Source organism: Brugia malayi, assembly GCF_000002995.4.
Source record: "Brugia malayi strain FR3 genome assembly, contig: Bm_v4_ChrX_scaffold_001, whole genome shotgun sequence".
Taxonomy (NCBI): Eukaryota; Metazoa; Nematoda; class Chromadorea; order Rhabditida; family Onchocercidae; genus Brugia; species Brugia malayi.
In genome coordinates this window covers 13,737,407-13,794,067 of record NW_025062479.1, presented here as the reverse complement: position 1 = coordinate 13,794,067, position 56,661 = coordinate 13,737,407, and the positions used below count along the sequence as shown (strand labels likewise).

Here is a 56,661-nt window from a genome sequence, read left to right as displayed (position 1 = left end):
AAGCTAAAAAAAACGATTGAAAATTTTACGTGAAATTAATGGTATAAAATGAGCACTCAAAAATGCTGAAAATTGTTAAATTTTACTGGACAAATTTGTCCTGTGTTGAATAAATTTCAAACTAATTTCTATCCAATCATTATTTTCACTTTTAACTTTATCTTTTCTCATTTTAAACTTCCAGTTAACTTATTTTAATGATATCATGCACATACATTCTGCTATTATATTTTCTATCATGTAAGACATGTAAGACAAAATCAATGATTTAATTATTGATATAGAGAAATTTTTTTGTGAAACTTTAAATATATCAATGAAAAAATGTTTCCATGTATTTCACATTGCTTTTTTAATGGACAAATGACGCAAAAAAAAATTTTTTTTCAGATGCTAATAGATTTCTATGCAAATTTATACTTTTGAAAAATTGACTGAAATTCAGTGGTTTATTTTGCTAATTAAGCAAAATAGAGTTAGTTTGATTTTATGTTTTTTGCTACATTTTAATTGTCGCATCTGAAAAATGTGATTAATATTTTCTTTATTGAATTATTCGTTTTCGTCGACGCAGGATATTTTCTTGCTAAAAATTAAAATTAAATTAATACAAAAGTAGTACTTATCAGATATTAAAATTGTATTTTGAAGGAAGTAATACTTTTGTTAATTGCACTTGAAGTTTTCGTATTATTCATTTTTATCTTGAAATTTTTTTTAAGACAAAATTATATTTTTTATTTTTTGTTTTTTAAGATATATATATATATATATATATATATATATATATATATATTATATTTTTAAGATATAATAATCATTTGTAGTTTGAATGTAAAAATTAAAAAAAGCAACCTGTCCTACCTAAAACAAATTTTTTTTATTACTCATTATTTTTTTTCTGTTGCTAATCATAAATTATCTGTTTTATATTTCAAAATTATGCTAGAAATTTTAAATTATAATAAGAATTATCATAAAAATTTACATATGCTCCCTTTTTGCCAAAGCATTTCTCTTTTGCAAGTTGTAAATAAATTATTGGACGTCGATGTAATGGAACATAAAATCCTGGTGGTTTGTTTGATAGCGGCGGTAAATCTACTCCATCTGGAGGTGCCTTTAAAATTTTTTTTTTGATTTTTAATTGAATTTATAAAATTTTCAGATAGGCTCATAATATTATGAAAAAGTAGTTTTATCTAAAAAAATTGAAGGAAGAAACAAATAAATAAATAACGTTTAAAAGAATTCATAGCTAATTTAAGAAAAACAATTATCAAATACAATGGAAACTTTTTTTTTAGAATATCTAAATAAAATATATGTTGGAATTAATTTAAATTAAAATTAAATTTTAACAAAATTATTCTATATACCATAACAATGCCGTCAATTTGTCGTACAAGTGATCGCCAGACAAATGTTGCCATAATAATACCAAAAATTGATGGTATCACAACTGCTATTGTGTATATAAAAAAATGCAAACCACTGTAATATATGAAAAAACGAAAAGTAAAAATTTATATACAATTATCATTCGAAATTTTTTAGAACTATTTTATTTGAATATTAAAATATTCATGATATCTTTTGCATTGTTCAAAAAAAAAAAAACCAAAAACCAAAAATAGCAATTGGTATAATTACAATTTTAAAATTGTTAACTTTAAACAAATTGCATTAAATTATATCTAACTGTATCGCCTGGCTTACATGATACGATGGCGCAAAAATTTGCATATTTTTGCTGTATCATAATAAAAAGCGCGATTACGCTGCACATTTGCTGCAAATGTTACTGCTTGCACTATAAATTCTGCAAATTGATTATTTAACTTTGTTTGTATTCCATAAAAATGTGATTCACTATATCCACGGTAATCATTTGATGCCTGCAAAATGATTATATATAACTATTAATTAAGGTACATTTTATGATTTATCAACTTCTGTAATCAATAAAATAAATTCTAAATGATTATCATTAATTATTTCACTTTTAATACTACTGAACTTTTGAGAAGTAAATTACAGTTGTTCAATATTGATCAAAAATACGAATGCACATAACTGGAAATGCACTAATCATTTGTTAAGTAGTAATAGCAAAATTTACTTATTTAAATTTAAAGATAAAAAACGGATTTACCTTATCTAAAAAAAAGGAAAAAATTGTTTCAACAAAAATTGCCCCTCAACTTTAAAAAAAAGAACCAAATTTTAGACAACTTATTTTTACTAGCATTTGAGTTCGAATAATAGACTAATTTAAAAGTTTTTTAATTATTTCTAATACTATCTGAGTTTAAATTTATTTAAACTTAAATTAAACTTTTTTAATTAAACTTTCTTTCCACTTTCAAACTGCTAACAGACTATTTATCAATCATGCACGATACTGCATATTAGAAATGCAAAGGTAAGTAATCACCAAATAACCACTTTTAAATTTTGAATAGAATGCAGTTGTTTCACAATTATTTCTGTGTTAGTAATTTCAATTCCAAAACTAATTACCATTTGGAACTTACTCGTTTAAAACGGCGCAAATTAACTTTTTCGGTTTGCAGCATACCATGTTTAAGTTTATTGAAATCCGGTATAAATGTATCGTAACATGCCACTTTGTTTATCGTTAGTATTAGTAATAAATATGCAAATGCTGATTTCATTACCATTGTAAGTACTTCATAGAAATGTTTTTAAAATTTCTTTCTAACCAATTAAAAAGGAAAAAAAAAGAAAACATAATGACATTTCGCCAAAATTCTCTAATTATCCAAGATTTGGAATACAATGCACACAAGATTTGTGTTTTTTATTTTTTTATTTTTTTTTTTTTAAATTCTAACTTTGATACTTTTAATTCTAACTTCAACACCCTCATTTAATTTCATTTTTTCTTATATTTATAGCTCAAACTGTACCACGAAAATCAGAAGCGCCTCCTTCAAATTCAATAATGAAAGACAATGCAATAAAAAAAGAAATGTGACTGCATTTATTCTCATCGTAAAGCCAACAGTAAAAAAAAATTAGTCAAAGAAAAAATGTAGGAAGTTTTTTAAATAACAATCTACCATAGTTCAACAATTTTACAACAACAAATTGGTCATTATGTCGTTCACAAGGAATTTTTTTAAAAACCATTTGTTTGCATGGCAATCATTATAAATTTATAATTTTCGTCCGTTTAGAGCAAAATCCTTTACGCACAACTAGAAAAGCTAGAAATCGCGAAAATTTCTTCGAAAAATTTAATTCAGGGATAAAAAAGAAAGACTTAATAATCACCCACTGATATATTTTTATCGGACGCTAGTAGGAATTAAAGGAATACTGAATAAGGGTAATACACTTTCAGTCTTGAAAAAAATAACAAAGAAATTTTGATTTCCCAAACAAAAAAATAAAAATGACAAGAAACAAAGACGAACAAAATAACTATCACAATATTCTTCCCTTCTTTCGAGCTCTTTGCATTTTTCTTTTTTTAACAATATCTTTACGAGCTTGGATATTTGCTGATCGTTTTTCTTGCTTTCGAGCTTGCATTTGCAAGGTATGTTTGACACGATTTCCCCATTTCTTTCTTCTTGATTCCTTTATTTTCTCCTTTTTTTTTAAGCTTTTTTTCAAAAGCTCTGGATTATCCTGCAAAAAAAGAAAAAAAAATACAGTTTCACGTTTTGAAACAGCTTAACAAACTTTTTCAGAAAAAAAACAGAATTTCAATAATTTCAATAAAGTAAATTCCTTAGAATTTCACGAAAATAAATTTCTACTTGAACCCTACCTTAACTTTCTGTCCCTCAGCACGATTTAATGCTTTCTTCCATTGAATATTTTTTTCAATTCTCAAAGCCTTTTCAGGATTCTTTGATCGTACTTTTTCCAGTTTTTCTTCTCTTTTCTCAGCTTTAACAAGCAATCGTTTATAATCTTTACCGGTGAACTTGTCTCGTTTATCCTTTTTTGTTTTTCTCTGAAACTGTTGGTGCTACAGTGTGCATAAGAATGATCTGGAAAGTAGATCACGACTGTAAATTAAATTTATTAAATTATGCGCTACCTGCTTTTCATCCCTTACAATGAAATCAAATTTTGAGAAAATCAATTTATCATCTTTCTCTTCCATTTCTCCCACTTTCGACTCCGTTCCCAATTTCGGACGTTTGTTGGGCACTGTTTCATCTGATGGTAGCCTAAAATTTCCTGTAGAAGTGAGATGGTAGTAATTTTTTTAACAAATTTTCTAGAATATCATAAGAAAATCACGAGAGCTTAAAAATATTGATAAAATCCAAAGAAAAGATAATAAAACAGACGAGAGAAAAAAAAGGAAAGAGTCAGATTCCAACAAATTCTAAAAGTTTTATCAAATCACTGTCAGATACCTGAGAAAAAAAAAATCTATAAAATATACTTCGAATTTTTTATCTGCTGTTTAGCAACTGTCCTTCTTTCCTTCATCTTCAATTTACTCATACGCCTTTTCAATTTTCGTTTTTCTTCATACTGATAAGCTGTCATGTTACCACGCCTTTTTGCTAAAAATACATTAATCATATAGTAGAAAGTCATAATCTTCATATGATAATTTATGGAAAGAAAAAAATTTATTGGTAAGAACAATTCTCTTAAAGAGTACATTCCTATTGCAAATTACGAAAGTATTAAAATTTACCTTTAAATTGTTCCAATTTTTCCTGTAGTTTTTTAAGAGCTAACTTGCGACCTTCCAAAGCATCAGGTGGTGCTACAGTGGAAATAGTTCCCAAAAAGGAGTTATTTTCCGTATTACTCATATTGCTATCATGTATCCTTTTTCGCTCATTATTAGCACTTGTTGTTTCATTTACTAGACTAAAAATAGCTAAGTTAATATGGCATTTCAATTTCTCTCATAAAGAAATTTGAAACTTTATTCGACACACTTATGCTGTGAACAAAACCAGAAAAAATACTTCAATGTTCAAATAAGCAATGCACACCTTGACCAGATTCAATCCAAAATCCAAAGAATACAATGAAGTACAAATACTCTATTTCAATCTAAAAAAAAAAAAAAAAAAAAAAATACCTCCCATTTAATTCTCGAGCAAGAGGTTTAGTTGAACCGTTAGTATCCAAAGGTTGAGAATCGACTGAATTATTTATCACTGGTTTTATATCTTTATTCTTTTTCCGATCCTTCATTTTGGGAATTGTTACAGGCTTAAAAAAAAAAAAAAGAAAAAAAATTTCAAATCAAAGAACCAGAATTTCTAAATTTTTTAGACACCTATACTATAAGAAATGAGTGACTAATGTTTATCTCAATATAGAATGCAAAAACCTTACCTTAACAGGTTTTGTATTACCGTGATTTTTTGCCATCCAATCTAGAACATCGCTGATCGTCTGACAGTTCACACCTATTTCACGAGCTATTCGTTGCTTCGAAGCTTTACTGAGCTTCTGTTTCTGTTCTGAAAACATTTCCCAATTTTATTCTCTTTTACAGAGTTATATATCTTTAACTTACCGTCATCATTTGATAAACTGGTGAAACCCAACAAAGCTTACAGAAGCAAATAGAGCGAATGTATCTAGGAAAAAAAAAATAATAAAACTAACCTCCTGTTAATTGTTCATCAACAATTCGATGTTTTTGCTTACGAAGCTCCTCAGTCGTCTCATCATCGAAATGCCAATTTCCGATTGGTATCAAATTAATATTTCTTTTGATTATTTTATCTATTTGTATACATTTCTCCAATAATTTTTCCCTGTCCTCTTTCAAAAGCATTGCTGCTAAAAAAAATGAGATATGGTATGCTTAAACTATTCCCATAAAAAAGTTAACCATTTGTAAACTGAAAAATAATTCAGACCACGCTTCCCGAAATATTCAAAATATTACAGAGAACACGATGGAATTAAAATTAAGCAAAACATCGCAAACCGCATCTGTAACAAATATTTGTTGATAATAACTGGTCAAATAACATTAGAATTAGTTAAAAGTAATTTAATGAAAAAAAAAAAAAAAAAAAAAAAAAAAAAACATCAACAATATATAACTGGAACAACAGAACGAATTAATTGTTAACAGAGAGTTAAACATTGAATTTAGGAGATCAAGTCGTATGCTCAAATGATAAGTTCAATGGAAGCCTAGATATTTAAAAAAATACTTCTAAAAGTTTAAATGCAGGAACTATACTTGTATTTCTAAGAATATTACTATTGTTGTTCATAGTCTTTCAGCTTTAAAACTCGAGACATATAGTTCAGTTTATTTTTATCTACATTAGTACTATTAAAAATCTCATTATTGTACATTGAAATAACATCAAAGCATGGACATAAATTACAATTTAAACTAAAGAAATGTCATGATGGGGGAAGTAATTCAGTGCTTAATCTAGTTTGAACCATTTCAAGACGTGTTTCGAGAATTAGTCGTATATCCTCAGCCAAATCCTTAAGCGATGTATATCTTACTTTCTTCACGTTAAATATATCAACAATAAACGAACACATTTGTTCCTGAAAATTGCAAGGTAATCCAAGTATCATTATATCTAGTATGTGATAAGCTAAAAATAAAAAAAAAAAAAAAAACTACCATTTCTGTAATGAATTTCCCCTGATGTTTACAATGTTAAAAACGATTATCTCTAATTCAAAAGTAAGGAACAAGCAAAGATTTGGTTCTTGCTGAAGATTCGATAACACAATACAATTACATTCCAACTCCGTTTTTAAAAATAAAGTGAAGTGATCGAAAAAACTTTCATTATGACTATTCTTTTAGAAAATCATTACAACCACAATCATGCAAATTAAATGTTAAAACAAACTTTGAAGTAGTGACATAACTCGCGTAAGTGTTCATCAGTCCCCAAGAAACCTAAGGTGATATACGGAGAAGCTGCTTCCGAGATATTGTAGAAATGTGATATAAATCCATCAGCTACCTAAAACATAATTTTTATGCATGAAATGTGCCTTAATGTTTTGCAATAAAAAAAGGAAGTAAGCTGCATTAATACTCAAAACAGGTGAGCAAAAATAGTACCGCAAGTCTTGCACGTTTAGCTTTCAGCATAGACCAAATCACGGTTACTAATGTTGATTCCTTCATTGACTGGTTTAAAAACATATTTCTTGTAACAGCTAAAACAGCAGATGGTGGTCGCGAAAGGTCTTCAAATGCATCAATCAGAATGTAGTCTAGAACGATATCCCAGAAACCCAATTCCGGTACCTAAAGTAATATAACTGTTAGCTTAAGCTAAAGAATAAGGTTTATTAAGCCTACAATGCTATTTGCATTGAAGTATAGATATAAACATTATTAACTGATATAGACGTCATTAAAACAGTAGCAGACGTGAGTCTTCAAATATAATAAAAATGATAACTTACTCCTCTTTGTTTCAACTCATTATCAACAATTTCCAGATGCTGGGTTTCATTCAAATATTCCATCATAGCATCATAAGCTAAATAAAACGAAGTAGGATCTTTGCTGGCATGTCGCAGTAAATCTGCAATTAATTGACGTCCTGCTTGCGCTAACCATACACGATTATGCTCATCTAATAAAATCTCCTGCAATAAATATATAACCAAATTAGACTACTTATATATATTACATTCTATATAACACATGATACAAGTAGTCTATATATATATATAATTTATACAAAAACAAAATAAAGATTAATAACACCTACTCATCACATTAAAGGTAAAACAAACAACGGAAATGCATCATTTTTCTAAGAAATTTATGATAAATACTTACAGTGAACGCTTGACGTATGCACCAAACTTTAGCTTTAAAATCATCATCATCCTCACAGCAACAAAATTCTGTCCTAAAATTAACTTAAGATCGTCATCACCATGAGCAACTTCTAACACTTCAATGTTAACCGAATATGTATAATTTACAAGATAAATATGTTAAATGGCTATTTAACAATATCACATAAAAACTGAAAAAAAAAAAAAAAGAATTATACGAAAATCTTATATACCTTATTTTTCTGCAATTCACTTCGCCGGTTTCTACAGCTGCTATACCCTCCAGATAGAAATGCAATACGTTCTTATCCAAGTTCAATGGTTCTCGCATCAAAACATCGACATCATCTATACTCATAGGCTGAAAACAAGGAAATATCTAATGTAGTGCTGAAAATAGAGTAAAATACTCTAAAAATACTCTATCTTAATAATTTTTATAAAATTTTACAAATTCTTCATAAGTTGACCAAAATGATTCGTCCGAGAGAACTGATAAAGTGCCTGCACGCTGCGATCCTCCTGCTGACCAAACTGAATTTAATTTATTATAAAAGAAAATCATAAGAAAAAATTAATTGAGCATTCTGCAACCAACTTTTGTTCACACTATTAACATTTATGAATACAGAGTTTTATGACTGCTAAATATGTTAAATACTTGAATAAAAAACAAAAAAAAAAATCAAAATTTCATAAATAGGAATACAATGGAGGCGTTCGTAACTTACACTGTTCATCGCTAGGTGGAACTTCTTTTTCATAACCACCTTCCTGTACTACTCTTATAATGTCTGTTTCCAAAATTCGCAACCTGAAGAACAGTTCGTGATGAAGAGAAAATCTTAGATGCACCTCAGACTTCAAAAATCAGGATAAGACAACAATACTACCTTTTCATTTTATTTTACTGTAAACGTTACACTGATGTAAGCTATCTAAGCTATTGAGCATAGAAAAATATAAATTACTTTGATGTGAGCCCCTGCATATAGAAAATCGTTATTTTCATAGCCAATAAGATAACAGTTAAACAAAAAAAAAAAGCACACTTCTTACTTCAGAAAAAATTTTTGCTCAGTTCAAGGAGTACAATTTAGCTCAACAGATGGTATTTACAATAAGCTTTAATGATTGTTTTATGAAAAAACCTGTCTAATATAGAAGAGAGTAAATCAGCCCGTCTACAATCTTTTTCTGAACGATTTTTCACCATATCCAATGAAGAAACTGCTCGTTCTACCCGCTGTAATATTTCTTGCACCGATTGTAAACCTAAAATCCGGTCTTCCAAACTATAACGAAATGAATCACCTGTTTTTTTATCATATAAAGAAATGCAAGAGAACAGAAGTAAAAAAGAAAAAAAAAAGAATGAAGTATTATAAATGCACATACTGGAAATCAGGTCCAATTCAGCGGGTGGTATATTTCCTGGTCTAGATGAGTTTCGTTGTGACGATCCAATTGATAGTGCCCCTCTAGTCCTACCACTTCGCACTACAAATTATTTGGTTATTACAATTTCTTAGTTTAATAATCCAGGTTGATATCATTCTTAGGAATATCACTATTCAAACTTTTAGCTTAAAATAGGAAGCACAAAATAAATGAAATCCTCACATCGAGATATAACAAGACCATTTGGATGAATTTCTGTAGCATCGTTACATTCATCAGGTTCATTCTTATGAGTACTTCTCCAAAATCTGAAACCATATTGTTCAAAGTAATTTTTAATAATATATAACTAATCTAAACATCTACGATGCAAGTTTGAACAAGTCAAATGTAACGCTCAAGTTTCACTATTAAAAAGAATAAATTCTAATTTTCATCCATAGATATAACAAATAATAACATAATCCAAGACCGAACGATTACCTTTTTATATAGAAATAACCGATTACTGCAACACCAATGCCTATTCCGAAGCCTACAATTACTGTCGTCCTTCGGAATGCAATATAACCATTGGGTATTCGTAAGCGCATATTACGAATTTTCAAACAATTTATGAGCAAAAATACAAGAAATCACTTCGCTGATGACCCGTGTTTCAAGTTTAAACTTCGACTTCTGAAATTCGACAATGATTAGTTAGGAAAAAAATCGAAGTGCCTAAGCGTTGTCAATCTAAACCTGAAACAAAGGCACTATTATTGAAAAAAAAGTCACATATTACGTGTAATCCTTACTACCACCATCCTGCATATATTACGAAAAGCTTTTTTTTTTTTTGTTTTCGACATTATTATATAATTAAATTCGTGCTGAAAATTTCACTGTCATTAGAATTTCATTGCATGAACCATTTTATAGGCTAAAATAACTTCTCCTAGGTTCATTTTATAGAAAGATAGAGTGTAAGCTTCATGAAATATCTCATTCCAATAGCTTAAACTATCATTTGACGAAAAAAATATTAGTAAGATAAAGCGCTGAGGGGATTTCATGAATGATAATAATATAACTTCAACAATTTAACATGTAATACACTCTGATTAATCAAAAAAGCTAGTAATCTTATTTTTAGAGTAAAGTTAGGAATTTCGCATTTTTAAAGTAAAGCTAACAATTTCTCATTTCTGAAGTAAAGTTAGCAAAAACTTCTCGCTTTTATTACAATACATGTCTTGCATGATAATAAAAAAAAAACTTTTTTTCATAATTTCATTCCAAATAATATGAATTTGAATTCATCTGAATCTTCTAAATAACAAATGAACAATCACATTTCAACTATTACTCTTCTATCAATCTATTCCACAAAGAAGATGAAGAAATGTGAAAAAAAAAAATCACCTATGTTTGTTACAATCAATCATTTAACTCATCCAATTTTATTAAGATCTGTTAATTATTTTTAATTTTTCCTAATAACTTGTATATTACTCGTATACTTACTTACTCCTCCTACATCCCTCATGTTACATTATCACATTACCACGGAATAACTGTCCAACAGTCGAAAAAAAAAAAACCCTCAATTACCTCAATTAACAAACTTTTAGCAAATCCTTAAATACGAATCACTGAAAGTCTCTCAATGAAAATAGTAGTGTCCAAGTAACTAAGTAAGTAAGTGTATTAATTATTTCAATTATATGGGTCAAATAGATGAAATAAATGATAAGTTTTTCATAATTATTTACAGTTTTAATCAGATGAGATATGATAAGTAGAATATTTTAGTAATACATATGGTTTAATTTGTCATATATCACTTCAATGCTTTTCTTTGATATTTTTTTTTTTGCGTAATAAATTACTTTCTTCTTTTATTCATTACTTTTAATTCACTACTTTGTTTTCACTACTTCTAATTCTTTTTTCTTTTTGTGTAGCAAATTTATTAAATGCAAATTTCAATTCATTACTATGTCCTTTATCTATTACCTCTCTCTCTCTTTCCCTTTCTCTCACTTTCTTTTTTTTACACTTATGAAATTATTTTATTACAGTTATCATTAACATGGGAATAGAAAAAAGAGGAAAGTGTAATTTTATGTAGGATGAAATGAAAAAAATGTGAAAATAAAAAATTAAAATGAAACAAATAATAAAAGCTGTATTGTTTCAATTTAATTTGCCATGGTTTGTGAAACATGCATTGAACAAGTTCATTAAAAAGTTTAATTATTGTAGTGAATTAACATAGTAAAAAGAAATGGCGAAAAAAATGAGCGTTTTAAACATTTTGAAATTAAATTCGATCATTTGCGCTCACACATTCGGGTATATTTTTCGCTTTATCACAGATTTTGCTTGTTGGGTTAACAATCTGTCCTGAAATATTTTTCATTATTCTTGTCATCAGAATTCATTTAAATTTGAAAAAAAGAAAAACAATTGTTTGAAATTAAATTTGACTAAATCTGTTGGATTTACGTCTTGCTCAAAAACATATTCATTATGCTTATTGATATTCAATGTGCCATTTAAATTTTCTTTTTAAAAAAATGGCTTAAGTAAGTAAAAGGGTAATAAAATAAAGCAAATGAAGCAATTTACTGATTTATTTTAACACTCTAAATGATTTAAAGATACCTTACAGCAACATAAATCCAATGTAATTTCAAAATTTATACCTTCTGGGCAATTATAAACAAATGTAACATGTCGACTACATACGATATATTCATTTCCACAATCATTGAAATAAACACCATCCTTTAATTTTTTGCAAAAAGCTAAAATTAAAATTAATAACAGATATGAATAGATTATTTAAATTAATAAAATATCCTTTAATTTTTTGCAAAAAGCTAAAATTAAAATTAATAACAGATATGAATAGATTATTTAAGTTAATAAAATATCATTTAATTTTTTGCGAAAAGCTACAAATTAAATTTAATAATAGATGACTTGAATAAATTATTTGAATTAATAAAATATCATCTAATTTTTTGCAAAAAGCTACACAATAAAATTAGCAATAAATAACTTCAAACAAGAAAATAAAAATTGATTGTTCAATTTAATGAAAAATAAAACCTTTATCACGAATTATTGTTCCATCTATGCCTTTTATTTCTTTTTTTTCTGAAGAAGATTCTCGTTCTATCTCAGGACATGTTGTTTCTTTCCTAGAAATAATTAATTTTTAAAAATATATTAGCAAAACATTTTTGATATAAAAAGACATCTCTAAACTTTATTGCCTCTTTGTCGTATAATATTAGCTCTGTAAAAAAAAAAAACGAAAATTACTGGTAACAATGAATATCGTTTATAAAAGTTTTTTAATAACAACTTTTTAAAAAATTTCTAAAAACAAAAAAAAAATCTAATCCGAAGTTTTTTTTTTTTTTTTTTTTTAAACTTAAACTGTAAATAATGATAATGCATGATAAGTAAAAAAAAATTTATCCCCAAAAATTTTTCATTTAAAATTTCTTGTTAGTGTTAAAATGATATATGAATTGTAGCAACGAAAAATTAATTTTCGTTCATTCTCAAATAAAATCTAACAAATTAGTTTGAAAGTTTTTTTATCTTAAATTATATGTAATGATGATAAGTAAAATTTTAAGTAACTATAAGTATCATTACATATGATGAATAAAAAAAAACAATGATAAAAAATTTTCAAAATGAAAGAATTATTTTTAAAAAATTTTTACTTTATATTTTTCATTATTAATTACAATGTATTGATTAAATAATGACATTAATTCTACCAATGGTGTAATTAAAATAAATTAATAATTATATATATATATATATATATATTATACTAACTCTTCATTATCTATCATTTTTGAACAATCTTTAATGTTTTCTGCATAATCACAGGTTTGTGCTTCCCCATTAAATATTAAATTATATGGACATTCAAAAAAAAAAATCCGATGATTAGCGCAAGCAACGAATTCAGTTTTACAACCAATTGAATAAAAGCCATCCGCTTTCGAGCGACAATCGAAATCTGTAATGTATTAAGTATGAGAGGTAAAAATTATTGATAAAAATAGATTAAAAAAACGGTAAGAACTATAGGTAAAAATTTTGCACCAAAAAATTTTACTATTAAAATTTTAATATATAAGAAAATTTAATAATGTTTAAAATAGTTAGAGAAATATAAACAAATTAAAGATAAAGTATAAAACTTCATTTGAATCTGTTTAAGTAATAATTTTCAAAATTTAAACTATTTTTTTGCAAAATTTACACCTCTTGATAGAATGGGAAGAATTTTAGTTTGAGATATTGGTGTACTAATAGATGCAGGTAAACTTGCTTCCGGCATATGTTTGGTTTTACTCACTTCTTTTGTTTGAGTTTCATCGATCTGGAAAAAAAAATATTAGGCTGATTTTTTTTTGCATAACATTTTTTTTATTTTCTTTGATTTTTTTTTTAATTGTGATGAGTTTTAGAATTTAACAAAAAAAAAAGCCAAAAAGCAAAAATTTAAACAGTTTCAAAGGTATACCTCTATTTTCTTGGTACTTTTATCAATTTGATACATTGACCGTGTGGTAGTAATAATATTATAATCATAAATTTGTTTACTAGGTGTAATGCTAAAGAGAGTTTATTAATTTAAAAAAAATTACAAAAGGATGATAATATCAAAGTTATTTTTTAAAATTTTCCTTTAAAATAAGCTGTAAATTTAGCAAAATTAAAACGTTATTTATTTAGCACATGGACATATATCTTCTTGTTTTTTTTTTTTTTTTTTTTTCTTCTCAATATTAATCGAAATAACATTTTGATTTAAAACTTATCATTTATTAACACTGCTATGATAACTAAAATAACTTTTTTAATTATCTATATTTTAAAAAAAATAAAATTTTTAAATTATATCACCGTAATATTAAAAGTATATAAAATGACGAAAACAAACAACTTCTTTTTAAAACAAATTTTACTAACAAAATAGATTAAAATTTAAATTTATGCTAACTTTGAATCATCGTGATCTAAGTTACATGAGTGAACATATTTTTTATAATTGCAAATTCGTGTTTCACTATCAAAAAACAATCCTTCTGGACATTTTACATGATATCCATTATTTGATGCACAAAAATAGAAATAATTTTCACAACCAACTGAATATAATCCATCACCACTTGCATTACAGAATTCATCTCAAAATTATATATATATATATATATATATATATATATATTCATCTCAAAATTATATATATAGAATAAATTAAGAATTTTAAAATGAAAAAAATTTTAATTTTAAATTAGATTTTGAATTTAATATTGAAATTTTTTGATCTAGTATTTTTTTCTAGAAAAAAGCAAAAAATTTCAACAAATACATTTTGATAAATTTTGGTGAATTTGAAAACAAAAATTGATTGAAGTAAAAGTTGTGAAATAATTATTAGCTAAATAATAATTCCAATTTTATGATTAATGATTCAAAAAAAAAAAAAAAAGAAAAAAAAGGGAAAAGGAAAAATGTTACTTAATTCCGGTGCTGGAACTATTTTTGATATTTGAATAGGATCATTTGTAGTTGTTTGAGAAGGATTTTCCGAATTTATGCATTCCGGTACAAATTCTATAGCATCACATTGTTTCTGTTTTGCGTCATATACTTGACCCTGTGGACATCTAGAAGCAAAAAAAAAAAATTTATCAGATTGTTATTATTTGTTTTCTTCAATAAACAATCAATCATAAATTATCTTTCTATTTTTTAAAAAAATTTTTTCTTTTTGTTTTCGTCGTTTTATTGGTTAAAATGGAGATATCAATTTTGATTAAAATTACGAATCGATAATGACAATTAAAATAATGTTTGCTTGTAAAAAAATTATCAAATTTTTTTCTTTTTTTATAAAATTAGTAAAATTAAAATAAATAATTACTGAAGTTCAAGAAGCTTGCCAGCTGTACAATTATAATACAAATTTGAACATGCCGAATGTTCCATAATGTTTTCATTCCATTGAATGCAATTTAATTCAACAGCATTATTTTCAATCAATTGTTTGCTAGAAATTATTTCACTCTAATAAACATTATTTTTGCGCAGAAAATTTTTTTTCCAATTTTTTCAAACAAAAAATTTTTCATTTCAAACTCTATCAAATTTTATTTCTAAGATAATTAATTTAAAAAAATTAATGAACTTATTAATGCAATCCTCAATATTGTTTAGTGTATCACATTTTTGAGTAGCTTTATTAAAAAATAATTCATCGTGACAAATTCGTCCAATACTTTGACCATTTGAGCAATGCCAAAAATATTTTGAACATTGTCCATTGATCATTGGATAATTTCCATTTCTCATTTGGGTACAATTCAATTCTCAACAAATATTTGAAATATTATTGCATTAGCAAATAAATATTAATAAATTTGAACATTGTTAAATGTTTAATTATTTTTATAAGTTATTTCACTCTGATAAATAAAATATTTTGTATAAAATTGTTAAATTGTTAATCTATTTTCTTTTGAAAAAGAAATTATTTGATTTTAAAGTTTTTTGAAATTACTCATTGCTTTTGTTTGTTGTTTTTTTTTTTTTTTTTTTTTTTGTTTTTATTAAAAGAAAATAAAGGAATAACTTGCTAATGAAATTTAATGCTGTAAAATGTCAATGTTCTGTTTATGTAAGTATTACTTAACTTGAGTAATTCTGATAAAACTGTCATCGTTTCACTTACCTCTTTTAGATTTCCATATGCTTGTTTGATTTCTAAAAATTATTTAATTTTAACAAAATTTAATACTTCGTTTTGACTTCATATGGAATTATATATTTCAAAAAGAAAAAAAAGAGCATTTCGTAGTAATATTTTACATTTTATTAATGATTAATTAGAGTGAATTTATTAGTAAATTAAATTATAATTAATGACCATGTTAAAAAAATTTTATGATATCCGAAACATCAAAAGCAAAATTTTCATTGGATACAATAATCTGCAAATATTATCTCTGCTAGTTATATCACACATTTTATTATAATAATATTGTTATTATTATCTCAATTACAATATTAAAATGATAATGAAATCCTAAAATGTTTTTCGAATTGAAAAAATTTTACAAAGTTTGTCGAGCAGGTCGCTTTTTGTCATTACTACTGTTATCTTTGCTCATCTTTTCTCTACCAAGTGATAATTTCCTTGCACTATCAATGTATCGTTCATTTATATCAGGATATTGCCCATCTCTAATTGACATCAAATTTCGTTCAATATATTTCCCTATAAAAAAAAAAAAAGAAAATAATGGTTTTTAAAAATAGACAGATTGAAAAAGAAAAAATTTATAACATCAAAAATATAATTAATTTTTCCCTTCTAATTTCAATAAATAAAATATATTTTAATTATAATTATGACTGAAACACATTTCAAATTTTAAATTATAATAATAGCATGTAAAATTTTAATTCAAATAATTTATCAATAGAGCCTCTTTCACCCAGGTGACTTCCTCGATGTTCATAGTAATAATATATTAAATTTTAATTCATTTAATTGAAATGATTTAACAATAAAACCTCTTTCACCCAGGTGACCTTCTCGACGTTCATTATATCCCTGTAATGCAGTTAATACATTACATTCGTCAATACTGTCCACTTCGTCACATCCTTTTAGCTTATCATTGTAGTATAAGCCAGCTGGACAGAGCATTTCAGCAGAGTGACCACGTGAACAATGGTAGTAAGTGGTTGAGCATTTACCAGTGCCATAAACGCCATCGTTTCGCTTGGAGCAATCAAATGGATCACTGGAAATGAGTTGGCTAAAAATAGAATGGAATTTTAAACAATGAAAAATGAAAATATATATGAAAGTTTTTATGTTTTTTTTTTTTTTTGTTTTAAAATTTTTTTTTAAATATTTTGCAAAATTTGCTAACAAAAAATTATTTTAATATCTGAAATTTTATTATTTAACTAGAAATGGAGTAGAATTTAAAGTAATAAAAAATTAACCGAGCATCTAAAATTCAGTTATTTAACTGAAAACAAAGTGAAATTTGAAATAATAAAAAAATTAACATTTAAAATCTAATTATTTAGCAGAAATGAAGTGGAATTTAAGGCAATAAAAAACCGAAAATCTATATGAAGATTTTTGTTTTTTTTTTTTTGTTTTGATTTTAATACAAATATTTCGTAAAATTGCTAATTAAAAACTAATTTAAAATTCAATTATTTAACTGTGGAGTGAATGAGATAAACATAAAAGAAACAAAAAAAAAAAAAAAATGCAGAGGAAAAATAAAACATACACTGCTTTTACAATTGCTCGATCATTATCCATACTGAAAAAAACAAAAAAAAAAATAATAAACAAGTGCCAAATTCAAAATTTACTGTGACAGTATTATATGAAGTATTGTTGATAAATAAAGTAAAATTCTGAAAAAAAAATTTCTGAAATTCTAATTTTTTGGAAAAAATTAATTTGTTTACTTATTAATGCATGCAATAACTTGTTCTGGTTCTTCACATTTAGCCGTTTCAACATTGAATTTACGATTTTTGCTACATCTATAAACATAAAGCTTGCCATCATGGCATCTCAGAAATTTTGATGAACAACCACGTCCGTATAATCCGTTAGCATTACGTCTGGTACAATCTAGACCAGTTGATCCTAGAAGCAATTCCAATTACTTAATAAAATTGCACAAATTTTTCAAAATTTTGTTTTATGCATCCTTGAGTTAGAAATTCAAATAATACTTTATCATTAAAATCACATCACTTAATCTTTTTATTATCAACAGATGATTAAATATTATAAGCAGAAAAATAAATTAACCAATTAATAAAGTTAAAAAAATATCTAACAAAACATTGCATATTATCAATATAAAAATGGATTTTCTACATCGATCAATTATAATTGAAATTATTACAGTTTTTTTTTTCTTTAAATAAAAAAAAATCGTTTAAGCTTTCTTTCCTTGACTTCTAATATTTCGACAAATTAAAATTATCAAGTCAAAATAATTTAATTTGTGTAACTTACTTTTAGAAGTATTCTCGATCAAATTTATTTGGAGCAAAATAATTACAGAAATAAGCGAAATCATCCTTAAAAAAATAGATTATCAGTATAAATAAAAATAGATTATCAGTTGTCAGCAAAAAGGAAAAAAAAGCGAAAAATCCCAGGAACTTTTAATACAATGAAAGACACATGAAAAAATGATGAATGGGAAAGCATTAAAGAATGATGTGGTACTTTTCTCAAGAAATCTTATCATTAAATTTCAATCTCCGAGAAAAAAATCTCAAAACGTTAATTCAAATGATCTAACATTTCAAAAGATTATTTCACATTTCATGTATATATACATACATATATATATATATATATATATATATATATATATATTATTATTATTATTATTATTATTAAAAAACTTTTCCCACGAAAAGCATAAAACTTATTACTGTAATATTATTTTTTTGTTTTTGTTTCATACAAACAAAAATCGAAACGAAAATTTCTTTAAAATTTTTTATTCATTATCGTTTTGTTTAAGTTGAGAAATGCTAATATAATAAATTAAAAAAAAAAAAAAAAACCTTAAATCATCTCAAATGTAAATTTTCTAAAAAATATTAAGAATAATGAAAACAGCAAAAGTATATATTAGTTAGCATAGTGCTAATTGATATTTTTTTCAAATTCAAAATTTTAATAGATATCAACAATGTTATGGAGTTTGCATGATTTTTTTTTATTAATCTATTATATGTATTTTATTTCATTTAAACAATTTCAATGTTTATGGGTTTAATAATTGATTACAGACTAATCAGACATGAATTACTCGATTATTTGATTTTTTATTTGATTATATTTATTATCTGACTTTTTTGTTATATGAATTTGAGTAAAAATTTTTTGATAATATGTTTTATTAGCATAAATTGTTAAAATCTTGTATCAGTTAGCATTAATTTAGATTAAACTAAATTAAAACATTGATTTAAGCAATTGAATTTTTTAATATATTTATATTCAACATGAAAATGCCATATCTTTCAGATATTTGTTGACACAACAACAATTATTATATCTTAATACTGAAATGCTAAACAATCATTTTAATTACTAAAGGATTTTTATGTATTAGGAAATAAAGTTGATGCAATATTTAATAATTTTTATAATGGCTAAAATAACATTATTTTCAAATTTTTTTTTTTTAATTCCAAATCCTTCATTTTTTATATTTGATCCTTCTGGAATATTTTTTTTAATTCTAATTTTAATTCTTGCATTGCATTTTTTATATTTGATCAATCTGATAGCTTTTCTTTCCTGATTCACAAAGAAAATTCCATTGTTTTAGGAATACTATCATGAGCCTTTTATTTTATTTTATTTTCATTTTTTTCCCTAAAACAGATGCATCTTAGATTTCTTCATATGCTATAAAAGTTGTCAATTTTTTTTCCGGCAATAACAAAATTCAGGAGAAGTTAATAACAACAATATTCCAGAAAATGGCAATTATCAGAAAAACAGGAAAAAAGAAACAAAAGGCCCAAGCATAAATAATCTTGAAACGGTAGAATTTCTGATAGAAATAACACTAAATGATCAAATTATCTTACTGATTATCTATGATTTGTAATAAAGAGTAAAATTTAAAAAAAAAATTTTTTTTGAATGCAAAAATTGAATGCTTTTCTTTAAATAAAAAATTTCTAGAACTTTGTTCTATTATAAGGATTTAACCAATTAATAAATGTTAAACCATAATTAATTAGCAAAATGTCTTGTAGAAATATGCCATTATAAGAAAAGCTCAATTGTTAGATTGGTAGCGGGACGTCAATTGCATTATGATGCACGGTGACAGTCACACAACGGGATAGATTCCCGAATGTGGTTTCTTTTTTTTTTTTTTTTTAATCTTGTTGAACTGATTTGGTCGACGTCTTTTCATCTTTTCGCGCACGTTTGCGTTGGCACGTGTGTTAGTGTAATTTAAGTTTATTAATTCTGTTCTTTTCGTTACCGCTTGAAAGTTCAAGTGTACCCTCCAAATGCATTGTATGAGACTGTAATGTAAAAAATTTGCGTATGGTAATTCCACTTGATAGATGACGTGCGCGATTTAATGTAAGTTATGAATATTTGCATCTCTTTTATTTTTCAGTTTCTTTTATTGAAGTTCACTTCCTTTCTCTACTCGTCTATTTTATTGTTTTTTTTTTTTTTTTTTTTTTCCTGAAGCTGAGAGGGTATTGTTGTGTTTTAAGTGGCAGAATTTGTATGGATTTAGCTTACTTATGCTAATATTTTGGCTAATTCAGAAAAAGCAATGTTGAATTCAAGCAAATATATTGATATTTGTAAGCCTATTTTTATGGATTTTTTATACGAATTTTCGTAAGTGTGTTGTGCTGATTACTTTATTTATTTAGTGATAAATTACTTTCTTGAGTTTCTGTCATTGGTCCACTCTACTGGATGAATTTCTGAATGCTAGAAAAAAGTCGAGAGTGATTGCTTTGAAATGGAAAGTCCATTTCTGAATTAGTTATCTTTCATGTTAAACAAATGGATCATTTGTTAATGGTTCTAAAGGATATATTTCCATTCTTTTTTTTTTTGTGGTTTTTTAAACAATTTTTTTGTTTTTATAAAGCTTAACCTATATTTTTGCTTCTGTCACCATACCTTGCTAAGTAGCTGGTCGAATATGAACGATATAAAAAAAAATTTTTGAATATAGATATGGGGAAGAATTTAAAATGAGTAAGCTATGCATATAATTATTTTTATCATAGTTTCCTAAGAAGCTGATCGAATATATGCATCATGTCTAGGAAAGATGTTTGTCCTAGTATTACAAAGTAACTTTACCTCAAGCATTTTTATTCAGTGGAACAAAATGTCACTTAAGAAACATATTGTTTGCCTTCTCCATCATTGCACTTTTTCGACAACTTTTTTTACAGAATTTAACGATCTGTAATTTAGAATCTCTAGAGGTTCCCGATTACGTTGATTTTTGTCTCTCTTTTTTTAGTATTCTTATATTAATCAAAACTGCCATTTTATAATCATATAACCATCAAAGGTTTATGATCATAATATTAGTTAGAACCAATAGAATTCTTCAGTTTATCGCGTAGTTCGATTCGGTCTTTTCTTCATTATCTGTAATTTTGCTAATGTACAAGTGATAAAGCGATGCGATTCTTTTAGTTTCTGATTGTCTAGGTGATTTTTTTTAGGTAAGAATCATTTTAGAATTTTAAAACTAATGGAGGAAGAAAATTCACTGTCTCTGAGTGGCCGAGAAAGTTCAGTGATAGAAGTTGAAGAATTGCAGCAATCTTCATCATCCGAATGGTGCATTGATTCCGAAATACGTCTTTTCAAAAAACTCTTATCTCATAAACCAGCAGGTAAGCATTTTATAATGGATTTTTTATTCTTAAAACTCACGATTTTATCTTCTGTTTGCATTGATATTACGCATCTTATAGCAATTTTTTAATCTAAGATTTTCCATCGTTGTCAACTAGTTTTTCTTTCTTTCTTTTTTTTTTTTCTTTTCCACTTCTTAATTCTTTGTAGATCCATGCAAATAGGACATTGAAAATTTATGAGTAGTTTATGAGTAGCTATGAATTTTTCAGGTATTTCAAAACATTTTCATATGGGTTGTCTTGTTGATTACATGAATAACGTTTATGAGGACGAAGATACCGATTTTGAGGATGTTTTAACATCAGAAGATTTACATGAACTTACTGCCAAAAGAAATACTACAGGAAGGCCGCGTGTTTTTAAACCAAGATATAAAATAAGACCTAGCGCTGAATTGGTCAGTCTACTATCATGTTAAAATTTTTTACTTTGCTTTATAACGGCAAACTTTATGATGACTCATCCTCATTGTTGACTAAATATAACTTAAGTGATGCAGTTATCGTTCACAAAAGTAACTCTTGCTGAGTGTGGCAAGATTATTTCACTAATAGGAAACAAGCAGATTTAATTTGGTTAAACGCTACAATACTTTAATCAAATTTAAGAAACTAAACCAGCAATGGATGAGTTCAACATGATGTGCAAAATGGTGCAAAAATGATTTATTTCAATACTGCTTTTTCAAAACACATTTAGAAGTTTTATTCCAGATTTGGGAAAAATTAGAAAACATGTATGATATGAAAGAGATTGAGAAAAATGAGGCAATACCAGATGGTTTGTTGGAACAATCGGAATTCTGTTTGCCAGAAGATGATTTCGGTGATTTGTTACGCAAGAAAGATGAGCTGAACAGAAGTTTTGTTGCTCCTCAAACTAGTGGTAGTCAATCGACTTTACGGAGAAAGCAGCGGGATTCGGGTATATTTTTATTAGGATACTGAATTTCTTGCAACTTTTTTCCTGTTTCATTATAAAATTGATAATTATTCGATTTTCATCGATAGCTGAGTGTAGAAGGCTTCATCTTACTAACTTTCTAAGAAATTTGCAAAAGTCATGTTAACATATTTTATGACAGAGGACTTTCAAATTTTTAGAAAATGTAATTTTGAAGTGTTGCTTCATTTTTGATATGATGTAATGTTTTAGCTCTTCTAGTCGCTGCATGATAAACTGTGTTGCATTTGTTGCCAAGAAGCAAGTTGAACTTAGAAATCAGGTTATTTGATGTGTTGTCATGTTATCCATGGAATTTCGGGGTTAAAAATCCAGTTTCAGAAATTTGTCTAATGACTTTATCAATATTACGTTCTTGCTACGTTCAAAATATATAGTTTTGTTTTTGATAAACTGTGATGTCCTCATTATAAAGTGTTTTTCTGTAATTATGGTAGTAATTAGCTTTCCTTCATAAATTTCATTTATAAAGTAATATCTTTACCTTTTTTTGTGCTTCTTCGCTCACTAGTTATCTTTCTGCAAGTAGGAAGAATAATGAGGATAGAAAAATTTCTTCCTAAATGCACCAGAGACTTTTTATATTTCTTGTTCTTGTTTTGTTCCCTCTTTGTATTTATGTTTTTGTAGGAATTTTAATAGCACATTTTTTAAAAGTTTCGTGAGAAAAAAAGAAACTTAAGACGTGTTTTTTTTTTTTTTTTTTTTAATTCTTTGTTGTAACTGTTTGCATGTGTTTTTATCCTGAGATATTTTTTGCGCTCGTAAACTTCTGCACTTTCGATGATCTCATTTCGTTATTTGCTGGGTAAAAATTTTTGTAAACGTTTTCCTCCCATTTTGTATGCTGTGCAAATATTAGCAGTATATTAAATGGGGTATATATGCAATTAGGATATACTCAAAAAATTTCTAACTGATGAATTCGTCATTCAGTAGATTGGTCATTCAGTATGATAACCTTACTCATTAACAACTCAGTAACAAAATTAGGGGATTTAAGTGATTAAACGTTTTTGGGAAGTGATCGTTTATTGGTACCAATTCGTTGGTGATAATTTCTGCTATTGGCTACTGGAATTCAATATTTCATACTTTTTTGCATCTTTTGCTTCAATCGATCATCGGTAACCATATTGCCCATTCATATTATGCCGTGCAAATTACTGTATATCTATTTAGTAACCATTCATTAAATGATGAAAAATCAATAACAGTTACGAATTTTAATTTTGATTTGTTAATTTTTAAATAATATACCTGGCAGCTCAAATTTTGCAGCAATTAATAAAATTGTCGAACGACCAGAAATAAATAGAAATGAATAAAAAAAATAAATAGAAATGGGAAGTTCTTTTTTTAAAGTAATGTGCTGTTTACTGTCATCGTAATTTCATTACTTTAGCAATAACTTTATTGTTTGTTCTTAAAATTTTATGCCCACTTAATAATATTAAAGAAATGAACAAATTGAATATTAAATTATACCGACAGTTCACTTAAATGTTCACTAAGTTGTCATTTCTATTGTTGCTATTATACCATCATTTGTTGGAATGTAATTAGTGTTTTGATGTTGCGATAAACCAAAAAAATTAAGCTTTGCAGTATTCAAAAAACTGAATGAAAACAATGATTTTAGCTTTATTAGTTAAAGTTTAGCTTTGTTACTCTAACTATATTAGTTAGAGTATTAGCAAAGTTAATGATTACAAATAAAAAACTATTACTATAACTCTTTAGTAAAAGTTAATTTATAGTATTGTTTCATTTACTCACGAGGGTGATTGTCAGATTGAAAGATCACTTCGGAACTTCAATGTTACAAGTAAATTTGGATTATAAAGCAACGAAAGTTCATTAAACAAGTAGATTATAACCTTTTAGTTAATACAATTGAAAAATAAGTACTCAGTAAATGAATTTCATATTTGGGCGATAAAATCTAATGAATAAATTTTTATATTAACTGATACAATTGTACTGCTTGAAAATTTCTGCTCTACAGATCAAATATAAATTTTATTAGCATATTAAATTTCAATTTTTTTTGCAAGCCAAATTTATTGTTGAAAAATTGAAATGAAATAAAAAATATTATTTGTTGTTGAATTTTCATTTGCAGTTCATAATCGTTTACTGGTTGGTCAGTTACCGATTTGTATTTCTCTGCTGAAATTTCTTATGAGAAATTTGTATACCTTAATTTCATTGAATATACTTCATATTAATGTCGAGTGTTTCATTTTAAAATTGCTATTTTCAAAAAGATACGCTTTATTTTAGAACTGATATTAAAATTGATATTTTCAATGTTAAATGCTTTATTTTAAAATTGATATCATATTGACATTAAAATAGTTACTTTTTATTAATTGCTTTATTTTAAATCAGGATGTCACTGATGTAACTAAATGAACCAAAACAAATGGAAAATGCATTTTTTTTTTTCCATTTTTTAGGTAATTTTTTTTTTTTTTTTTTTGCAGATACGAGGTGATAGGAATTATTATTATCGAGCTCAGAATACTTTTTACAGAATCGATCAGTTTAGCGATTAATTCATTCGTCAAAAGAGTAATGTGAGTGAAACATTTTATGATTGACCTAATACTGATTCCTTTCACTTTATTTCAACTTTTTTTTTTGTTGTTGTACAAAATATAAGATTTAAAAATTTTAACACCTTCAAATTTGTATTTCAAATTAGAAAAGAACTTTCAAATTTAAACTTTGAAAAATATAAATTGCATAAAAAAGTAGACTTTGTTTTTTTAATCAAATATAATATTTAAATTTATTGAAATCTTTTAATATAATCCAATAAATTTAGAATTTATTTATTGTTAGTATTTTATTCACATTTCATAGCTTGTGATCATATCATTAATTAGTTAAACTGTAAATAGGTCAGTTTAGTCATGTTTAATCATTAGGTAAATTGTTTAAAGATAAACACAAAATGTAATGTACGTCTAATAGAACCAGTACAACCATGTCAGGGATGTCGTTACCTGACAACTGGATATTCATTTTTAAATATGCAAATTAAAGATAAATCAGAAATCAGTATTGCTAATTTAATTTGCAAAGGTGAACGATCAACAGTAAACTTGTTCTAATAATTTTGAACATTTATTACTTTATTCATTAAAGTCAATACTTATTATCTGCATTTATGTATGCACGTGATTGCAACTTAATTATTAATTACATTCAAACTGTTTCAATTTCAGATTTATAAAGCAACTCGTTATTTCACCAAATTTATTTTACTAAATAAATTTTATTAAAACAGTGACGAAACAACCAATCAGTTTAAAAGAAATGGATGATTGTACTGCAGCAATATTTCATGATTTATTCCGGGTAACATTTTTATTTAGTTTAAATTTCTTAAAATCTAAATTTCTTATGAAATAATTTACTGATAACATAAATTAATGTGTAAAAATTACGTGAAAAAAATGGCAAGACTACTTGTAATTACGGAATAAATAATCTTTATAATTAATATACATGGATCAAATTTTAATCAAATAACAAATTGATTTTTTCCTTTTATTTTTTGAATGTTGAAAATATACGGAAAATTCGTGCACAAATTTTTAAAACAATTGTAAAAAGTAATTGTATATTATACAAAAATTAATTTATTTCAATAACAGTTCCATTTCAAAATCATCTTTCTTTATTTATAGAAAAATCAAATAGTTGTCACTCGCATTGTTAGTTCTTAAAATTATCTTACTTCCTACAACATTAATAAAATTTAACAAATTTTGAAATTTTTTTAAATCACTTAAATTATTCTACTTTATACAATATTAATGAAATTCAACAGCTTTTAAAAATTAATTTGACGAATTTTTTTTAATCATTAAAGTCATTCTACAAATTTTAAGAATTAATTTAACAAATTTTTATTTTAATGTTTAGGAATTACATATTGTATGTACATTTCGACATCAAATTAGACCTAAAACAGCAATAAGCATTGAAGCACATATGGTTTTTGGCCGACCCTATTATATTGTTTATGGATTATGCGAAAAAGGCTCATTAGTGCAATATCTTGAAATGAATACCATCGATCTGAATAATGGAATAAAAGTTCCACTTTTTATTATTTTTCTTTTTTTCTTAGTTTTATTTTTTCCTGGAATACTTATTACAGAAGCAATTTTTAAAAATTAAAAAAGAAAATTTCGTTTTTTTTTTTTTTTAAAGTTACTCACACTAAGAATATTTATGCAATCAATCAATTCAATTAAAAAATATTTGAAAAATTTAATTTGAAAATTTTCAAAAACTTATTTCATCATTTTTTCTTTGTATTTTTTTGTAACTTCTTTTTTTACATAAAGCAGATATTACGACATATAGCACAGACATTAGATCATTGTCAAAAGATGCCTGTCATTTATGGAAATTTGAAAGCTGAAAATATACTTGTTGATATAAAAGGTGACAAAATAGCTAAACCGATTTATTACATGAATGGCTTTCATCATGTAATTATGGTCAAGTAAATTCTTTCATTTGTTTTTTTCTTGTCTTTTTGGCCAAATAAAATTCTTTCCCTTGTTTGTTTTTTCTTTTCCTTTCTTTTTTTTTAATATAAAAGGGAAATAAACTTTTAAAAGTTATTTTAAGTTTTTAACAAATTTTTGATAACAAATTACTACCTGAAATGTATAATACAATATGAAGGTAAAAATATTCTTGAATATTTTTAATCATCAACAAAAATGATTGCTTTCAGAAAAATAGTTTCATTACTATGAGTGATTTTTTTTTTTTTTTTTTTTTTTTTTTAACATATATATTGAGCTTATTTGCAATAATTAAAGTTGATTTAAATTCAATAAAAAATAAATTAAAGCAATTTAGAACAAAAGAAGTAGATCCAAATAAATTACCAAATAAACGTTGGCTTGCACCAGAAGTTTTGACAACAAAATTATTAACGCTGAAATCAAATGTATTTGCATTTGCATTTTTAATGTATGAATTTTCAATGATGAAAATATCACATGAAGCAATTGAAGATAAAAATATTCTTGAATATATTGATAAAAATCCATTGTTCGACCAAGTTAGTTTCAATTTTTTCTTTTAAATTTAAGGATTTTAATCTTTATTGCCACACTTTCATCTATTTTATTTCACAAAAAAATAATAACAATAATTAAATAAATAAATAAGGAAAACAAAGGACAAAAAAAAGAAGAAACTGAAATTACTGCAGAAATTATTATTAAAAAAAAAAAAACCCAAAATCTCAGAAACACAAACAATCCTTAAATATCTAAAATATCTTACAGAATCCTAAAATAAAAATACTTATAAAAGATAAAACAAAAAACAAAACAAAATTAAAAAATTCTAGAAGAAAAAAGATAACTGCACTAAGAATAAAATAAATACAAAAAAAAAAAAAAAAAAAAAAACGATAGAAAAAAAAAAAAGAAAAATAATAATAGAATTAAAAAAAAATACAAACTGAAGATTGTCCTCTAATTATAAAGTGAGAATTTAAAAATTAAACTAAAACTAAGAAAAAAATGACAAAAAATCAAAATATACAAAATAACAAATAAAACAAAATAGTCATGATACTTCCATTATTATTATTTCTTTTTCCTTTTTCTTAACATTTGTTCTCTTTTTTAGTATAACATCAACAGTTCCACATTGTTGAGAAAATTGGTAAATGGATGTTGGACAACAAATCCAGAAAAAAGATCTAAGACATCTTTGCTACTATCAAAACAAAAAAATAATCATTAATAATTTATAATGATAATAAAGAATTGACTTTAAGTGGAAGAAATTATTTAATGTTTCATTTTCATAATATTATATCTATAATTAATTAACTCAATATATAAAAAATTATGTATAATCTATGATCGGTTGCATTTCTTTCTGACAATCTTGCTCCATTAAAATGATAGGTGAATGTAGAGAATGGGAAAGAGATATAATTTGTTTCATTTCCGTTCTGAATTTCAAGTTAAATCATTCAATTATATGTAAATTTCGAAACTTCCGTTTTGAATTGCAAGTAAAGTAATATGATTCATTTCACTTTCATCTTGAATTATCAGTGAAATCAGTTAACATATGCAAAGGAAACAGGAAGGAGCATAATCCCGAACACTCTATTCCATTTCCGTTTTGAAAAAAAAAAACACAATCTATTCCATTTCCGTTTTGAATTAAAACTTTTTCTGAAGTGACATAATTCATCTCATTTCTGTCTCGAACCGCAAGTAAAATCATTCAGTCCATACGCAAGCAACGTGGAATGAGGCATGAGAATGTAATGCCAGATAAAGCATTCCAAATGTGTCTGTTATTTAGGTGTGGGATGCGAATTGCATAATGAGTGGCATTTGCAGGAATTCGAAGTCGATGGTTTCTTGTGATTAACGTGTAAATTTGACGTGAATTAATTAGTATGTATTATTGTGATAAATATAATATTGGTCATTCAGCAGTAACAACGATTTTGTTCTTTTTTTTCCTTAGGTACAATAATCTTTTTAGACATAATTTTGTCGAAACGCATTGATTATGCATTATTTTGCAAGTTATTGTGTAAGGTTACTTACGCGCTTTGTGCATATATAAAGGAATACTTTTTACGAATATTTTTTCACTTGATATTGGTTACAATACGTCACGTTTATATAGTATCATGTATAGTAAGCATATTGTGTGCTATGCGTGAAAAATACTTTGTGTACCTCATTTTCTTCATTCATTTTGTTTGTTTGTTTGTTTTCAGATGAATAATTCAAAATTTGATGGAAACATACCCGTAAATACCGTGGAAAGTTTTCGTTCTAAACAAGAAATTGATAATACGCTAAATACAACACAGTATTGCTTTCTGCATGACGACTTCTTTCTGATTAAAGGTTTTCAATAATTAAATTTGTTATATGGTTTTTAGCGATAAGTGTTAATAATTGAAGAGCACAATAATTGCATTTCCTTTTCTTTAGGAAAAATTTGTAAATTGAATAAGATATATATTGGAGAATTAGCATTTTAGCTTAATTAGTAGTTTAAAGAATTAGCTAGCAGTTTATTTCTCTTTATAAGATTAACAAAACTGTTAGTTTCATAGTAGTATTTTTTTTTTCAAAACGTCTTAATTATGCACAAAATCTCCTTATTAAGTAATTGAAAGAAAAAACAAATGAACTGATTGGGATTTTCAGGTATAATAAAACATTTGCTTTGATGATTAATACTTGTTAAATTTCATTTGGCACATTTTAATGGGTTTCATTTACAGTTACCCAAGCATTGTTTGAAGATTTCCAAGCGAAATGCGTACATTCAGAAACTATTAACGAGTCTTTCGATTTAGTTGCTTTATTTTATGAGGTATATAAATTTATTTTTATTTTGTTTTAAATGAATGTGGAAAGTTGATTTAATTGATTTTGATGTTCTTGGTTTTTCTAAAGCTAGCACATATTTAGTATGGTTTCAGATATGCAGTGATGGAATAGCTGCTTTTCAAAAAGTATCAATGAGACCGGAAAAAACGACAGCTTTAACATCCGTTTTACAGCAACTTTTAAATGAACAGCATGCTTATCTTTTGTTGTTAAATCTTGCCAAGATGATTCGAATGTTAAATGATTTCAAGGTCGAATCAGAAATTTATTTCTAACGTATACTATAAATTTTAAATCTTGCTACGATGAGTTTATTTATGCAGCCATGAATAAAAGATCTGAAATGATCAATAGGCAATTATCCAGTTGTGTTTCAAAGCAGATTTCTTTAATTTGATAGCATTTTTATTAAATCCTGCAATTCGAAGTTTGTTTAATTTTTCTGCAAATTATTTTACAATCTAATTGGGCCTTTACAATTTCTGTTCAGAATTTGGAGAAGCAATCTATTCTTGTTGATCTATTAATCACTGATGTGGAATTTAGGAGGCTACTGGTAATTTTTTGAAGGGTTATTTCAAGGAAAAAATCTTTGTTTTCAAAAGTAATCACATTTCGAGAAAGACAATTACCTAAGTTATTTGTAATTTCTGTGATATTAATTATTGGCAAATTTTCTTAGGTACTTTTGGAATGGTGTGAAGAAAATGCTTATAATGAACCTGAAGCAAATGCTGAATTATTGGACGAATATGCATATCTCGAAAGGAACTGTACACTACGGTAAGTTTTTATTTATTTATTGTAATTTTATTATGCAATGAATTGTTAGCCTTTACTGCAGGCAGTATGATAGATTGTTTACCCAATACTGATTTAGGAGACATATGCATAAGTAAAGAAAAAAATTCAAAGTAGTATGACAAACCTTGGTGGATTATTTGGATGGAACAACGTGTAATTAAAATCAGCAAAACTCTTGCAACATAGCTTTTTTTTTTTTTTTTTTTTTTTTTTTTTTCATTTTATTCTCGTTTGACTCTAATGTATCCCGTTTGTATGGTTTTAATTATAAAAATATTCTAAAATTCTAAAATACATTTTTTTCTACATATGCATCCATGTACATTATTATCTCTGTATCGTTGTAATTAAAAATCACCAATTACAGAGCGGAAACATTGCATGCTCGAATTCGTGGTGAAAACTTTTGTGACTTGGTAATCATTTTATTTATTTTTGTACTCTAGAAGAGTATTGTTTTCTGATGAACGGTGTAATTAGGCGTTTGATATTATTTCGCTTTTGAACTATGGTTTACTTTTCAGAATATGTAAGGCTGTTTTTATTTTCCTGTGATACAGATAGTAATCATTGCTATCTTCATGGAAGTGACACCCATTATATTCCATTTTGTAAGATTTGCTTATTTTTAAGTAAAAGTGAATTCAAAAAATCAATTGATAATCAACTGTTATGATTGTCTTAAATTATAGGATTTAGACGGCGCGCTTCATGGACGTTTACACAATAAAGATGAAGAATTAGAAAGCAGAGTATTCAGCATGATTTATACACTGGTGCGATGTGGTCGAATTGATGAAGTAATGAAATGTTTAAATCTCGATCTTTCCACAAATTGATTTATGATTCAGTTCGTTCAGTCGTTTTTTCCTCATTGGTTTCATCATTGCAGGCATTATCATTGTTAGAAAAAGCTGGTCTCTATTCTTTAGTTCCTCTGCTACAACTGAGGAAAATATCGCGCAGTGCTGCTTTAACACCATTTTCTGTAGATGAAAGTTCTTATTATCTGGCTCGATCTCGTTCGTTGCTTAAGCGGACTGTTGATAAAATCGTTTCTAAAGTCTGTTTCAACAATTTTTTAAATATTAGACTGAAAAAATTTTGTAAATTGGGACTCAGCAGTTCGACACTTTTTTTCTGTCATTTTTTTAGGGCACATCACTGTCACAGGTAGAAGCCTGTCTCTGGTCAGTGATAGTTGGACGTCTCGAACCAGCCCTCTCTTTGTCATCTCGTACCGAAGATCGCCTTTGGTGTTATCTTAATGCTGCTGTTGAATCACGTTTAGATGCCGCAATCACCAATGTTCATAATGGAGATTTTGATGCTGGTATTGGTCGTGAAGTTGAAAAAGACGATCTTCGAATTAATTCTATTTTCGATGAAATTGCTACGGTTTGTCTTTGTCAAACAAGGTTCTAAAAATGTCTTCCAAGATACTTAATATTATTTAAATTCAAAGTGACTATCCTTTTTATTATTGGAAACAATAAACTTTAATTTAAAAATCATTTTTCAACTTATATTATTGCAAATTGAATTTAAATTATTGCTTATTAGTACGTTTTACTTATTAGTATGTTTTACTTTAAATTTGAAATCTTAAACTCTTCTCATTTTTTAGGCTGAACGATCTCCGTATTACACTATATATCGACACATGGTGAATGATGATTCTTTATCACTGATTGCATGTATGGATATGTGGCTGGAACAGTATGAGGATGATTTAGAAAAATTTCCACATATTATACGTTTTATGGCTCATCTTGTTTTACTTCTTCGATTCACTGGTCAACCGGTACAGGTGAGATTAGTTAGAATCCTTTGAGATATATTTTTTAGTAATATATATTTTATTGTACTATTACCGTGACGAGAGATGTTTCACAACTTTTTAAACGTATTCAAGAAACTTTGAAACGCTTAAAAACTGGTCAGAAATATGTATGGCCCATAAAAGATTTTGCCACAAAATATAAAAAAAAAAAAAAAAAAAAAAAAAAAAAAAAAAACAGAGGGAAAAAGTAAATAATAATTGACCATTTCGTTAAATCAGAACTCTTTGGCTGATGTCATAAATCTTTTGATTTGTTTTCTTTTGAGGCGGTATCTGTGAAGTAATCATACTATCATTTTGCTTCATCTTTTTTCTCTTTTCTTAGTTCTTTTAGAAGTTAAATTTCCATAAACTTAGTCCAATTTTATGAATTCTAAATATATTTTTATTATTAGTCGTATATATTTGAGTTGAATCTAATTGTAATAACTGCAGAACAATTGCATATGCTGAAAAACATTAAAAATTTTGTCTCGATTTTAGGAAGAAAGCGCTAACTCAATCATGCGTAGCTACGTTCGTTTATTGATTTCATTGAAGTTATACTCGATTGTTCCATATTATGCTAACAAATTACCGTTAGAAATGGCTGAAGAGATGGTTGTTGAATTTATGTGTCGTAAGCTTTTATTAACATTCTTTATTCACATTTATCATAGGTATTACTAACATTCTAACAGTGCTATTTATTTCTGTTCGATACAGAGTTATGTTAATAAAAGAATTATGTTGTACTTTATTGGTGTAATTAACTTATTCGGTATATTATTTACTACTTTGGTCATTATCATTATTCATTAAGAATAAGTGTTTTTCAGAATTAGAAGAGGAAAATGTGCGAAAAGATGTCCTTGCTGCTGCCAGTGCTGCAAAAATGGATAGTGTTCGTTTATGCAAAAAGATCTTTAATTGTATAATTACTCGTTATCCAGTAATTGAAGAGGTGATCAGTTTTAATTTTTTTCTTTTCTAGTTTTTCTTTTTTTGCATTTTATTGCTTGATTATTAGCTATTTACATAAATTTTCAACGAAAACCATTCTTTTTCATGTTATAGTTCATGATGAAAAGTGGTTTCGCTCAAGCTTATTTCTTTTTATCTCTGAATTTTCATAGGAATCTAAGACAGATGATATATTAATTAATGCGTGGAATTGGTTAATATATCCAGGTAATGAGACATATTATGATGCTATGTTGGGCATGAACAAAATAATGCGCGAATTTTTTTGTAAGTTTTGTTATATTTATTTCATATTTTTTTTTCGGGATGTAAGTAAATCTTTTTACGACTAGCAACAAATTAAGCATTACCGGAGAATCATTTTTGAGAAAGTAATGTTGTTATAAATAACGAACCAAACTTTCTGAAAATTCGAAAAGAAAAGGATTTTTCAGATGTTGACAAATTGGACAAAGCAAAGAAACTTTTGCAACGATCAAAAAAATGGGTTGACAAAATAGTGGACTCATTTCGTCCTGTTATTGAGACTAGTGATACAGTTGAGCCGAAACTTTTAAGAGCAATCACTGAATACAAAGCGTATAAATGCTACTTGGTCAGTTTCAATTGTCATTCATTATGAGATTCTTGTGATTTGAAAAGGAATCACCTTGAAAACAAAACCCTTTTGATCAGCATGTAGTTTTTCTGCCTTTCTCTCTCTCTCTCTCTGCATGTATATTAGATAGATAAGATTGGATAGATTGAATTAAATAGATAAAATAAGATTAAATTAGACAGATAGTATAGATAAGTCTAAATTAGTAGATTAATCTAGCCTTAGATGGATTAAATGGTTTTTTTTTTTTTTTTTTTTTTTTTTTTAACTTTCTGATACCTAAATACAATTATGCTATTCTAGAATGCTTTGATGAAATTCAATGAATGGTTCAAGCAATCGCAGCGTTCAGTACCCTCAATTATGGAGAATTCGACAGATGACGTTGGAACATTAATGGATATGCAACAGAAGATAACATTTGAAGTGATACTTCAACGAGCAAATGAAAAAATGCAAAGATATGAAAATGCCTCTAAACACAGCACTACTGTTAGCTTTTTGATCTCACTTTATATAATGCTGTGAGTAATTTGTGGAACTGCTTTTTGCTTTTTCATAAGCGTATATGTCAGTAATTACAAAACAGACCATTTAGAATTTTTTTTTTTTTAGGAAGCTGTAGGAGCACTCGATCTTGTGCTACGTTTTCCAAATGGTTGGATGACATTTAAGAAAGTGAAGAGTGAAAGATTAAATGAGGTAATATAATAGATATTCAGTCTTATCTATAAAAAATATTTACAGCAAGTTTTATAACATGTTGAAAAGTAATATGTGTGCTGTTGGGAATATTCCAACGTAATGTATTAATTTATTATGATTCAGGAAGAAGTCAAAAAACTTACGGAAATAAAGTCTCGTTATATAACTGCAGTTATCATTATGCTAGTTACTATATTTGAAAAAAGTGATATAAATCGATCGGCACAGCTGGTCGAATTGCTGGCTGATGAGGAGTATAAATTAGCAGATGTAAATCTTTTTTTTTTTTTACAAATTTTATTATTGCATTGATAATGCGTGCTTTTGTGAAATATGCTTCGACAGTTTTATTTCTAATTCGTTTTGCAGTAATTATAAGCTCCAATGAATTTTTAAAAACCTTCATTTCTGAAAAAAATTATACTTTCTATGTTCACTTATTTCTTTAAGTATAATATCTCCTTTTCAGATCATATCAAAGGAGCAATTAAGAATACTCATAAAACAGCTTTCAGTTAATGCTTACAAGAGCTTATGAAATCAAAATTTGATATGCATTGTTGTGTGTATACTCTTCAACGTGTACCACCTGCCTTGTTTATTTTCACGTTTGATGTTTTTCTTGAAAAATAAAAAGAAATGTTAACTTTGAAATCGTAGTTCACTCGAATATCTTCATGCTTTCTGTACATATATGAAAATTTCTTTTTTATTCAGAATTTAGTCTTATAAAAAATGTGTAGTAACAACTCTAAGATATGATGTGAACAGTACAAGATAAACAAATTTCAGAGATATGCATATTTAATGGCAGTTGTAGCAGTATTGCTGCCGATTTAATAAAAATCCAGATTTGATTAAATGACTTAGGAAGTTCTCCTTTCATTGATTTGAATTTGTTTACTGGTCTGTTGAACAGTTGCTGATTGTTCAGAGATTGGAGATGACTAAAATATTATGTTTCTGTAGCGAAAGAATATATTTATACTAACATTGGCAGAATATTAGAAAAAAATAAAACAATTACGGCGATATTATAACAGGAAACAAATTGCTTCGAAATTTTAATGCAAAACATGAAAAGCAAAAGAAAAAAAACAAGTGGTTGTATTTAATTATGTAATTTTAAATGTCAAGAATTACCTGATGTTGACAGGATTTGTCAGGCCAGGGTGTTGGTAATTTAGATTGTCGCATTGTAATGCCAGGAGGTGTTGGTTTTTTATCTTTAACAGAATCAGAAAGTTCTAATACACGTTTCGCTAATTTATCATATTCTTCTGATCTGGAATTAATCAAATATTCAAAGTTTAAGGGAATGTTCAAATTTTCTCCTAAATCAATGGTTTTTCGTATAAAATAGGTTATAAAAGAATGTAGGATTTTGGCTGCCATTAAAATGACACAATCTGAATTGAATGGATGAAACGGTTGATGAAATCAGAAATTTTATTTACTTTTCTTGTCTCATAGCAGTTTGTTTTTGAAGCTCATCAGATGTCTCTCTATACCTCTTTTCAATAGTTTCATAACGTTCTCTATATTTCTGTAATTCATTTTCCTGATTTTTCACCTGCAATTATTCAATTCAAATTTGAATAAATGAAAATAAATTTTTCTTTTAACATGGAATTAAATTAGAAAAAATTATTTGAAGTGAATTCCATTCATATTCACCTTTATGGAAAAAATGTTACAAATTATCAAACCGTACTTTTTTCAATAGATCACGATTATGCTCTTGTAAATAATCTATCTCATTTTTCTGCGACGATATTTCTTTCACTTCATTCATCTTAAATAATTTAGTTTCGTCTTTAATTTACGAAATTCTCAATTAAAACTTTCGGGATAGCAAAATTTTACCTTTTGATGTAAACCGAGATTTATTTCTTTTAAACTTTCAACATCGGTTGTAAGATTTGTGACATTATCTGTTAATGAACTTCCCTTAAAAAGAATTTTTCTTAATTAAAATTTGATTATCATGTAGGATAGTTAGATAGTCTTGGATTTTTATCAAGCAAATTTTTAAATGATAAATCAATGGTAGATTTCAATTTTTATAACCAAATGATAGTTTTTAAAAAGTCATAAAACTTATAAAAGAAATGAAAAATAAATTACCTTTTTAAGTAACTCATCACAACGTTCAGTAAGAATGAATTTCTCATGTCTTAGTGATTTATTTTCATTGGATAATGATTCAGATAATACTTTTAAAGCATCTAATTCTTTTTGCATTCGTCCACGAGATTCTCGTGCACTCTCTTCAGCTTTTCGATATTGCTCCAACTAGAATAAATGAAAGTAATATAATTCTCTCATAATATAACATAATTGTTTCAAATAATTTTACAATTCTCACATTAAATTTATAAAAAAACTAGACATTGATGACTTCAAATTTTTACAATCCTTATATTAAATCTATAAATATTTGAGCATTTGAATACCAATTACTAATATTTTCATAGAAATTAATTGGAATTATAGAGAATTCATATCTAATATTAAAAGTATACCTCTGCGATAGTCCTTCGATTGCGTTCTTGTTCCGTTTGTAATCTTCCTTCCATTTTCAATAATTCCGCTTTCAATGATTTTTCTGTTTCTTTTAGCTGCAATCATTTTTACTCTTAATTTAGTAAAATACGAATTTTTTTTACAAAAAAGGAAAAACGATGTTTCTGCATGAAATATTTGTAAAATTTTCGTATTCAGATGTTTTGTTTTTTTTTTTTTTTTTTTTTTTTCCTTAAATTATAAGATTTTAGAAAATAAACTAACTGAAGCATTTTCTGCTAATTTCATCTGTTTCTCTTGCGTATGATCAATTTGCTGATTAAGTGCTTTTATCCTCATTTCTAATCGTGTTATCTCTGCTGATAAATGTGAATTCTCTTTTATCAATACACTGTTTTCTTCCAAAGCCTATAATTTTTAAAAATTACCACTAGCTAAAAATGTTACTTGCAAACAATTTGCAAAATTTTATCATGTATCTGATAATGAACAACGAACATACAGCAAATTTAATGATTAACCTTTTCGGCAACAGCTTTATCTTTTTTAGCTGTTAATTGTTCTTCACGTAGTGATCGTTTCATTGAAGTGATATTATCCTGAAAAAAAGAAGAAAAGGAAAAAATTTTCTTTCCATCTTATCATTTATTATGCAATCTTCAAAATTATGAATAAACTTAATAATTTTTCAGTAATTTAATCCTCATCAAATTATTTCCTTATCAATATGCCATTTTGGTTTATCTATCAATACTAAATAAAAGTGAATCTTTTTTGTATTTCATTCACTCAAAATGTATTATATTAAAATAACACTATAAAATGCAAATTTAAAACAAATATCAAATTCTCAATTTACAAAGTAATGCACTAATAACCAATGATAAAATACAAATTTAATTCAAAATAAATGCTAAACTCTCAATTTTACTACAGCCAATAAAATTAAAAATAAATGCTAAACATTCAATATACTATAAGTTAAATAAAGTTGAAGTAAGCCAGTTTGTCATTATTGTTAAATATTAAAAAGTTAACAAATAATACACACAATTAATGATGCTTCTTTATTTTCCATTTCTTTTAATGTATTTTCTAAATGTCGAATTGTCTTCAATAATCGATCAATCTCATTTTTCTTCTCTTCTTCGACATCAAACAATACTCTCTCATCTCGATTTCTTTCATCAATTGTCATCTAAAAAAAAGAGAAGCATTAAGAATAATTAATATTGAAAATATTTCTAACTAAATTTACAAATTTTCATAAATATAATAAATAAATCTATTCCCATGTATTAATCATCAATTACAATTCATTAATTCATTAGCTTTTAACACAAATGACAATTTTTATCCAAATTCAATTAATTTTAAGAAAATCGGCATTTTTTTAAATGAATATTTCAAAATTTTTCAGTTTTTTTAATTTAATTCAAAAAAACACCCCACGGATATATTCCTGAAAGAATGAAATAAAAGCTAAAACTTTTTTGACTATGCACATGATAAATAGAAATTTACCAAGCACTAAATAATAATTTAACTGATAATTTTTCTGAAAAAGAAAAAAAAATTACAGAAAATATTTTTTAAACATTTACCTGCAATTGATTGGTTGCATGTCGTAACTTGTCAGTTAATTCATCTTTTTCAATCTCCATTTTCGCCACAAGTGATTCCTGCTATTATATAGATCTTTTTACAAAGTAATAACAATATTTGTCGAAATGATAAAATGGTACTGATGAAAAGATATGAAACATTAATAAAAACCTTATCAGCTAATGCAGGCGTTAGATAATCAAGTCTTCTTTGTAGCTCCACAACTTCTTCCATTAGTGCACATTTATCTCTTGCAAAATTTTCTTAAATACATATGCTAATTTTATAAATGGCTTTTAATTTCAACTTAAAATCATTAAAATATGTTTGATAAAAAATTTTTTAATCAAACAAATAAAATTTAAATGAAAGAGTCACTAAGCTTTTCTTAAAAAGAATCATTTATTAAAGCAGATGTTAAATTTTTAAAATAAATAATTGCAATGAATATATAAATTTATTGTTCAAGAAGTAAATATAAGAATTCTTGAAATACAAAAATTGAATTTTCATTACAGCTTATCATTGTGTATTATCAGGACTGAATTAAATGCAATGTTTTTTTTTTTTTTTTTTTTTTTTTTTTTTTCTCTTCTTTTTCTTATTCGTTTTAAATTATAAAGTTTACCGACAATCAATTTTTTTAATTGTAAAGTCTACCGATAATCGACTTGCAGATTTTGATAGATGAATGTAAAAAGCAATTATTATTTGCCCACCTTCATTTCTTTGCAATTTCGCTTTTAATTCTTCGATGTAATCTGATAATTGAGTATTTTCATAAGCAATCCTTTCAGTTTCAGTTGTTTTTTGCTTCAAGCATTCTTCAAGTTTTCGTTCTCTCTAAAAAAACTGTCATCGAGTTCAATTGTCAACTATTAACGATATCTGTAAATGATAATAAAATCAAATACTGAAAATAACATTTACAATTGATTAATATATTAGTTGTTAGTAAATAAGGATCAAATAAAAAATTAATTTTTGTTTCATTTTTTTTTTTTTTTTTTCAAATTACAAATATTAGTGCACAATAAATGAAATAACCTGATATAATTCTTCTAATTTATGCAGTAATTCAGCTTGATCGGTTGTATAGGAAGATGATTTCATATCATAACTATTTGAAGGAATGGATGTTTCCGTAACTTCAGGTTCCGCATACGAAACTCTTTTCCGTATTCTCCATGATTTCTCCTTATCATTCTCATCATCTGGATTATCAATTCCAGATGAATCATGCTCTCGTGATATAGCTAAATTTGTAGTCACACTCAAAGATGGTGAAGTATCACTGTGATATGAATCATCATTTTCATTGTTTTTTCGAGATCCTTTTTCGGTACTATGCTTCCTGCAAAAATATTAAATATATAAAAAATTATTTTGGAATTACCGGAATTCCTAATGCTTTTTTTCCAAGTAACAAACATTCTTCTGTCGTCGAATTCATTTTACAATAATAATAACAATAACAATAATAATGGCAATAATAATAATATTAACAATAATAAATAATATCAGTAATAATAAAACTTTCAAGCAGTTACAGATGAAATAATTAGGATTGCATTAAAATAATTAATCATTACAAATTTTATGAATTAAGTTAAAATTGTATATTTATAACCATAATAATTCGTTCAGTTCAAATTTACAAATTAAAATTCAAAACTTACAAATAATTATTTTCAAGTTCCAAAAGATAAATTTGTTGTTGCAATTGTCTTGCATATTGCTCTTGTAGATGAATTGCTGATTGTTCAAGATCATTTTGTCGACATGGACATGTTCTTGTCCTGCATTTTTCAACAATACATTACAATTTTAATATTAATAAAAAAATTCATTCTATGGTGCTAACAAAAAATTTTATTACAAATAAATAGTTTTAAAACTAACTCTTTTGAAGTGGTAGTTTTAATTGATGGTACTGATGAAGTGACAATATTACGCATATTTCCAATGCTACCACTTTTTCGAAGTGTTGTCTTTGTGGTTGTTGTTGAGGTTGACATTGTTCGATGTGCTGCTGACCTTTGTGACATCATTGTTGCAGATGACTGAACATTTTGCTGCAGCCTATGGCATGATGTTTTATTGAAACCCATATAACCTGTACCTAAAATTTTAACAGATTTCATTCTTTCTTTTTTTGAAATTAAATCTTATTATAATCAAAAATTTCGCAGTAATATAACTGGGAATGTAATAATAGGTAAAAAACTGTTTACTTTATCAAAAACCAATGTCTAAAACTTTAAATTTATTAAAATATTATCAAATTAGATATAAATATTCAAATAAAATGAGAAAAACAAACTCAATATATATTAACTTACATTTAAAGGGATTAATGATTATCTATTGCATTTAAAATAATATTTTTTAATACATATTTCACTCAAAAAAAAAAAGCTGAATATATATAAATATACATTTAAAAGGACATTACTTTTAAATAATTGAACAAATATTAAATAGTCATAATATAACATTAAGTTTAACAAAAAGTACAATGTAAGTATATACATATATATATTTAAAGGATACTACTTTTAAATATGAATGAATAAATATTGGTAAATGTGAATAAACATTTAGATTTATAAATGAAGCGGAAACAGAAACAAAAAAACAAAAAAAAAATGATAAATCGCAAAAAAAAAGCAATAAATAAAAATGAGTCAGTCTTTTTTTTTTATTTTTATTTTTACAAATCAAAAATTTTCACCTTTTATAGCAAGATTTCCAGCTGAACCAAATTGTTTCCGTTGTCGCTGATTCATTATTTATGAATAAATTGTGCATTTTCTACTCTCAATGCTGTTCCAAGCGCATTACTTGAACTGAAAGAAAAAAAAGAAAGGACAAATTCCCAAAAAATTTTTTTATGTGAAATTGCTATAACTATTTGTGAAATTCAAATTTTATTTTAGATCAAAGAATATTTTTTAGCTTATTTATAAAAGATAAAAAAAATAAAGCTAATATAATTGATTAATCTTTTACTTTTTAAATAAAAAAGAATAGCAATAATAGTAACAGAAGAAATAAGATATACTAAAGCGTTGATATTTGCTAAATATTATAATTGAAAAATGATATCCGGAAAAAAAAATTCAATTGAATTATAGAAAAGAAATTTACGGGTTAGGCATAGAGCACAAATGCAATTATTTAAAAGTGAAATATAAGTCTAAGGAATCAGAAAAAAAGATCGTAAACTAAGCTTAAAAAATTGATATATTTTTTTCCTACATACATATATATGTATATATATATATATAATTGCTGATATATTTTTGATATTTTTTTGAAATATTTAAATATTTTAAAACCGTTCAACTTTTTTTTTCATTCATTTGATATAACGCTTCTTTTTTTTTTTTTTAAAGAAACATTTTCAAAAATATTTCTAAATTAAAAAAATAAATTAGCTTTCTTTTTTTATTATTCTCATTCTTTTTTGATTTTTGTTTAATGCTAAATGAGTAATTGGCATGGTTCGAGTAATATTCTAAATAGAATTTTAAATAAATCAAGTTAAAAAAAATGAATAAGACAGAAAAAAGAATGAGACAATTGTTAGAGGAAAAAAGACAAAAATCAAGAAGTGCTAAAAAGAATTGAAACTATCATTTCTATCAATTAAAATGTAAAACTTTTTAACAAAATAGCATATGTGCTTTTTTATTACGTTGGAAAAAAAGAAAACTTTCATAAAATAACTTAAACTATTGTACTAATAATTTTTCTACAATTGAATTTAGTCAATAAAAATGCTGTTAAAATGTTGAATTTATCAAATATTATTAAAGCATGCTAATAAATGTAAATCTTTCTATACTTCAACCAAAAATGGTCACCCAGGCAACGAACGCAATATGCAATAAGCAATGCATTGTAATCTGAGACTTACTCGAGAAATATGTTAAAATTTCTATTATCAAACTATTTTCAAATATACGACTATAAAAATATAATGCTAAAATTAATTTTAGTAATTTAAAAAAAAAAAAGAAATTAGCTGATTGCAGCTAATACACGCATATTAGCAAATATTTAATTAAATTTTATTAAAAGTTAGCATTTTGCAAGATAAAATGTATTTTGACTATTTCATAGTATATAATGCAAATGTAAATAGTATATAGTAGATATTATTTGCAAAAAAAAATTTTTTTTCTTCAAATCTTAATTAATGATCAATATACGGATGTTGAATTTTTCTTTTCTTTTTTTAAGAAATGAAGAATTAACGCAAGATTTCGAAAAGTTGAAGTAGTTAGAATGTTAAATGATAACACGGCAAGCAAAACATTATTTAGAGCTGTCTCCTGCACTGAAATTTAATAATTAGTTTAAAATTAAAAGTGTCAGCATAGTGCAAGTTTACTTTTTACCGGAAATCACCCTCGTCAGTGTATATGGCAAAATGTTATATGTTACATAATCGAAATAATGAAACAAATTCTCTTCTATTTGGAAACATAGCTTATCATAATTATCAATATTAGTGTTTTTTACATGCATTATTTGACAGAGCTAAAGGAATGATAGCAATATGTCATTTCTATAATTTATCATGTTTCAAGGCAAACGACGAGTTTTTTCTCTTTTTTCATCTACCTTTTCCCTTTCTTTTTTTTTCCACATGTTCTTTTATTCACACAGAAATTTATTACATATATTCCAAAGCTCCCCAATAATTATTACGAGGTAATAAGCATAACAGTATTATAAATTTATTGACTAATGGAATGGTTTATGATGCAATAATAATGCAAAGGGTAAAACACTTTTCCTTCAATTATATATATATATTGTACGTATTTCACATGCATTATATACAAAACCAAGGACTTATGAAATACAAAAAAAAAAAAAAAAAAAAGTGTTACAGGGAAACTCAAAATTCAAAATTTCATATTTCCGAGATTGAGAATCAGTTAGTAATATATTTATGATAATTTACAATAATCTAAACTGGGTTTCGACATTACAAAGACAAGGATAACTAGCAATAACATAGATACAATTGTTATATGGAAGATTTATCATCTTTTGCCGCTAATATCTGAATGAAATGATGAAAAGGTGGAATCCTTATATTCCTATTATATATCGACAAATCGGCAATTAGAAAATAATTTTCAATTGCTTGTATTAAGTAGAATAATAACAGATCCATAGTAGAAAAGACAAAAAATAACAAACTAGGAAGACAATGTAATGGGTTCTTCCAGATAATAATGGAAAAAGTATTTTTTTTTTTACAACTTATATTTCAAAAAATATTTAAAATGACAGTTCCAATGACTCACCAACCTCACCAAATTTAATATATATATATATATATATATATATATATATATATATATAAATCATTCAAACTGCAATATTTAATTTTGAATGATTATGCAACCCATCAAATAATTTTCACATGTCTAATGTACATTTAAAGGATCTCTGAAAATGAAAATAACTGTTTCAGTGTATTTTAACCTTTTAATAATTTCCTATTACAAAGACTGCTCAGTTTGATCTTATATTTCAAAAAATATTTAAAATGACAATTCCAATGACTCACCAACCTCAATAAACGTTAAAAAAAAAAAGCAAAATGAGCATCTGATTTTGTGTAAGGATACTAATAATATATTTATCTGATAAGGATTAATTGGCAGGATTTTTAAAATGTTGATCTCCCCTGTTCTGGCATAGAAACACCAAATTTCGATTGATGCGCTGCATTCTTTGCAGGAATTAGTACTTCATGATGAACGTATGACTCACAAGGATAACACCAGACCGAAAGATCGGTTAAACTTAGTGCCATAGAATGACCAGTACGCATTTGATGATATACGGCATGACCAGCAATGTAACGGCTACAGTTGACCTAGAATAAGAAATCTCTTTCAAAATTTAATATATATATATATATATATTAAAATCATTCAAACTGCAATATTTAATTTTAATACTCACAGTCGTAGTGCTTCAGTACAAAGTAAGCCATACCATGGAAACGAAACTGTATTCAGTAGTCAAATGATTGCCACATTTGAACACAAATAATTATTGTCATGTGTTTTGCAAATAATAAATAAACGAACCATAATCTGATTTAACAATTTGGAAATCTTTTTTTCTTTTAATGCTAAGCTAAACGTAACTGCAGTTCTTCTGGATATGTTATACTTTTCTTTATAAAGAAAGTACGAACCAAATAGCAAGTTAGGCAAACCCACTGTTCCTCATTGGAGTGGCATTCTGAACAACATGCTAGTGCATTAATGCCTTCAGCAGGAAGTTCTCTAATCTGAAATAATAAGTGAAAACGGAAAAATAAGAGCAATTTTTGAAAAAAAATTGCAGCTATAGGTAACATACTATCATAAAAGCTAAATTTATTTTTTCTTGGATGCAAGACTTTTGAAACAGTATGATAATGCTACAATAAATTTGATAGATTATGAAGGAAAGCAGAATTTTGGTCTTTATCGAGACTTACAATGATTATGCAACCCATCAAATAATTTTCACATGTCTAATGTACATTTAAAGGATCTCTGAAAATGAAAATAACTGTTTCAGTGTATTTTAACCTTTTAATAATTTCCTATTACAAAGACTGCTCAGTTTGATCCAAATTGAAATTTCAATTCAACTAAAATATTAGCACGAAATCATTTCCATAAGTCATTTCACTGTTCTCATCCGTATATTTTCTGCATAGTATTATCATTCAAACAAATAACAACTAAAAAAAAAATTTGACACAAACTTAACTCAAAGACAAAAAATAAAAACTACACTGCTTAACTTTCTAAAATAAACATTATATTTGAGCCAATAATAATAATTCTATTTGTTCAAACTTCTACAAATATTAAACCTAACAATTTTAAAAAAATTCCGAACTAAAATTTAATTGTTGACAATATAAAACCACCATTTAGAAAAATTATAAAAAGCAATCAAAAAAAAAAAAAAATCAAAAAAAAAATTTACCTCTACTAAATGTGGACATTCAGGTAATGGAACAACTGTATGCATAATAATTTGACTATCTACTTGGGTTGATGATGAAGATGATGAAATAGTTCGTCTTATTCCACCGCTACACGTCATTCCTCCTTTTTGTTTTCCCTTCTTTCTCTCCCCTCCTCTCTCTTTCTTCCAGTAAAATTAACAGCAGCAAGATAGTCCAATTTTAATCTAAATTTAGATTTACCACAAAATTTCAAAAATTACAAAAAAAAAAGAAAAAAGGAAACATATCATATTACAGCATTACACCATATTTTCTAATCTTATTATCAATCGCTTCTTTCCACTATTCTCAATTCCTCATTTATATCACCAACCCCACCTGCCCCTCTCTTCACTTCAATTCTTCCCACCACCTACCATGAGCACCACTATCACTTAAGAAAACAATCTCAATTTACACTGACATTTATATGCTACGTCTTGTATGGTTTATATTTCTCTGCTTAGTGTCACGATGAAAATCCATCTCATTTTCTAATTTCAACTTTATGGTGCTAATATACCAGTAATTTAACAATTAAGCATTTTATGGGAATGAGAGATACATACGTTAGCATAGCAATTTTGCTGAAGTTTCAAAATTAAACTACGAGAATTTTGGTAGATATATTGATATTGCTAAAAATTAGATTGAACTTTAAAAATTAAATTAAACTTCCAAATACATGTATATAGCATAGTGGTTTATAAACAAAAATAATGTTTTGTAAAAGTTTTTCCCATCAGTGGTAAAAATTAAATTTTTGCATTACATGTTGAAGAAAGGAAATTAGATGATTTATGATTATGGCAGAGGTTTTTTGAAATATAATTTGGTAGCCTAATTTCTTTTTCAAATATATTTCGATAGCTATTTGCGCATAGCCAAGTTTGGTTTTTCACTTTTTCATATTTTTTTTTCTTTTTTAATTTCATCCTTCGTTTCATTATAAGACATCGTAAACGTATTAAGAATACTTATTATCAATTATTAATGAATGTTATAATTTTAGATATGTTTCAAGCAAGGAGAGGACAGTATCAAATGCAAAATCAAGACTTGTTCAGACATGCACCAATTACAAAAGCTTGGTAATAACTTCGTTTTTAATTTTGTTGGGTTTTTTTTGATTTCTTTGAAATTGAAATTAACCTTTCGTTGTAAGAGCTATTGATTTGGTTTGATTTGTTTCGTTAAGTTACTTAACCTATGTCAGATTACAAGGAATAAATTGAAGAAAATAAGATAGGCGAGATTAAAATAGGTTCGGTTTGAGGTACTATAGAGAATTTATGGTACTAAATTTGCTTTGTTGTCCTTTAATGGTATTTAATAGTTTAACGTTATGTTTTTAATGGTACTTAATAGTTTAAAAATATTCTACTGTTTGTATTGACTGAAGAAAAATAATCGATTTGCTAAGAATGTTATAAGTTTGAATATTTATTTAACGAAAAAATGAGTTGTTTTTGGAAATTTAAATAAATTCAGGTTATTGATGACGTTGTTCAATTCTGTCGTCTGCATGTACTTAAGTATTAATGATTTTGATTCTTGGATTGCACCATCATTGGGAAATATCATTTCTATTAAAGGAGTGAGTTCTTGAAGAAATATGCATGGTTTGATTTATGCTCATGAAGGATTTGTTATGCATTGTCCACTGTAACTAATTGTAATTCATTAGTAAAAGTTGATTTTTATAGGTGATAGCTGACTTGCTGATAACAAGTAATTCAAGGCTCTTTTTAGGTTTTGCAAATAATTCCATCAAAATTTATTTTTCAAAATCCTTCATCACTTGTTAGTGGATTAATCTTGTTATATTATGGCCGATTAGTGGAACGTCGCTTTGGTTCCTGCAAATTCATGGTAACTTATCAGACTATGATATTGCATATCTATTTATCAGAAATTAGGAAGGTATTTCATTTGCATTAGTTATGCAACGCTATTTCAGTGATGGTTTGTGATTATAAAAGTTTGCTATGGAATAAAGCTAGTTTTTAGTTAGACCATTTTGATAAAGTTTATTTAATTCTCATTATCGAATGCTTTCACCACTGTTAAAGCTTAATGAAATAAAGATTAATTACTATGTTGAAATCTTGGTATAATTGGTTGTGACATTAATTATAATAGTTATATTTACTTATAGAACTTCATTTTATTCAATTTTCTTCATGCAACTTCAATGGAAATAATTATTTATTTTATTCTCTCATGGTTTTATGATTATATCCCATCAACTATGTATTTTGTTATTGGACCGTATGATTTGCTCACTGCACTGTATCTAACATATGTGAAGGAGATACCATTAGTTCCATATGCCAGTATACTTGGCTTATCATTATCAGCGCATAGCTTTCCATTCATTATGTTTATTCAGGTTCTTTTCTTTTCTGTTGTTAATTTTAATTAAAATGAAAATACAGTAAGTAACAATTTTTAATTGCTTTTGCTGAAAATTTCATAATAAGGAAACAAATTTTGGTAATTTTTTCATGTCAGTTTATTCTACTGAAACATGATTCTATATCATATTATATAATATGATATGAATAAATAGAAGATGCTAACAATTAATTGTCGCTTTTATTAGTATACTGAAAGATATAATTTCGAGAAAGATAATTTCTAAAATACTCATTTTAAAGTCTTCAGGAAACCTACGTGTATTTATGGCTGTTCATTAACCAGCAACAATTGATTTAAGCTAAAACTGCGTGACATTATTTGTAATACAATTTTTACTCCAAATTTTCTTGCTGTTTTTATTATATAACTTTAATGGTCAAATAATAAAATTACAGAAACCTTTAAAGGTTTATCATAACGAATAAATTCACCTAATTCTTTCAGCTGTTTACATTATCGAAGCCGGTGGTGATTGCATGTACAGCTGGTGCTTTAAGCGTTTTTTTGTGTCCAGAATTTTCTACAAAATTTAATTTCTTGCCCAGTTCCCTTGTTCGGCTATTTCGTTCCACCTCAAACCCGATTGGTTGGCTGTTTCAGAAATTTGCAGAATGTGGTGAATTTGGAAGAGAGGTTATTTTGTAAAATTTAAAAAAAAAAAATCGGTAAATGAAAATGTTTAATGCAAGTTTGCAAATTATATTGTGCATGAAACTCTTTTAAGTTTATAAATAAATTTTTGCAGGGAAGTGTTTTACCGGTAGCAGCAACGATTGAGAGACAAAGGATAGATATTCTAGATAATTACGAAAGGAGATTAATGTTTGGACAAATGCAACGTGTTTACAGCAGTGAACGAGTTAGAAACATTTTATAATTTTTATAAGTCCTGTGTGAAATAGATGATTTTTAAAATTGTTGCTTTATGCACAATAAATTTAAAGATTCGATACTCTTCTTCACCTTTTCTATGATTACACCTGGACTAACCATTAAAGTTGTTTGGTGTTAATGAAATTGACTAGCATGTAGATCAATTAGTTACTTTAAAAAATTTTGTTGATACAATAATCGATGTAGTATTACTTCAAACAGAACCTCTGTTGACCATATTTATGATTGAATTATCTAACTGTGTAATTGATTCATAGAACTATGATTTATTTTTCACTTTCTTTTGGAGTTAACTATTTCAAAATGCTTTATTTGAGCAGTAAATTTGGGATGGAAAATTTCAGTTTTAGTTTTTGTTACTAAAATTGTAACACATCAGGCACTTGTTTCAGACTCGTCCTAGTGACAATCAACTTCATTTTTTGAGTCGATTACTGGGCAGGGCATCCAGTGGTACTTTTTCAACTCTTTTTTCTAATATTTTTTGAATATTCTATTAATACTGAGAAATGGCATATGTAAGAACTTTTGGTTCATTTTTCTTGATCTCACAATTTCTATAACTTATTGATAGTATGTCAACAAATGCATGTTGAATGTATGTTTAGGTCCTTTAAGAAAGAAATAAATAGCTATTTATTCCTGGAACATTTAGATGGTGCACCATCTAACGAAGACCAAGTGCGTCAACTTGTGGATATGGGTCTTGGTTCTCGAGAAGATGTCAGAGAGGCTTTACAGCGATGCGGTAATGACGCTTCTGAAGCGGCTAATCTATTATTGCATAATAGGCGCTGAACGTTAATATTAATTGGTTTCCATACTTAATTCAAATTGTTGTTTAATTTTGTGTAATATTTTTCAATTTCTTTATAAACTCGACTTAAGCTCGCACTAAGAATATTCATTTCGTTTCCTTTCTTTTCCAAATAAATTTATTTTCATAAAATTAAGTTATAGAAAGAAATTATAAGTGTTTTAAAATATGACATATAATTATTCCATTTCTTAATGTGATGGTCTTTTAAAGGATGAATTTCTTGCAGATTTACTACATATATATTTTTCTTATTTTCTCTTATTTTTTATCGTGCACATCGACCATTGTAAATATTGATAGCGTTGAAAAAAAAAAAATAAAAAAATGTACCAGTGACGGTGCTACCCCATGTATAATTGATTTATATTTCAAAAATAAGGTATGCTTAGATTTGCATCACTTTTGCAAATATAAATGAAAGGCCAAGAAGGCAGTTGTGCACAATTATATTTTTATTTCTCTTTTATTATTTATTGTCTGTGTGCATTCTGATGAAAATTATACATTTTGAAGATTGCATAGAATGCTGTAGTAGTATTTTTTGTCCTGTATATATTCGTCTGTTACTCTTAACTATGCCCTCAATTTCTTGGTAATTTTTAAATAACTCTAAGAAAATCTAAGATTTGGAACAATGTTTTAAATCAAACTTATGTTTTTCTTCTTGTTTAGTAAAATAAATGAGGTACTATATTTATATTTTATATTCTTATTTGCATGAAAATTGTATTATCTTAGTATTCTTGGTGATCTCAACTCGTATTTTTCAGAGGAATTGAGCTTCACTGTTGGCTTCATTGAGTTTGCTATAATTCTATGAAGCTTAAGCATTTGCTGTGATTAGATATTTGATAGATATTCTCTAGGTCATACTTTTCTTCTTTTAAATTCTCAATTCTAATGTGTAAATCGATTATGTTATTCTCGTTTATTATTTTTGCTCTAATTTTTCAAATTAGTTTTCTAATGTTTAATAAAAAAAAAAATCAGCAAAAGTGTGATTTTTCAGTTTGGTAGTAATCCTTGTAATATTTTACGCTATGATTATTATCCGCTATTGTAGAATTCTGATTCTGCTAACTGGTATTATTGCTAGTAATTAAAGCTTAAGGAAAGATAGTATACGCTTTACAATAAAATGAAATTTAATTGTTTTGATGCTTTTGCTAGATTCTTGATATGAGCGTGTTGTAATGGTTATGTTTGTTAAGGCCACTTGTTAGGTCAATGTCAAGGGTTTTTTAATGAAAAGTACCCAATAAAAATTTGCTTTGAAAGTTTTATTTCTTAAAATTATTTTTTATTTCAGTAGGATGAATTCTAATGGTAAACGAAAATTTAGTGATCACGTTGATACTGATTGTGCAAAACGAGGAGTATGGCTTGTGAAGGTAAGCTTCAATAGTCTTCACTGGAAATGTCTATCGTTGATATTTATTCTGTTGTTGATGTCTAAATTGTTAAGTACTTATAGTTAAGTATGACTATTGATGACAGTCTAACGGGAGTTTGATTAGAAAGAAATAATTGATAGTTTAATCTGGTCGTACGATCATTTCTGCATGAAATGGAGTAGGGTTATTCGAAGTGTATTTGTTTAGTCCTTCAATCGCTACCTTTATTTCTGGACATTTATGGTTTCCGTTTTTTTTTTTCTCTTTTTTTTTTTTTTTTTTAACCAGTTTCTTATTTTTATCGTTTCTCGATGATACTGTGCTCTTTTTTTTTTTTTTTTCATATTATGTCCATTTACATCTTTGTTTTTTTTTTTTGCGATTTGTGGAAGACATGTTAAAGCTTGAAATACTGTGGTGCTTCAAGTTTTAATGAACTTTGTCATTAAATTACTAAATTACTTTTAGTTACAAATTTGATATAAGATTTTAATTAGTATTATATTATTTATTTATTTAAAAATTACATATGGATTTTTAGGTACCAAGATATTTGTCCGAGATGTGGGGGAAGAATGTCGGCTACGATGTTGGACGATTGGTTATCACAGCAGCAAATGGAAAAACTGACTTGATATTTAAAAGCAATACAAATTTGCTTGAAAAGAATTCATCAGGTTTTGTTATTTATTTAGTTATTGACTTTTTTTTCATCGTTTTATGATGCTGCTTTTGGTATTTTAATTTCTTAAAATGTAATACTAAATCAGAATGTCTGTAATATAATCAAGTATAATTTTTTCTTTATTTTCATAATCATTGAGTTTAATTTGTTTATGTTAATTAAGATTCATTTAGGTTACGACAATGAGGCATCATCATCGGATTCATTTTTGAGCTCACTTTCTGGGAATAATTTATCAACATCACGTAATAATCGAATTGGTCCCACAAAAAGTAAACAAGCAAGTTTCTTAATACCAAATGAACATAGTTTTGTCATCGGCGATATTAGGAATCAGTCACTAGCTGTACTCTGCGAAGGTTTGTATTCGTAATAATTTTAGCTTTTTTTTTTTGGTTCAATTATGATTTTTTTGAGCGATTTCATGTTTACACATATTGACTGTTAAATTATTCAGATAAAAGTGGCTTAAATGAAGACGCTGACATTTGCTCAGGCCGCTTAAGCATTGAAGGGAGAGTTGTGAAAAGAGCTGACTGCAGACCTCCTCAAACAGATGACTATATGCGAATGAAAATGTGAAATTTTGAAAATCATTTGTTAGGGAAATATGTTTATAAAAATAATTTGTCCATGTTTTGTCACTACTACTATCAACTAATATCGAAATATGATATATGGATATTATCTAACAAATTTTATCATCTAAAATGTTAAGTTTCACTTCACATTTGATTTCTGAATGTTATTTTTTTTTTTTCTGGAATATCGTCTTTTCATATATTAAAGGTCTTTTAAAAGAGGAACTGCTGTAAAAATGATGGAACAATAACTCATAAAAATATGCTTAGTCCATGGAGCCATTTTCGCTTAATACGGGAATTTACAGAAAACAAATAGAGAAAAGCAGCCAGCCAAAACGACATGTGAAACAAATGGAAAAAGCTGAAGTGAAATTCAAGCCTATTGCTGTTCATGCAGAAATGGTTTGCCTTTTAAAATTCTTTCAAATTACTATAATTTTCTTGGCTGTAAAACCTTTTTTTTCCATATAATTCAAAGCTTGGTTTAATATTCCGACATAAAATTGAAATATTTTACTGTGAAGTAATTCTAAATTTGTTTTGTTTCAGTTAGCCAGAGAAAAGCAGAAGAAAGAAGGAGCAAAAACTGTTCGTGCCGATAAGGATGTTGTTCGACAAGCAATATTTCATGCTTTTGAAAAACATCAATACTATCGATTGGTTGACTTGCAGAAACTTACCAATCAACCTCCGGTCATTTCATTCATAATTTCAAAAAATATTTTTTAAAGTTATTAAAAAAAATATCCATTTATTTCATCATACATATACAATATTCTCATTCTTTCGTCTGACTTATATTCCTTAGTCCGAGTTTCGAATTCAGGAAGAGAAGGGATAGAAATTCAGGAACATTTCTCTACGCTTTTTATCTCGCACTCTTAATTTTTATAATTGTTATATTTTTTAGTTTTATTTTTCTTGCAGTAACCTTATCCGTTCTGATACTTTACTTACTAAAAGTAAATTAGCGTAAAACGTGAAAGTTTCGTATTATTTTTATCCCAAACATCGGTTGCAAAATAATTTATTCTAATTTGTATTTTAAGGGATTTGTTAAAGAAATACTAACGGAAATTGCTGTGTACAATACAATGCCACCACACAAATCAATGTGGGAGTTGAAACCAGAATATCGAAATTATCGTAAAAATAAAAAAGAAGCTGAATAACAACAAATTTTTTCTCTTCTTTTATACGGGCTGCATGATAAATGATGAAATTAAAGTGTATCATTAACAAATTATATCTTTTATTGGCTTCTCATTCAGTCATCAGTGAAGGTAGTAATTTCAAGTCCAGTAGAAAAGTCGTCAGTATGCTCTTATGATCGTTATCACTTCTAGCTAACAAATCTATTCTTGTGACTGCTAATCTTTTCTGTTTTAATCAGACAAATATGTTTCAATTAGAATGATTATACGAAAAGTATCATTTAATAGTCCTTCTAGGATCATATTTATGCTAGTAGTTGTTGAAATTTTTCTAGTGTTAATCTCTTATATATAAATTTTATAAATTTCTTGTGATAGGATATTTGTGACCAAAAATGTTATCATTATGTTTACCTCATTCCAGTGCTTGTACTATGTCAAATCTTGCATTCAAATCAGAAATGATGATATATAAAAATTTTTTATCCTTATGATTAAATTAATGAAAAAATTGGTCTTCAAAGAAGGAAATAATTCCTTATTTAGTTTTTGGTAGAATTTTTCAATTTAAGGTATTTTTGCTTCAAAATTCCCTAAACATTTTTTAACGTGAAAATGTATAAATAGAAGCTCATCTCATGTAACATAATGGATGTCTAATAATCGATTGGGTTTTGTTACGCAGCAAAGTTTTCAAAGATTAAACAAATCATAGCACTTCTTTTTTATTTATTTATTTAGTTCCTTTTTGGATGTTTATACCTTCCAAAATCTCATTTGCTTTTTTTTTTAAATTAATAGTTAAAAGTAACAGAAAACAAAGACAAATAAATGAAATTTTAGAAATAATGTATGGTATACTTAACAACTCTTCATCAGTTCTTTTAACTAAGATCTTGGTATAAGAAGAGTTCATATATCACATTAAAAATATTATCATACGTAACACAATCTACTCTATTCATTAAATTGATAATTACTTTTAAAAATTATATACTTACTGCATTCATTAAATTGATAATTTTAAAAATTATAAATAGAATACTTACTGCTACGAACTACTCTACACTAGTACCCGGATATTTATTAAACTTATAGCTAGTCTTATAAATCAGTTATAAACAGAGTGCTCCCTATACTAATATCTAGTATTTATTATACTAGCAACTAAACAACCTTGTTAATCATAATCATTTATATCATTCAAATATGAGAAAAAAAAAAAGGAAAACATCAAAATGCAAAAAAAAAGGTATCAAACAAACATCCGTCTATTCCTCCGTTTTCTTTGCCATTTTTGTAAACTTTTGTAACACAATAAAACTGGACCAACTATACAAATACAACAGCAACAGCATACAACAAATAAGATAAATGCAAATGTCATCAATACTATCCTGAAATTTTCTTTTTTATATTAAAAATATTCTAAATATACATATAAAATCTTTAATTTAAAATATTCTAATTGAAAAAAAAAAAAATTGATAGGTATACGATAAATCTTTTTATCCATTCATATATGGCACGAAATTAATATTTAAAAAGGAAATTAACATTCTAATTTTAATACTTTTTTCAAGGTTATCATCTACTATTTCATTTTTTATTCATTAATAAAAAATATTAGAAAATTTTTTTTTCCTTTCTACCTTAACATTTTCAAACTATATAACTATTTTTTAAAATAAAACTTTTTTGAAAAAATTTCCAGACAAAAGAAAATACGTACAAACTTAAATGAGGAAAACATGCAACTTTTGGTGACAATGAATCATTACAATGATCAGTTGAATGGCATGTGAAAAAGCATTCCTTCATGCAAGTTTCCTCATCATCATAACACATTACTAATATTCCGGAAACCGATGATGATCGTTTTATTGTATTATCACTCGATATCCATTCTGTTGCAGCAAATGAAAAACAGTCTTTAAAAAAAAAAAAAAATAATGATGATATTAATTAGCATTAGCAATAATATAAACATAGAAAATATCTTATCTACACAAAGTGTCGAAATTTGATGTTGAAGAAAAAAATCCAAACAAATTATTCGAAAATAACTATTAAGAATTCAAGAAGGAAAATGATAAAATTAAATGATAATTTATATTATCTCATAAACTGAAAGAAAAAAAGAATCTTTTTCCCTAAACTTAGAAAAAGTTAATTAGCAATTAATCTTAACAAATTTGCTGTAATTTTAAGAACCATTTTTGAAAAAAAAGTAAAATGAAACTTACACAATACTGGAACGATGTAAAATAAGACTGAATACATAATATTTCACATTGGTCGAATCAACTTGTTTAACTAACAATACACGTCTTTATTACTTTACTTCAATGAAATCAATGAAAATCAATTTTTGTATTAAGGATGTTTTTGAAGTCTAATTCCACACAAAAAAAATGAAAATTTTAAATCTATGTAATTGTCATCTTATTCAGTTTACTAAGAAATGAACATGTCGAATTATTTAATTAACAATCTACGCATGCTTAATTAA

At 26.3% G+C, this 56,661-nt stretch overlaps 13 protein-coding genes across 15 annotated transcripts; 5 read left to right on the top strand and 8 right to left on the bottom strand.

Annotated features, from left to right (window-relative positions):
* Window positions 1-544: 544 nt before the first annotated feature.
* Window positions 545-2,684, bottom strand: Bm12976 (Uncharacterized protein; the record flags this gene model as incomplete). Its single annotated transcript, XM_043074784.1, has 5 exons — window positions 545-586; window positions 989-1,120; window positions 1,380-1,494; window positions 1,720-1,898; window positions 2,538-2,684. 5 exons carry the CDS (start codon window positions 2,682-2,684, stop codon window positions 545-547), a joined length of 615 nt encoding a protein of 204 aa, XP_042930718.1.
* Window positions 2,685-3,453: 769 nt separating this feature from the next.
* Window positions 3,454-5,797, bottom strand: Bm7494 (Surfeit locus protein 6 containing protein; the record flags this gene model as incomplete). The annotated part of the gene is made up of 8 exons (XM_043074783.1): window positions 3,454-3,660; window positions 3,803-3,991; window positions 4,079-4,211; window positions 4,433-4,556; window positions 4,694-4,872; window positions 5,090-5,223; window positions 5,350-5,477; window positions 5,626-5,797. The coding sequence occupies 8 exons, from the start codon at window positions 5,795-5,797 to the stop codon at window positions 3,454-3,456; spliced, it is 1,266 nt and encodes a 421-aa protein (XP_042930717.1).
* A 587-nt stretch (window positions 5,798-6,384) lies between these two features.
* On the bottom strand, window positions 6,385-9,800 carry Bm4728 (conserved hypothetical protein,hypothetical protein; the record flags this gene model as incomplete). The annotated part of the gene is made up of 12 exons (XM_043074782.1): window positions 6,385-6,540; window positions 6,855-6,971; window positions 7,073-7,261; window positions 7,423-7,608; window positions 7,805-7,877; window positions 8,040-8,167; window positions 8,258-8,340; window positions 8,538-8,620; window positions 8,958-9,081; window positions 9,205-9,306; window positions 9,430-9,515; window positions 9,691-9,800. The coding sequence occupies 12 exons, from the start codon at window positions 9,798-9,800 to the stop codon at window positions 6,385-6,387; spliced, it is 1,437 nt and encodes a 478-aa protein (XP_042930716.1).
* A 1,712-nt stretch (window positions 9,801-11,512) lies between these two features.
* On the bottom strand, window positions 11,513-18,359 carry Bm14333 (Uncharacterized protein; the record flags this gene model as incomplete). Its single annotated transcript, XM_043074781.1, has 16 exons — window positions 11,513-11,595; window positions 11,898-11,999; window positions 12,307-12,398; window positions 13,054-13,240; window positions 13,489-13,606; window positions 13,751-13,841; window positions 14,231-14,417; window positions 14,752-14,900; window positions 15,158-15,283; window positions 15,422-15,602; window positions 15,965-15,996; window positions 16,351-16,510; window positions 16,810-17,042; window positions 17,550-17,582; window positions 17,734-17,917; window positions 18,296-18,359. 16 exons carry the CDS (start codon window positions 18,357-18,359, stop codon window positions 11,513-11,515), a joined length of 2,022 nt encoding a protein of 673 aa, XP_042930715.1.
* Window positions 18,360-21,557: 3,198 nt separating this feature from the next.
* Bm7625 (Uncharacterized protein) lies at window positions 21,558-22,902 on the top strand (the record flags this gene model as incomplete). The annotated part of the gene is made up of 4 exons (XM_043074780.1): window positions 21,558-21,702; window positions 21,937-22,124; window positions 22,441-22,651; window positions 22,883-22,902. 4 exons carry the CDS (start codon window positions 21,558-21,560, stop codon window positions 22,900-22,902), a joined length of 564 nt encoding a protein of 187 aa, XP_042930714.1.
* Window positions 22,903-26,017: 3,115 nt separating this feature from the next.
* On the top strand, window positions 26,018-28,483 carry Bm14739 (Uncharacterized protein; the record flags this gene model as incomplete). The annotated part of the gene is made up of 4 exons (XM_043074779.1): window positions 26,018-26,059; window positions 26,630-26,803; window positions 27,576-27,788; window positions 28,367-28,483. The coding sequence occupies 4 exons, from the start codon at window positions 26,018-26,020 to the stop codon at window positions 28,481-28,483; spliced, it is 546 nt and encodes a 181-aa protein (XP_042930713.1).
* Window positions 28,484-29,486: 1,003 nt separating this feature from the next.
* On the top strand, window positions 29,487-35,562 carry Bma-npp-5 (Uncharacterized protein; the record flags this gene model as incomplete). The annotated part of the gene is made up of 18 exons (XM_043074778.1): window positions 29,487-29,619; window positions 30,003-30,094; window positions 30,204-30,362; window positions 30,602-30,667; window positions 30,794-30,894; window positions 31,283-31,331; window positions 31,608-31,715; window positions 31,808-31,978; window positions 32,071-32,313; window positions 32,543-32,725; window positions 33,242-33,377; window positions 33,577-33,701; window positions 33,874-33,988; window positions 34,156-34,316; window positions 34,623-34,811; window positions 34,935-35,021; window positions 35,148-35,294; window positions 35,494-35,562. The coding sequence occupies 18 exons, from the start codon at window positions 29,487-29,489 to the stop codon at window positions 35,560-35,562; spliced, it is 2,334 nt and encodes a 777-aa protein (XP_042930712.1).
* Window positions 35,563-36,149: 587 nt separating this feature from the next.
* On the bottom strand, window positions 36,150-39,389 carry Bm4206 (Uncharacterized protein; the record flags this gene model as incomplete). Its single annotated transcript, XM_043074777.1, has 10 exons — window positions 36,150-36,309; window positions 36,482-36,597; window positions 36,891-36,974; window positions 37,152-37,319; window positions 37,550-37,645; window positions 37,815-37,958; window positions 38,072-38,149; window positions 38,602-38,748; window positions 39,155-39,232; window positions 39,327-39,389. The coding sequence occupies 10 exons, from the start codon at window positions 39,387-39,389 to the stop codon at window positions 36,150-36,152; spliced, it is 1,134 nt and encodes a 377-aa protein (XP_042930711.1).
* An 816-nt stretch (window positions 39,390-40,205) lies between these two features.
* Window positions 40,206-41,944, bottom strand: Bm8786 (Uncharacterized protein; the record flags this gene model as incomplete). The annotated part of the gene is made up of 4 exons (XM_043074776.1): window positions 40,206-40,509; window positions 40,835-40,954; window positions 41,058-41,277; window positions 41,890-41,944. Coding segments are annotated over 4 exons (699 nt in total), but the record flags the coding sequence as incomplete, so codon positions are not given.
* A 2,906-nt stretch (window positions 41,945-44,850) lies between these two features.
* Bm4007 (Uncharacterized protein) lies at window positions 44,851-46,295 on the bottom strand (the record flags this gene model as incomplete). The annotated part of the gene is made up of 3 exons (XM_043074775.1): window positions 44,851-45,060; window positions 45,388-45,483; window positions 46,176-46,295. The coding sequence occupies 3 exons, from the start codon at window positions 46,293-46,295 to the stop codon at window positions 44,851-44,853; spliced, it is 426 nt and encodes a 141-aa protein (XP_042930709.1).
* Window positions 46,296-47,211: 916 nt separating this feature from the next.
* On the top strand, window positions 47,212-50,310 carry Bm8787 (UBA/TS-N domain containing protein; the record flags this gene model as incomplete). 2 transcript variants are annotated; one of them, XM_043074774.1, is made up of 8 exons in its annotated part: window positions 47,212-47,288; window positions 47,689-47,794; window positions 47,950-48,069; window positions 48,356-48,589; window positions 49,063-49,251; window positions 49,364-49,477; window positions 49,905-49,965; window positions 50,168-50,310. In XM_043074774.1, 8 exons carry the CDS (start codon window positions 47,212-47,214, stop codon window positions 50,308-50,310), a joined length of 1,044 nt encoding a protein of 347 aa, XP_042930708.1. The 2 variants fall into 2 exon arrangements, with proteins under 2 accessions (XP_042930708.1, XP_042930707.1); XM_043074773.1 differs by having other exon boundaries at window positions 47,950-48,120.
* A 1,335-nt stretch (window positions 50,311-51,645) lies between these two features.
* Window positions 51,646-54,167, top strand: Bm6469 (Uncharacterized protein; the record flags this gene model as incomplete). Of its 2 annotated transcripts, XM_043074771.1 has the most annotated exons (7): window positions 51,646-51,723; window positions 52,268-52,403; window positions 52,585-52,770; window positions 52,869-52,989; window positions 53,301-53,397; window positions 53,545-53,688; window positions 54,045-54,167. In XM_043074771.1, 7 exons carry the CDS (start codon window positions 51,646-51,648, stop codon window positions 54,165-54,167), a joined length of 885 nt encoding a protein of 294 aa, XP_042930705.1. The 2 variants fall into 2 exon arrangements, with proteins under 2 accessions (XP_042930705.1, XP_042930706.1); XM_043074772.1 differs by lacking the exons at window positions 51,646-51,723; window positions 52,268-52,403; window positions 52,585-52,770; window positions 52,869-52,989 and having other exon boundaries at window positions 53,347-53,397.
* A 1,237-nt stretch (window positions 54,168-55,404) lies between these two features.
* Bm7429 (Uncharacterized protein) lies at window positions 55,405-56,432 on the bottom strand (the record flags this gene model as incomplete). The annotated part of the gene is made up of 3 exons (XM_043074770.1): window positions 55,405-55,546; window positions 55,882-56,080; window positions 56,396-56,432. The coding sequence occupies 3 exons, from the start codon at window positions 56,430-56,432 to the stop codon at window positions 55,405-55,407; spliced, it is 378 nt and encodes a 125-aa protein (XP_042930704.1).
* Window positions 56,433-56,661: the final 229 nt, after the last annotated feature.